This window comes from Chelonia mydas, chromosome 6 (assembly GCF_015237465.2).
Source record: "Chelonia mydas isolate rCheMyd1 chromosome 6, rCheMyd1.pri.v2, whole genome shotgun sequence".
NCBI lineage: Eukaryota > Metazoa > Chordata > Testudines > Cheloniidae > Chelonia > Chelonia mydas.
This window is the reverse complement of record NC_051246.2, coordinates 28,379,587-28,451,675: the sequence shown is the minus strand read 5'-3', so window position 1 is coordinate 28,451,675 and position 72,089 is coordinate 28,379,587. Positions and strand designations below refer to the sequence as shown.

General features: G+C 44.0%; 2 protein-coding genes across 2 annotated transcripts in view; both read left to right on the top strand.

Moving 5' to 3' along the window:
* The first annotated feature begins 26,563 nt into the window (after positions 1-26,563).
* Positions 26,564-59,139, top strand: TH (tyrosine hydroxylase). The gene is made up of 13 exons (XM_007062963.4): positions 26,564-27,037; positions 34,451-34,660; positions 40,533-40,707; positions 42,178-42,266; positions 43,351-43,418; positions 46,654-46,704; positions 47,991-48,136; positions 49,542-49,677; positions 49,811-49,880; positions 51,359-51,415; positions 52,656-52,751; positions 52,936-53,069; positions 56,996-59,139. The coding sequence occupies exons 1-13, from the start codon at positions 26,948-26,950 to the stop codon at positions 57,153-57,155; spliced, it is 1,482 nt and encodes a 493-aa protein (XP_007063025.2). The 5' UTR covers positions 26,564-26,947; the 3' UTR covers positions 57,156-59,139.
* An 11,613-nt stretch (positions 59,140-70,752) lies between these two features.
* Positions 70,753-72,089, top strand: part of INS (insulin) — a 4,463-nt gene continuing 3,126 nt past the window's right edge. Inside the window, exon 1 of the mRNA XM_007062964.2 lies at positions 70,753-71,533. The gene's annotated coding sequence lies outside the window, so the exon portion shown is untranslated. The remainder of the gene's footprint in view (positions 71,534-72,089) is intronic.

The window sequence follows — 72,089 nt, the reverse complement described above, 5'->3', positions numbered from 1 at the left end:
CGCTTTCTGAGAATCTTTCTGGAGGAATCACCTTTGCTAGTTATCATTGCTGTGGGTAAAATGTGTGCAGTACGTTTTTTATTTCCTAAAGCTTCTCTCGCCCCACTGCCTCGACAGAATACATTCGGCACCCCCCAGTTTGAGAACCTCTGCTGTATACCATAGCTTCATCCAAGTAGCTTTCTGCCTCACTTGGGAGCTTAGTTTTCCTTCTATTCCCCACCAGGTTGTGTCTGGCCTTCTCTAGATATGGACATTTCCTGCAGATGATTGTCAAGTGTTTCATGTCACAGAAATAAATACCTGTGTGGCAGAAGCAAGAAGGGGAAATTACAGAGCTCAGTGAGAGCCCATTTGTGGAGAGCCATAATTGCTGATGTTGCTGATCCATTAACAGCACTAGTGACTAACGGCAATTAAAAAAAGAAGAGAAAAGTTGTGTTAACGGCAACAGCAACAACATGGTCATTCTTTAAAGATTCAGTACACAGAAAAATGCATTGACAGGCTACTGACTGTGGTCAGGGTTTTGTGTGTGTGTGTGTGTGACATTTTCAAGATGATCCTTTAAAAAAAACCAGAACTGTTGTTATTAATATTACTGTAATTCACCTTTTAGAATTCATACTGCTTTGCACTTAGAATGAACATTGGAAGGAGGTTAAAAACTAAAGCCTGGTTTCAGAAAATTAGTTAAGGCTTCTTTTTACAGAGAGATGGGCAAAGCCAGCTGGCTAAGACCTGGTTCACAATATGACTGGAATGGGAAGGGTTGGCTGATGGGAAGCTGTGCCAAATTCTGACTCTGGACTAGTGGGCCCATCTGGTGATTACCCATTCTAGATTCTGAATGTAGACTAGGGATTGATAGCAAACTGGCCTTGGGATTACATAGACAGTTCATGATGAAGGGCTGGATTTTGACTCTGGGCTTGGGGGGCAGGTGATGTGAACTGGATTCTGGCTCTGCAAGTATGATAGAGCTCAAGGTGGCCTGGTCTGGATTCTAGTTTAGAATGGTAAAGTGGCTCTGGATTCCAGTCCTAGGGATCAGTCTTCATTCTCAGCCATGCCAAACTCAAGCCCAGTAGAGCCCTGAGAATGAGAAGGAGGCAAAGGGAATTCCAAGCCAGCTCTCTACTTCCCCCATTCTAAGGCTGGTCATGGGTTGAACTGTCCCTTGGCACAAGTTAGAGCAGCCACAGGACTATTCTAACTTATGCCAGCTGTAATAGTCCCTTAGGGACATTCTGCTGGCCCAGGATTTCTGGCATGGAATGTGTTTCTGCTGCATACCTTGCTGTTCCTGGCCTGTCCCCTTCATTGCAGTGATGGGGAGTGAATGGGGTAAAGGTGCGTGCAGTGCCATCTTATGGACACAGAAGATATCTAACAGGAAACAAACTAGAGAGAGACAGGAAGACAGACTGAGTTTAGGGATTCTCTCAGCAAGAGGCTGACTCAAGTTTCATTTGTTATGGAACTGATGCAGTAGTGAAAGAATAGAATTTAATGGAAACCTGAGTCTCCTTGCTTCTTTGAGAGTGCAGGGGGAGTCCCCAGCTGATCTTTCAAGGGCAGCTTTAAGAGCAGTGCAAGGGGGACTTAGTTTGGGCTCAGGATCTGGCCCTAGTGTTTTACACAAAAGCTAATTTTTTTCCAGTGGGGGGGTTAGAACTGCCTATGTTAAAGGATGGTCACTAGATTTTTATTTTTCCATTGCTCACTTTAGGATAGTCTATGTTGTGCGCAATGGTAATGGAAATGTGTGCTTATGAGAGTAAGGTAACTAACTGAACACAGTTGCCTAATGTCTATCGATCAGGTAGAAGGTATCAGAAATAGAATATTCGTATTCTCTACAGTATATTTTATTCTCTCCCTATTTTTCTTAGAGGGCTCAACAATCTCCTATAGCCACTGCTTAAATCTCTAATATGCGGTGTGGAACATGTGCTCACTTTACAGGAGCTGCGATTTTGGCCACAGGATCATGGAGAAATGAGGAAGTAGTGAGAAAGGCAAGCTCTAAAGGCAAAGCCCGCTTTTAAGTATATGCCTGTACCAGTCTTGTTTGACTGTATTTTTGGTGCCTCCTGGATTCAACAACGATTGGTTCTCTAAATAGCAATGGTAGATTATATCGCACTTACAGTTTATGCTCCCAGCCTTTGCCTCTGGTAAGATGTGTTATGAACCAATAACATTCTTTCTTTTTCTTTTTTTAATGGACCAACATCTGAATAGTGTTTCATGTTTTGCTCTCAGCTGCTCGTGTTTCTGGGTTTTGCACTGCAGAAGGAGAGCATAGATGTTGACTTGGAAAAAGCAAGCTGCGCAAGAGGGGTCCCATGCATTCACAACACAGGTCTTGGAGGTATGGGTGGGATGAGGAGAGTCACTATTTCATTGCATAGACAGGAAAAATCCATTCCTAGATTGTGTATGTGACTGCAGCCCATGTATCCTGGTACATTTCCTGGGCTTGCCTCTTTGGCCCTCCATGCTCCCCAGAATGGTATGTTTATGACCGTAACAAGATGGGGAGGGTAGCAAGAGAAATGAGAGGAGAGGCAGGGCTACACCAGCTGGTGCTTGTTAATCGGAGGCGACCTTCGCTGCTGGCCTCATCGGCCCTTTCCTTTTATGCCTCGGTTATAATGCAGTCCAAATAACACTGATTCTGATCAAACAGGGGCTTAATGGAGACCTTCTCCACTCATTGCCCTGGCTGAAAGGAGGGACTGCGTCACGGGTGGCAGGGAACAACAGGCAGCTGTCTCTGCATCTGCCCTGAGCTGCTTATCAGCAGAGCAGCAAGAGCTTCTCCATTTAGGGCAGTGTTTGCTTTGCCCAACTGTGGAAGTGTGATAGGGGCTGTGATGAGACACACGTTCCCCTCCAGCCCCTTACGTCAGAGCTGTGTGCGTGTGCACTTGACTCTGCACAGACAGAGCCTGGTCTGCGTGCCATGTAAGATGGGGACTCTAAGAATCATCTCATTCTTGCTGCCTGAGCATGGGTTTCCTTAAAGTCAGCGAAGCAACATGTACCATAAAAACAAATGCCAACGCGTCTTGTGTGTATGTAGGCCCCCTCCTTAGCCGGGACCCTGCTGTCTAGCGATTCTTGTATGTGCCCTAGCACGGAATGGTATCAGCCTGACAGAAGAGCAATCTCAAAGAAAGAAAATTCCACCTCCGAAATATCAGGCCAGCACAGAAAACCCATCTGTGAATGCCACCCTGAACCAGTTCTAATCAGTCTTTTCTCTGCTTCTCGGGGGCTTGGCTTCCATGGAGTTGCACCAATGTAACGGAGAGAAGAACCTGGCCCCAGGAAGTTCTGCTGTGCCTTGTCTCATGCCTGTGTGGCACAACACACAATGCCCTTTCCTCAGAGGTAGTACACAGCTGGCACTCATCGACAAACCCCTGCACTCCTCCCCCCATCTCTTTCTTTGCACATGAACATACACATACAAACGTACTTAGCCTGTCCCTTCTTGTGTCTCCATCAGAGATTGGAAAACCCCCTTCCTGCATCCTAATCCCTTCATTTCCTTCGAAAACCCAAGAGGAATGATTGGATTTCACTTGGTAATTTGCAAAAAAACAAGTGCCAGGCACGGATGCTGATATTGTTGATGGTGCTGCAATTACACCACGTTTCTGTCAGGACCGCCCAGCTCATCACCCCTGCGAAGTTATTTCTCAGCCAATTTCAGGAATAAATGGCTCCCATTCTCTCCCTAATGGAAGACCACTTGAAGGGATGATTTGGTACGCAGAGAAGGAGACAACTTAGTGGGTGTCCTAATGACAGGTTATCAGGCACAACAATACCTCTCACATTACTAAGCACTGGCGAAAAAACTCCCCCAAGAAGTGCTAATCCTCCAGCATCTCAAAGGGACGAGCACGCTCTGGGGTAATGACCCCTTCGGAGCATGCACTGGACAGGTATAAAGATAATTTGGGAAGAGGTGAGCCTAGAATTTGTGCTGATAATTATTGTTTGTATTGTAGTAGTGTATTGGTGACACAGTCCTGGACTTGAACCCCAGTGTGTGAGGTGCTGTACAAACACAGAACCAAATGACAGACTCTCTTTCCCAAAGAGTTTCCAATCTAAGCTCTTCTGCCTCAAGAACATTCTTATTAAACATGTATATTGCAGAGGGGCCTACCAGCTGCAACCAGATTAGCCAGCATTGTGCTAAGAAATGTGCAAACACATAATAAAGGACAATCCTTGCCCACAAAAGCTGACATCTGCTGGCAATAATTTTAGTTAAGTTAAACTGTGAAGTTATAAGAAGGTGAAAAATGAAAAAACAAAAAGCAAACCCATATATTCCAAAATATGACAAAGCTTGAAAGATATAGGCAAAGCAGCTGGCTAGTGTAAGAACCAAACCTTAGTCCCCGAAACTTGACACTGGGTCCATCACTAGATCTTTATGGTTCAAAAAAGTCTGGCTAACTATTGGGTGCTTACTTGAACCAAAGCTGCAAGGTCTGAGATTTCCCAAAAGTGACTGGTGATTTTAGATGTCTAACTTCAGACCCCCAAATGGGCCTGATTTGCAGAAAGAATTAAGCACTCACCTTCTGAGAAGCAGGCTCCTACAGTGTGCCTAACACTGAGCATCCAGAAATTCAGGCACCCAAAAATCACTGGTAGGACTGTCCAGAAAACAAGATTAATGTTTGGTGAAAAATGTTAAGGTTTAGACATTTATTTTCTTTGTGCTTTGGAAGAAAAACTAGACCTTTCAAAAAATTTCTTGAAAAAACAAGAAAGAGAGATCTCAGAATAACCTGTTTCCAGTGGGAAGGGCGTTCACTTGGGATGTGGAAGACACAGGTTCAAATCCTTGCTCTGTCTGATTCAGAGCAGACACTTTCACCTGGGTCTCCTACATCCCAGGCAAGTGCCCTAATCACTTGGCTGCTCTGAGGTAGGCCTCTCTTTGCCTGACCAGAAATTTCATCCTGGACCCGAGGAAATCTTTTCAACGAAGCAGCATTTTTTAATGAAAAACCACTTCACTGAACATTTCCTGACCAGTTTTAATCACTAGTCGCTTAAAAAATTCTTAACCCAAAGCTTTTAACTTTGAATTCTTTTTTCATTTCTTTTAAGAAAAGAGAATGAATAGATGGGGATGGGGGAGGGTCCTCACTTTTATTGTTATTATTTGCTTACCATAGTGCCCACTTTCTAGACAGACAAAATGACTTGGTCCCTGCCTCAAGGATCTCACAATCTAAGAACAGAGAGATGCTCAGAAAACAGAGGTTAGGGGGAAGATGTTACTAAAATGTTACTGTAATGCTTGATCAGGTCATGGGAAACACAACGTTTACATATGTTTGCAATATGTTAGCTTAAGTCAACTAGGTTCCCAGTAGGCAGCCTAGAAAAAGTGGATCTGCAGGAGGGACTTGAAAGTGGACATGCTAGGGGCCTTCTGGATGAACACTGGGAGGGTTCTCCATGTGTAGGAGGAAGCATGGGACGGATAGAAATGGTTATGTGAGAAACTGACAACGTCAGACTTTTCCCGTTTCTCTATCTCTGGATAGATTGCCTAGGACTGGAATCCAGAGCCAATTTACCAGCCTAAAGTAGAATCTGCCCGCAACACCTTCTCCTGGGAGAACTGGAACTGGCTGTTCTCTGAGGTAGGGCAGACATTAACCAATCAGACCTGCTTTGCTCAGAGTGTGGGAGGAAGTGAAGGGTGTCTGCTGCCCCTCCCCCAGGGTGCTTGAGCCTATTTTTATTTTCCCAGCTGTTCTTGCTTGCATGTCTCAAATTGTTTCTTTTGGAATCAACCTGCCCCTTTACTCAGAGGATCACAGGGAGATTGACAGTGCCACTTCCAATTCTGAGCCCGGGAGGGACAGAACTGCCTTGTTGCCTCTGGCAAATGATCAGCTCTTTTACGTTTATTGTAAAGATAGTGGTTTAGGATGATAAAAAGCAAAGCCACTTAAGCTCTAGAAAAGTTTCACAGGGGAAAAAAAGAGCGGGTGTGGTTAGACAGAGGAGGGTCCCCACCATTGGAATCATGGTGGTCATTAGAAGCTGCTCCTGCCTAGTTGTGGGAATAGAGGACCCCAGGGACTGTTTCTTAGCGGCTCTACCCCTTTCCCCTAATCTCACTCAGACAGTCATAATTTTGAGCTGTTTGGTGTCAGGGCGACAGTGACATTTGCCAGGTTTTTAGAGCAATGTAAAAGAACATATTAAAGCTTCGGTTAGTCTATGTATCTCCCTAATCCTGATCCACTTCTGTCTCTCTCAAGGATTAAAAACCATCCTGAGCTTTCTCTCTCTTCAGGGAGGTCCTATGCTTCATCCCCGTGACACAAAATCCGGTTTATTATTGAGCAGACTGCCCCAGACTGAATGGGCCAGCTCCTCAGCTATTGGAAATCACTGAGCTCCAGTGAAAACAATGGAGCTCTGTCAGTTTACACTAGAGAGGTGCATGTCTCATTACAGCTTCACTGAGCATCGGGGGAGGATTCTGCAAGAAAATACACAGGGTCTCAGGGGAAGGATCCCTAGTTTTCACTTGGGAGCCCATCCCATCCCCCTAATACCAGATGAGTGGCTTGGGAAGTCAGATTTTGGGCAGGAGGCCTGAAATCAGCTGCATCTGCAATAGCAAAAGACATCATAGGAAAGTGTTAAACTAAGCTTCCGCCATTCTATTATCGAAAAGAAAAGAATCAAAAAGGAGATAATCCTTGTTTAAATATCACAAGCGGCAGCTGAGTCAGTGGGAGCCTTAGGCTGGAAATGTCAGGGAGGAATTTAGATTTTCGGAGCAGTTGCTAGCCTCCAATTATCATAAGTCACTTATGACGACCCCTTGACCTTCATTGCCCCCACCTGCACATCCATAGCAGTGGGAAGAGGAAGTGGAGACAAAACACATGGCCCGAGCAGTGGGAGATAAGACAAATTGAACAGGATCCCAGTTTAGGTACAAGACAATTCCCTTCAGGCTACAGCAAGGTTTGTGCGTGTGTGTGTGTGTGCGTGTGAGATGGACAGAGAAAAAGATGGGGGCGGAATCACAAAGAAGGCAGGAGAATAGGGGAAGAAAAGAGAGAGAAATGGAGGCAGGGAAGACGACAAAGCAAGAAAGTGGGAAAGAGATGGCAGATGAGGGAGATCATGGGCTAACTCCAGGTAAAGGAGGGATGGATTAGCAGAGGATGCTTTCAGCATCTGATTGCTTTTAGAGCTATTTTGAAGGTGGGGGTTGAGGGAAAGGAAGAAAGTTCCAACAAAGTCAATTTTTCTTCTGCATTGTCTCCTTCTCTGGTTCTCCTAATGTCCTTCTCTGACAACCCAGCCACTCTCAGATTGCAATTTAGCATGGTACTATATTAAGTAGGCGGAACCATCTCTACTAACTCCTCTTGCTGGAGGTTGGGGTGTCAACAGGGATGGGCAGCCTTGAGAACATATCCTTGGAGGGCTGGGGTTGATTGTCACCAAATCAAACTCCCAAGGCCAGCTCTCAGCAAGACGATAAGACATTGTTTGGCACTGTGAGAAAGATATTTAGTTACTACCTGGGCTCTTTTCACTCCTGGGCATAGCTAGCTGGTACCCAGCTGAATGAGTCATTTAAGGGTAGTGGTCTTCTTGTGTTAAGACCTCAGAGATGGTTCCTGCTTGGTGGTTTTTTAGCAATGGGGCACACATATTGGATCATCAAACTACATTGCCTAGTCACTTTGAAATAGCCCTAAAGTGCAGTCACCCCAAAAACTTCCTATAAGGCACCATGGAGAATTCAGGGAACTAATAACTGAAAACAAAGTCCCACTTCAATGGCCACCCAAATCATCCTTTGCTTTATTTTTATTTGTCTGCATTTTTGGGGTGAGTCTCTCTTATTAAAGAGGTACCTTTCTTTTGGAATTGAGTGATAATGGGCCCCGATCTTGATCTTGCTTCCACTGGTTTTACACAGGGGAATCTCTGGCCACTTCAATGGAGTTACTCCTATTTTGCATCAGTGTGGATGAGACCAGAATCGGGCCCCATTTTTGCCTAAGGCTCCCAGGTAGGTTTTGGGGACAGCTGAGATTGAAAGGGGAGGGAGGAACATTAAATCATAGTGAGTTCTGGAGAATGTTTTGTACAAACGCGCCTTCGTACTTCTAAAAGACCCTGATGGCTGAGCCATCGCACATGCCACAAGACAGGAAGTATTTTAAAATATAGGTTGTCGGTGTATCTCTGGATTTTGTAACTGCATTACATGTGGCCATGTTCCTAGTTCTACAGCTTCCTTGGACCTGCTGGTATATCCATTCTGTTTCTACACTGACTCATTCCTAGATTGGACAAAGTACTGGAGAGTCATGGATTTTGAGGCCAGAAAGAACTACTACATCAGTTAGTCTGACCCTCTGCATAAAACGCAGCACAGAATTTTGTCCTGTTACTCCTATATTGAGTCCAGTAATTTAAGTTATAACTCCCAGAAAGGCATTCAACCTTGATTTGAAGACTTCAAGAAACAGGGATCCCCACACTTGCCTTGGTGGCTTGTTCCAATGGTTAATCAATCTCACTATTAAACATTTGTGTCTTATTTCTAATCTGAATTTGTCTGGCTTTAACTACCAGCCATTGGTTCTTGTTAATGCCTTTCTCTGTTCGTGGAGGGAACACTCCTGAAACAGCAAAGGTTATGGAACATATAACCTAGTCAGAGTCAGATTCACCATTGTGTTACTCCAATTTTACATTGATATAAGTCCACTGAAATCAACCATGATACACCAGTGTAAAACTGCAGTAATGCAATGGCGAACCATGTCCAAGTCTTTTTGGTCCTTAATGCCCAGAAACTTGGATCAGAAAATCGCTTTTGATATATCCTGAAGGCACAAAAAGTGGGCCCAAAATGTGGAGTAAAAACAAACTATCCCTAACCCTGAGTGGGTTGAACGAGGCTTGTCACTGGTCAACATCTTGTGTTCCTCTTTATCTGTAAAAAGAGGGACATAATGTTTTCTCATGCTCTTTCCCTTTTATTTAACTCATGAAAATAACTCATGATTCAGCTGGTGTGAATCAATGTAGCTTGCATGGACTTCATTGTGCAATACCGTTGGCAAATTCTGATTCAGAATTAGTTGAGTCTACATAATAAATCTCATCCATTCAATGCTGTATGTAAAATATCTTTCTATTACCATACAAATAAGCATCTGTATGAAGTCAATATGGTGCTATTTCCATATGATCTGGGACTCCTAGCATAGCCCTTGATCCTAAAATTATATGAGACCTTTTGTTTGACAGATGGATCATTTTCATTCTCTGACGCCTGAGGAGAGATCTACCAAAGCGGGTAAGAAGTGGGTTATTTTCTGTGCACTCAGAAGTACTGAGCTGCACTTTACTGTCATCTGTTCCTATTGTCTTCTTGGCTGACATGGAGCTGCTGCTGTTCAAAAAAAATGAGGAAAAGGGGTGGAAGGATTGAGGGGGAGGGAACATATATATTTAACAGAAATTACATGTTACTGACAAGGGAGAACATTCATCAAACACTGCCTGTGATGGAAACCCATGACTTTCTCTATGGTTGCCACTTTCCATTTGCATCTGCAGTCAGATCCCAAAATGAGTTGCTGGGAAGCTCTGAGGGAAAGGGCATTTATAAATGAAGGGGTGAAAAACCTGGCCCCCTTGAAGTGCATGGGATTTTGGCATCAACTTCGATGGGGCAAGGATTTTGCCCAAAATCATTTGCTGTAAATAGTGAAAGTCTTCTGATCATTCCAAAGGGAGACGGAAACTGGTTTGTGAGCTTTGATACTGGCTTTCCACTCCCCCTTCTGTTGCTGGCACGAATTATATAAATTATTTCCTGCTATAGAAGGCTCAGAAACAGCGGACAAGGGTAAAACTTTCAAAAGTGCCTAAATGATTTAGGTGCCTGCACCCCCTTTTCAAAAGTGACTTATGCACTAAGTATGAGAGCCTAAGTCTCATTGAAAGACAATGATTTTTCAGAGGGTGTGTGCTCAGCACTTTCTGAAAATCAGGCCCCTCTAAGGTGTCACACGCTGGGTGCCCAAACTCACTTGTCATTTTTGGAAATCTTAACCACTGCTTTGTATCAAAAACGACTCATTTTCTCCAGACACAAATACATAGTCCATGTCATGTAAAGTTTGCCACACCTGGTGGGCCCTGAGGGGTTCCTGTGCAGAGAGAAACTCCCTGCTTTCTTTAAATGTACTGTTCATTGCACCATCCATTCTTGCGCTTTGGCCTACCCTGAGGAGAAGTGTTGGAAACTCAGTCTACTCTAGTTTCAGCCCAGAGCTGCATTCACATTTAGCACATAAAGAATTACTTTACCCCTTTTTGAAACTCCACTGCAGCACGTTCAGTTTATGCCTGGTAGCAGGTAAGAACCTCTCAACTTTTCCTTTTTATCTATAGGGGGAGCCAGAGAGCTTAATATGCTAATGAATCTGGCAGCATGTAGGTACACACACTCAAATTTCACCTATAGATGGGACCAGAGAGCATCTGTTCCCTGCAAACCTCCTAGTTCTGAGGCTTACAGCTGGGATAGGTGAAAAATAAAGTGGTCATTTTTTTTGCTTGTACACAGTATTAGGGGACAGTCTGCTGGGAGTGCCACAGGGAAAAAGAGTCCTTTCCCAGATTCTTGCAAATTACAGGAAAGCAGAATCCAGCACTGCTCTGGTCCCTCAGTTGTCCAGGTGGAGTTCTCCAGTCTTCCTGCTTGATGCAGGGAATATTTTCTAGGTTATACCCTTCATTTGAATTTGCTCTGTGGGAAATGGTGATATCTTAAAATAGGCACCAGGATGGCATTTACGGTGGGAGGGGTAGAAGCGAGAGCACCAATATAATTGTCCATGATCTCTGTCAAAATACAGCTGGTGATGGTCCTGTCTGGTGAATGACTAACTAATAAGATCTGAATGTCTCTCTCTTATTGCTTTTCACATGTGTAATTTGTCAGAGACTTGTCAAATGCTACAAAGGATGGGTTGGAGGCGTGGTATATGCCCTGTAGACATAGGGTGACCAGATATCAACTGTGAAAAAAAGGGACACAGGGTGAGGGTAATAGGCACCTATATGAGAAAAAGTCCCAAAAAACGGGACTGTCCCTATAAAAACAGGACATCTGGTCACCCTATGTTAACACAGTGTGAGCGACAGGGCATGAGCCTTCATCTGCACTAGGACAGGAATCAAGAAGAACAAGCCAGTCAAAGAAGATAGTTGAGCAGAGAGAGCCTTTTGGTGCCCATGAAGGTGATACACTAAACTAAAATTACCAAAGAACCAGCTACATGAAGAGGAGATATTTAGGCATCTCGGAAATAGATCTGCAAATGCACCTTAATCCTAACTTGCGAAATACCCTACTGGACCTGTCCTTAGGCCCATAGGCATTTCTACCATTGCACCTCTAACCAAATTTGTTACATTCTCCCCTGTTCCAGTGCATCAGCAGCAGCAGCAATGCCTTCCCAGTGCATCAAAATCCCAGTTCACAATACCCCTTTCAAGACTTGATTTGCAGTTCAGGCCGGAAGTGCATGAGACATACTGTGTTGGAACCTAGATTAGAACAGATGGGGATGTAGCACGATAGAGTGGAGATGCATTTGCAAAGCACTGTGAGGATGAAATACTTTTGAGTTTGTCTCCTTTTCATGACCAAGAGGATTTGCCCCTAGATAGAAGCTTTGTGGAAGGAGAATCCAGCCAAATACTAAAGTGCTTATATTGCTCTCTTCATTTACAAAGCTCTGTAGAAACATTAACCAAGTATTCCTTACAATAGCACTGAGAAGTAAGAAGCCATGAAAACTATTAACGTAATCTACAGAGGGGAATATTAAGGCAGAGAGTTATATGACTGGCTCAAGGCCCCATAGTGAGCCGGTAGAAAGGCAGCCCCATGTTTGCTCCATTTGTTCATGTAGCTGCTCTGTAGATGTAATCAGCCCTGGACAATTGATTTTTTTTTTAAATTTCAGATTGCTTCTGATGTTTTGCCCTCTCAGCTTTTGGTATAAGGATAACCATGTTACTTTTTTTTTTTTACAGTTGAGAGATAGTATTGCCAACTCCAAATGTTTAAAAATCCTGAGTCAAGCTACCCAAATTCATCAGCTAGGCTTAAAAATCACAAGAAGGAAAAATAAAATAACAATAATAATTTGGGCTCTTCATATTTGCCCTCTGGTTTCCTTTTGGCTACGCTTGGATCACATTTTCAGGCTTTGCTCCACAGCCATTAGGGCTAGAAACTTGAAAGCTGAGGTTCTCATGCAATCACCTGACTCCTGGAGCTTGCAGTAAACCATTAGCTATCATGAGACTCATCTTAGAATCACAGAGGGGCTGACCTCTATAAGGGGATGTAAGAGGTGCATAGGCCTTGTGCTGACTCTACACGGGGTTGAATTTTACTCTGTCTAAAATATCTGCTGTCCTTAATTGATTCTGATTCGTCACCTGTGTCGAATTTGGTGCTCATGGATGTGTGTTTTTTGTTAATGGCTCCTATGAGGTGGACTATCACAGGACACTGGAAGGCAGCAGAGAGGATTGATGGAAATATGGGCAAACCTCGTGACCTCTCCAAAGATCTCACAGCATTCTGATGTAACCGGGGAGCAGAACTATCTCCTCTGCTATTTATTTAATTTATTTGTTTATTTGCTGTATCAATGTCCTTACAAGTGACATTTTAGGGAAATATCTACATTGGCTGTGTGGGTGTGAGGAGGTGACCAATTAGCTTTACAAGTCTTTACAAAGTCTTTACAAGTTTACAAAGGTTCCAAGGGAAGGTACACTTTATTTTGCCTCCCGCCAGCTGCCTGTCTGTTCGCTGCCCATATTTCCAAAGACCAAATGACACTTAAGTGCTTCCCCATTGATCCAAGAGGAGATCGTTGTTTTGGATTCTGCAGTGACGGTCGAATCATCAATATGATGTTTCTGAATTCTCGCTCAGATGCTCCTTGGCCATTTGCTGGCTCTTGTTAGTGCTAATTGCTGCAGCATTTCTCCCTCGGTTGCAGAAAGTGAGAGATTGTTGTTTTTTTCTGAGACGTCAAGACTGAATTCTAAGCTATGGGGTCATGTGAAAACACCGATTTTGCATTTGTTCTTGGGAAAAAAAGTTCACCTTTTTGCTCAGAGCCATGTTATTATCCTTCCAACATTTGATTAGTGTGAAATTTTCACAGAATGGCAATTGCACATTGAACCATGTGTGGTTTCAATATTTGGCTTGTTTCAGTGCAAAAACTGAGCTTTTGAGAACAAAATTTTTAATTTTAATTTTAATACCATCAGGAGCTCTGCTTGAAAACAGGATCATATATGAGTAAAACCAGGCCCATTTGCATTCCAAAATGTCCTATCTTTGAGAAGGGGAAAAATTGCAGAAATTTATCATAAAATTGAATCAGTTTCACAAATTGTAAAACCTCAGATTTTGAGGTTTTCAGATACTAAGATATTGAATCAGTGCCTCAGCTTGTGTAAATCCACTTGACTTTAGTGACGTTACACTGATCTAGACCAGCATATTGTTTGATCCATTTTGCATGGTCCTGCTTATCGATCTCTCCACCTAAAACCATTGGCCTTGTGTTTCTTTTTAAGCAGACAGCGTAGTGATTTGCGATGGTTCACTTTCCCCACCCATTTTCCACGAGAATGAGGCTGTGAAGAAAAAAATGCTTTGGCTTCATATGGATCTAAGTCCACTGGAGGCAAAAGCCAGAAGCTTGAATCTGAGACTTAGTAGGTCACTGGAGATGTGGGGCAGCAGAGACAAGTCACCAGTGGTGAGCAGTGGATAGAAGCTCAAAATTCTAGGGATCCTTGATGGAGTTGGGACGAATGGAGGAGGCTCAAAGCAGCATTTAAAATGTGGTGAAAGAAGGTCAGATAGCCAGTAGCATGGAAGGAGGATAAGGAGTGCATGGGAGCATTACAAAGCCAAGGAGTATACAAAAAGACCCTTTCTTCCTCCCTTCTGTGTACTACACACCTATCAGGTGGCCAACATCCTTGCTACCCCGGCAGTATATGAATTGTGAATCTGTTTCTCTGCCAGAGCCTTGTACATTAATGAGTTCCTAGTCTCTGAACACAGTCTGGTCCATTGACAGCAATGCGCTAGGGCCAGATTCTACCTCCCCACCTCTGAGCATGGTAAGATCTACCCACCAGCATCCTAGTGACCTAATGTACAGGAGAGCAGCTCTCCATGTCAGATTCACACACCATGCCAACCGCCTCTCAAAACCAACTAGTCCAGGGTGCAGTGGTTTGGCCTCAGAGGAGCCTCAGAAGTTAACAAAGCTTTGCTTCTAACAAAACTACCCTGTCTCATTCAGAGTGCAAGAGCACAAGTGCTAAAAGTCAGGGTTTGCTAAATAATACGTGGCTGTAAAGTCAATGTGTACGTGGATTTTAATTATATTTTCCCCTCTTCCTCCAGTCCCAGGGAGGCTGCCAATGACGCTGAGCTGTGAGGTATCATTATGGGCTATTAAACTCTTTTGTGGCATTCAGTGAAGTTGAATGGAGCTGTGAATGGAAAAAGCACGATTTGATAGAGCTGGCTAAACTCTGTTGTAATTGCTTAAAGTGGCAGACTATAATTATTCAAGACTATGGAAGGAGGGGGGAGAGAGAGAACCACATGGGGAACTGAACTCCAAAATATGGTCATTGGTAGAACACTGTATTGTGCACTGTTGGTCATATGAGATTTCATCCCACTGCATAATCAGTAGGTACTGGTCACTTTCACAGTAGTATACATCAGCCCTTTAAAGCGTATAGGGCCAGTTCCTTGGATCTGGTTGGGCTGCATTCAGTGTAGGAGCTGAGGCTGGGGGAAAGGAGCATCAAGAGCTGAAATGAGTGCTGCTGTGTTCCCAGTGCTCTGCTCAAGGACACTCAAGGGTGCAAAGAGAATTTTTATTAGGAGAGAGTGACACAGCATACCTCAAAGTAGCACACTGTAACCCCCATGTTCATCATTCATATATGGGTGTACTATTTTATACAAAGCATGCCATGGAAGATATCATATGAAAGGTCATGATCTCCTGAAACCCATTATTCTGTCAAAATATGTATATCGTTGGGGTGTATGAAGTTATGAGACTTTGCTGTATTGTTGTTATTGAAATATGTTATCAGTTTGGGAGTCATCCACTGCTAGTTCTCCAGTAACAACAAAGGAGGTGATCCACACCCAGGCAGGTATTAAACGACCATTAATCAGCAGGGGTGTTGTCAACAAGAGATTTATGTAAGAGAGTTGCGCAGGCACCACACAATGGGGATTGCCCAACTCAGGGACGCAGTAAAGCCCACCAGGACGTGTCTGGGCTAGTATTTTCCATTTTTCAGGCACATAGACTGAGGGTATAAAATAAGAGACAGTGACATCATGCGATTATCTTTCTCCTTCTGCACCTATGGTGGAAGCAGCAAGAACAATGGGAGGAGACAGACTTGAACTGAGGAGATTGGGCCCAGACTTAAAGGGAAAGCCTATGTATTAAGAACTGTAACCTACCTGCGACATCCAGTGGGGTGAGAAAAACTGCTTGATCCAAATACTGCCTAGTCTAATAAGGTTTAGGATTAAGACTGCATACATACCTTTTATTTTCTTTGGTAACTATCTCTGACCTTTTGTGCCTACCACTTATAATCACGTAAAATCCCTCTTTCTGCAGTTAATAAATCTGTTTTACGTTTTACCTAAAACAGTGTGTTTTGGTTGAGGTGCTCAGTTTACAAAGGCTAGTGTGGGTCCTCTCCACATTGAGGGAAGGGTGGACTGGGTAATGAACTTCCACTGGTCAGGCTTCTGACCAGGACAAGACAGTACAGTTCTGAGGTTCAAGGCTGGGGGCTTGGGAGACTTGCTGGTGCCTTTTTCTGGATGATTTGTGAGTGGCTCAGGGAGCTTTCATGCAATTTAGCTGAGTGTGGGGCTCCACATGCTGTTGTACTGAATGATACAGTGCTTGGAGGGGTTTGCTGCTTGTCACTAGCAACTGGTTCCAGGTTGTACCCCAGTACCCTGTCACAGAGAGGAGGGTGTCTGATTTATTTTTGACTGCCAAGAATGGCAAACATCCTGCCTGAAACCTTTTGGGGAATGGGACATTGTGATATATGAGCGGAAAGCAGAGCTTTGGTTTACATGTGGGTTCCTAACACAGTGCCAACTGCTTTATTAGAGGACAGACGACAACATTTTCCTAGGAGGGACAGCTTTCCCAACTCCCAGGCCCTCCAGTCGTCTCTACACATTTAAGCAGGTTCCCGCTGTTCAGCATATTAACACTAATTAGACTCAGCAACATGTCATCCTAATGATGCATCAAGGAAGGCCAAATCCAGCCCCCTTCAGGTGGACACACCTTTTCCATTGTGGGAAAAACAGAATGATCTCTGGCTTCCTCTGATGCCACAGCAAATCCCAAAGAGGCGGAGGGGCACCAGTGAAATTCTAGAGTAGGGACTATGCCACAGAACTAGAGGGACAGTGTGGTCTAAGGGATTTGGCACTAGATTGGGACTCAGGTGACCTGATTCTATTCCCAGCTCTGCCATGCTGTTTGACCTTGGGCAAATCACTTCACCTCTGTTTCCCCTGTGTCTATCTTTTCTATTTAGACTGTGTGCTCTTTTGGGCATGGACTGTTTCTCCCTATGCAAAGCACCTAGCAAAATTTGGCTCTGATCTCAGTTGGGGCCTCGAGGTGCTACTGTAATACAAATAACTAAAAACAACACCACTGCAAAGGAACAGTCAGAGTCAGAAGTGCTGGTCTCAAAAGAGGAAACACAGCCACTTCAATGGATGATTTAAATGGCTTCTGTTGGAATTGAAGTATTTTTTCCCCTTTTTTCTTGCTTTGGTGTCTTGAGAGTGTTTGTTTTTCAGTGAAGAGGCCGTGTAATCCCACATTCAGTCTGTGGTACAGTGAGGAGGAATGTACTGGTTATTAATAGTTTGGATAGTCTAGAGTCATGTTTAGACCAGTTGGTGAATGGTAACACCCACAAAAGTGCGCTCCCTACCATCCTGCTTCTGAAATATCAGATGAGTTCTGCCTTTGATGTCAAGTCCTGAGTCTTTACATCACGCCTCTGGCCCACTGAGACAGCACGCCCTTTCAGGCACTGACAGGAAGTGCTCTTTCACAGGGCTCTGATTCAACTAGGAGCCTGGGTGGTAAGTGATGAGCAACCTAATGGTGCCATCCATAGCTATAGGGCAGGGGTGGGCAAAATTTTTGGCCCGAGGGCCACGTCGGGGTGCGAAACTGTATGGAGGGCCGGGTAGGGAAGGCTGTGACCCCCAAACAGCCTGGCCCTCGCCCCCTATTTGCCCCGTCCCAGTTCCCATCCCCTGACTGCCTCCTCCTGGAACCCCCTACCCCCCACAGGATCCCACTCCCTATCCAACCCCCAGGCTCCCTGTACCTTGACTGTCCCGACCTATCCACACCCCCGCCCCCTAACAGGCCCGTCGGGACTCCCACGCCCTATCTATCCCCCCGTGTTCCCCGACCCCTGACAGCCTCAGAACCTCTGCCCCATCCAACCGCTCCCTGTTCCCTGACTGCCCCCCGGGACCCCCGCCCCAACCGCCCCCTGCTTCCTGACCGCCCCCTGGAATCCCCTACCCAACCCCCCCGCCGCCGCGCGCACCGCCGCTGCCTCCTTACCTTGCTGCTCGGAGCGACAGGAGCTTGCAGCCTTGCTGCCCATGCGGTGGTGTAAGTACGTGGGAGGGGAAACAGCAGGGGAGGGGCCAGGGGCTAGCCTCCCGGGCCAGGAGCTCAAGGGCCGGGGAGCTCGGTCCAGCGGGCTGTAGTTTGCCCACCTCTGCTATAGGAGAATGTGATGCATTTGAGACCTGATCCAAAGCCCACTGAAGTCAGCTGGAAACTCTCCATCCACTTCAATCAACAGTGGCTTAGGCCGTTGATGCTTTAGTAGTATCTTGGGCCTTTGCACATGGCGCCTGAGGCCATGGGCATAAACACTCTTCTGCTTTTGGGTGGGGTTTCTAAGAAGGCTTGATGGGCTGTAGAAGAAGTAATATATGAGAGGGTGTATAGCTATGCTGTTATATACACATGATTTGGGGGGCATTAAGAGATACCAAGTAAAACACCAACTGCTTGCATGACTCTCAGGGCATGGCCCAGATGGTAAGCTCATTGGGTAGGTGAGATGCTGGAGACTTAGGCCAATTCTAGGCCTATGTATCAGCTGAAAGTGTCAGGCAAAATGCTGGTGGAATGTTATTAAAATTAAGCTGTTAAAATTGAAGTAAAATATGTAGTGTTTGGACTTTCCTAAATACTGGTGATCTGATAACTGTAATATGCATATGTTAATCTCTGTATTTCTCATGTGAAGAGTAACATCTGTGCATGTGTGTTACATAAATCTCACACGGCTGGGACAGACCCATGAGAACAAGAGCCATTAATCATTGCAGAGTTTCACCCATAGAAATGACTATACCTCTTAGGGGACGAATGGTCAATTGATACCCATTAAAAAGCAACATGTCTAAAGGAAACTCCTCAGTTCTCAGTACAGTAGGTAGAAACCAGTGTACAATACAACAGAGAAAAGGAAACTCCCACCCAGGGATGAGTAACTCAGGATGTCTTCACTGAAGAATTACTTCATGGACTCCTTCCCATCACCTTGTTCATCTGTGAGCCTAGGGCCCGAACCGGCACATAGCAGGGTTTTCAGATAAAAGCTGCATAGGGGAAGGAAACGAAACCAGATTCTTTTTACCAGACAGGATCCAGGACTTTGTGTGCCAGATAAAGGACCCCTAGCTTCCACAGCTGGGATAAGCCTCAGAAGCTGAACCTACGGGACTATGTTACTTAGAACAGAAGTTTTCTAAGATAATAACCTAAGTTTGGCTTGGTCTGAGTGTTTAGTATTCTTAGCATTGTGCAAATATCTCTTGCTTCATTTTCATTTAATTAATAAAGCCTAAATAAGTTTATTACAGGATGAGACTGAGCATTGCCTTATTGGATAAAGGAGGGAAATCTAACGAGGAATTGACCTGTGACATGTTTCTAGTCCTTTGGGAACAGAGGAAATTGGATTTTCTGATATATTACGGTGAAAGGGGCCTAATATCACGGGGTCCACTCACTTAGAGTCAAGAGGGACTGGGCTTCCAAGGGGATTGTTTAAATTCTATATGAAGGCTGGCAAAAAGTCTACAGCGTTAACAACCAGTGTGGTTAGCTGGTGTGTTTGAAGAGTCACAGCTGGCACTGGGCTATCTTCCTTGTTGAACAGTCTGCCCTGAAGTGGAACCTATAGTCTTCGGATACCAAGTGGCATGTCAGTAGGGACTGCCTTTTTGTTCTATGTTTGTACAGTGCCTAGCACAATGGGTTCCTGCTCCATGACTGGGGTTCCCAGGGTCTATGGTAATACAAATAAATACATACTAATATCCTTGCTCAGCTAGGGCCCAATCCAAAGCCAATGGAAGTCAATGGGCGTCTTTCCATCGACCATCATGTGCTTTAGATTAGGGCCATAAAGTATTATGAGTGTGGTCCTTTCAGCTGAGTGCCCCCTGGGCAGTTTAGACAAGTGTACACCAGACAAGCAGATTGCTCCCTGCATCCGAGACACTTAGTAAGGGCATTTATTACAAACAAAGTTTTAAGATGTACGAACAACCAAATGAATCCAACCCAAAGGTCTAAAGTAACAGACATTTCCCTGCTATTTCTTCTGTATCATCAACACTAGAATCCAACAGCAGGTGAAATGAACATCCAAAAGACAGACCAACAGTGCTGTGTATGATAATGCCATTTCTTAATCTCTCTCAGCTCTGGCTTACCCTTTAGCAAGGCACAGTCAGAGTTGCTTTTGCTTTTTTGGACCAGTTCAGCTAAGCTGCCTCCAAGGGTATTGTTCCTGAAGCAGAAGTGGAAACGGCTGAGATCCGGTAAATCCCTTTATACACACGCACCGTCCGTGTATGAACATGATGCTTATACACATGCAGAGAGAATCCCGTAGCCCGAACATCAGAAACATAGCGCTAGAGAACGAGCACTCTTGCTTCATCTTGAATCCCTTTCAAATGCTTTCTAATGAAGTGCTCCTCTTTCTTCCCGAACAGATTCATTATTTAGTCCAACAGTGGTGGAAACCGCAGGCAGGCATGGCTCTGGTGGGGCCAGTGTTTAGCTAGGCACACACACAAAAATTGCATTTGATATTAGCACAAATTGCACACCCAACGGAATAGATGATTAACTGAGACACTGAGACACCAGGGGATGGAAATGTTAGAGCTGTAGACGGTCTTCTAGCAGGTGGGGGTTGGTTTTCGTTCGTGCACTTCTTGTTTGGATGGGCTGCCCTGCTCCTCTCTGAACTGGAGAGGGGTCTGACCCACCCTGAGAGAATGGACGGTGGAAGAAGCTGCTCCTATGATTAAGAAACTGGCCTAGGGCTTGGGAGCTCTAGCTGCAGTTCCCAGCTCTTCCACAGGACTTCCTGTGTGACCTTAGTAAGTTGCTGAATGTCTCTGTGCCTCAGTTTCCCATGTATGATAATGGGGGTAGTGATTCTTCCTTTTGTCTGTCTTGTCCATTTATATTGTAAGCTCTTTGGTTCACTGTGTGTTTGTACAGCTCCTAGCACCAGGGGGCCCTGGTCTCAGCTGCAGCTTCTAGGCAGTACTTTAATGCAAATAATAAATGCTAAATGAAGCCATACTTTGGCTCTTGCTCATCTCTAGTCCAAACTTGAACTAAGATTGAGGCATCAGTAATAACTGCTTAAGAAGCACAATTTGGGAAGCAGGGGAGCTGGACTGATGCGCCGTAGTGACTGTGCAACCCACCACGATGGTGGGAAGCTCAACTGGGGGACTCAGCTCCATGAGGCAGGGACTGGGTGTGCTGCAGAGAGAGAGTGCATCAGATCTTGCCAGGAAGCTATAACTCGTGTTGCAGTGCAGCCATGACCCACTCCTCCTGGCAGATGCACTGAACAGTGCTGACTGTCTCCAAAAGGAGCTGCACCCAACCCTCCTTGTCCAGGAGACTCACTCATGGTGAAATCTTCATCCGCTTTCCTCTCCTACAAGCTGTGTCTCCAGCTCTTCCCATGGCATTACTAAGATGATGATGGGGTACCAAAAGGCAGCACCACCCCAATACATTTTTGTGCATGGGGGCACAAATAAGAGGGTTTCAGTTGAATGCCAGAGGAAAGGTGGGTATTAAAGAACTTGCCATTTTGTCTCCATCTCCAAATAGCACGTCCCTGACACTTCTCTCTCTCCCAAGCAACTGCCTGTATGCATTGCCTTTAGAAACACCCATTCACCACTAGAAGTAGTGGAAGACCCCTGGGGAGTGGGGACAGAGACCTTTAGAAAGGATACAGTAATAAAATGAGGCCAAATTGTGGTCAGTTGAAAAGGGGATAGAAGAAACAGAGGAGAAAGGAAGAGGTGAGTCACTTCAGTTTGAGGGACTGGCCTCTCCTGGACAGAAATCTTAAATTCCATCTCCATGAGCATTCAGACCTCAAAATCTTTTTTATTGACCATGGGTGAAATCCTGATGTATATTAAAGTTGATGGGAATTTTGCCACTGATTTTAGTGGGTCCCAGATTTTACCCTAGTTTCACTCTATTTCTCCCAGCAGATGCCTCTAAGGAAATCTTAGATTAATTACTGATTGTGTGAAAAAGTTGTCTGTGGAACTCATTGCCACAAGATAACATGGAGGTCAAGAGCTTAGTAGAGTTCAAAAAAGGATTGTTTTTTCATATGGCTAAGAATATCATCCTGTGATGGGGAATGTATTCCCCACTATCATCAAATGGATAACTAGAACTACTGAGCTCAAGGTACCTGGCTTCAGCTGGTGGGTTGGCCAGCCCCAATTATTGATCAATCCAAGCTGTGGGTTAATATAAAGAAAGGAAGTTGACAGTAGTAAAGGATCTGTAGGGAAAGTGACAGGAACTCTGCAGTCACCCTCTGGGACCAGAAAAGGGTGGTAGGGCGTTTAAGGTTATACTGTTTGCTTGAGATTTTGTTGGGGATTCCAGGGGAAAGCCCTGTGAATCCTAGCCCTGATAGAAGGGTGAGCCTAAAGAGGTTGTGTGCACACTCCTAGAAAAACAGGTGAAGGACTGTAGGACTCTCCCTTCATTTTTCAAGTTAAATGTTTTCTTGGTCAGAACTTTAACCAAAGTGGGGGTCAAGCAAATTTATATTCAGTGCAAATGCTGGAAAAGTTTATACTTAGACAATAACCCACATACTGAGCCCAACCCACAGGGCTGGCCATGCTGTGTTCAGCGCTTGATCCAGTGAGGAAAGATAGGAACAAAGATATCTCTACAAAGCCTGGCACACACTGCTCCCCTTCCTCCTCACACCCCAGTCCAGTTGCTCGCCAGGGGCCACTTCAGGCATTCGCACAAACTAAATCACAAACTAAATACTCTAATTTGTTTCTCACTGCCAGTAGCCCCCAAGTGCCATTCCAACAGCCAAGGGGTCACTGGAGCTCAGCAGCGCTTTGGCCACATGCCACTCCCTGCTTCCTTTTCCAAAATATCTTATGGCGTCTCTAGTGTATACCTCAGTCTGCTCTCCCCTTCATACAGTGCCTAGAACTATCAATGGGAGTAGCACATAGGCACTGAGCGGGACAGGGGCCTGCTTTGGTTCTATGATAGACACAGCGTGGCAGGATCTGACTTCAGGAAGGTGATGTAGGAAGGTTCCTTGTGTTCTGAAGTGCTGTCCTGCACTTCAGTTTGGTAAGATTATTTTTCATCTCACATTTCAAGCAGCCAGTGTTTAACAGAGGGAGAACAGTAGGTTTGAGAGACACAGAGGGGATTAGGGATGAAATTAAAGGCATGGAAAGAACTCGGTGTTCAAAACAGGAGAGAAGGGGTACTGCACGTGAAGATCAGGGAGGCAGAGGTGACTGATAGCTGGGATAGCAGACTCCCTGGCTGGTACTTTGCTCATTGCTTCAGTCTTTACCTCTGTTTTGAGGCTGCCCCTCCTAAAGCCAATCTCCTGCAGCAAGCCATGGCATAACCATATGTCTTCCTCAGCTTCCCTTTTCTCCAGATGTGCAAAGGAATATTGTCTTTCTTAATGGCAAATTCAAATCCTTTCATTCATATAAAGTGCCACGGTCCACAGATCCCTAATAGTAAAACCAATTCCCCTCAAAACCACCCAAGTAAAATAAGGATTACAATGTAGCAGCTCTCCAATCCCATACAAAGGTCACCGTTCCCAGGTCACCCACTCAAGAGTCATTAACTAGCCAACCCAAGTTCCTTTGCCCTGAGCCATGGCCCCACTCTCCAGACCTCCGACCTGAGAATTCCAAGACCCACTTCTCTCCCACAAGTCTTCTCCCATAGCCCCAAGTTAGGTCTGCTGAAAGAGGATCTCCTCAGAGTGTTTTATTGCCCCAGGACTCCTCACCTTTGATTCCTATCCCTGCTCAGAGGAACCTTCCCCCAGGACCAACCCCTCGTTCTTGGGTTCTTCCCACAGCACTCCACTCAGGTCACTTTGCAGTGTTACGCTCCCCAGGCTTCCTTGCTGTGAATCCTACCTCTGCTCCTTGGGACCTCCCTCTAGGATCAACTGCTTGCTTCTGCGGCCAGCTTACATTGACAGTGCTGGTTCTTTCACTCTTCCTTGGGACCACTTCACAAGCTTCCCAACTGTTTTCCTTTGCACTCATCATGATCAGCTCACGGTTCATAGAATCATAGAAGATTAGGGTTGGAAGAAACCTCAGGAGGTCATCTAGTCCAATCCCCTGCTCAAAGCAGGACCAACACCAACTAAATCATCCCAGCCAGGGCTTTGTCAAGCTGAGACTTAAAAACTTCTAAGGATGGAGATTCCACTACCTCCCTAGGTAACCCATTCCAGTGCTTCACCACCCTCCTAGTGAAGTAGTATTTCCTAATATCCAACCTAGACCTTCCCCACTGCAACTTGAAACCATTGCTTCTTGTTCTGTCATCTGCCACCACTGAGAACAGCCGAGCTCCATCCTCTTTGGAACCCCCCTTCAGGTAATTGAAGGCTGCTATCAAATCCCCCCTCACTCTTCTCTTCTGCAGACTAAATAACCCCAGTTCCCTCAGCCTCTCCTCGTAAGTCATGTGCTCCAGCCCCCTAATCATTTTTGTTGCTCTCCACTGGACTCTCTTCAATTTGTCCGCATCCCTTTTGTAGTGGGGGTGGGGGTAGACCAAAACTCCAGGTGTGGCTTCACCAGTGCCAAATAGAGGGGAATAATCACTTCCCTCGATCTGCTGGCAATGCTCCTACAAATACAGCCCAATATGCCACTGGCCTTCTTGGCAACAAGGGCACACTGCTGACTCATACCCAGCTTCTCATCCACTGTAATCCCCAGGTCCTTTTCTGCAGAACTGCTGCTTAGCCAGTTGGTCCCCAGCCTGTAGTGGTCCATGAAATTCTTCCTTCCTAAGTGCAGGACTCCGCATTTGTCCTTGTTGAACCTCATCAGATTTTTTTTGGCCCAATCCTCCAATTTGTCTAGGTCACGCTGGACCCTATCCCAACCCTCCAGCATATCTACCTCTCCCCCCAGCTTAGTGTCATCCGTGAACTTGCTGAGGGTGCAATCCATCCTATCATCCAGATCATTAATAAAGATGTTGAACAAAACTGGCCCCAGGACTGACCCCTGGAGCACTCCGCTTGATACCGGCTGCCAAATAGACATCAAGCCGTTGATCAATACCCATTGAGCCCGACAATCTAGCCAGCTTTCTATCCACCTTATAGTCCATTCATCCAATCCATACTTCTTTAACTTGCTGGCAAGAATACTGTGGGAGACTGTATCAAAAGCTTTGCTAAAGTCAAGATATATCACATCCACTGCTTTCCCCATATCCACAGAGCCAGTTATCTCATCTCTCCTCCTACCTCATTGCCCTCCTCCTGGTTTCCTGGTACTCTTTCCCCTCAACTATTCACCTCCTTCTCTCTCTCCTCTGCCCCCAGGCAGCTGTCATCTATCCCTTCCTGACTTCCCCACTTCTCTGGCACAGATGTGTACATTTAAACCCAGTTGAGAGGCAGCTATTGAGTCACAGGTGCCCTGGACCCTGCTCCCCCGTAAATGGGCCAATTCACCCTCTGACAATGGTATTTGCATGTGTTTAGTGCTGGCAGCTGGAATCCAAAATGACCAAATTCAGCTGAAATTTATTTGTATGCAGTATTGGGACAGATCCTCAGTGGGTGTAAATTGGTATAACTCTGATGTCAAGAAAGCTAAGCTGCTGTACATCCACCAATGCGCTGGTCAGAAATATCCCTGTGCACTGATACAGTTTTGTCATGCTCTTTGTACTTTCCAATTTAACTATAGTAGATGACAAACAACAAACCTGCAACAATCAAGAGACATCAAGCATTTTATAAATGGGGCGAAGGAAGTCTAGATCTCAATGGGGAAGTACCCATGACACAACATGGCAACCACCAGTACCATTGGCACCAACTTGGCAGTCTTAGTAGAGAGGCTAAGGACCGGATAGGCCATCAAGACTAGCCTATCATCTCTCCGCTGATGATGGTTCCTCCCAGCCAGAGTTGGGAGCCCATTAAGGAGATAACATGAGTCTTACAATGCTGCGGCACATGTAATTAACAAGAGAACGTTTCTGGGACACCTCCTCAGCTAATGCAAATTGACATAATGCCATTGACTTCAATGGTGCAATGACCCGTCACGCTGGCTGGCTCTCAGTCTTAAGGCTTGCAAGCCAGCAAAAGGCATTAACGCCATTTTTAAAAATGATCAAAAGTTGTTTCCAATAAATCCAAAAAGGAAGTTGTAGCAACACCAAATCCCTGAGGCAGCCCCTCAGCTGGTGTGAATCGTCATAGCTCCATGGATCTTCGAGTCATTGGGTTTGGAGTAATTACAGCAAACGGAGCAAAACCCTGAATCCTTCTCCTATTGTTCCAATTAGATTTCTTAATTTAAAAAAACCTTCCCTCTCTCCTACCAAGGATTCTAGTCTTATTTACGCTGGTTTTACACCAGTCTGACCCCTTTGGGCCAGATCTGCAGCTGGTCTTAATCAGTGCTGAAGTCAAGAGAGCGGTGCCAATTTACTGCATCTGGAGATCTGACCCTTTTGACTTCAGCAGAGTTTTTCCTGATTTACACCAGCGGGGGTGTAAGTGAGCTCAGAATCAGGTCCAAAGTCAGCATGCCATGTCCTATTTCATTTCCATTATTAATTATTATTTTGTCTACATTATTGTAGGGCTGCAGACTAAAAAGGATAGAATGGTCTGACTCTTTTTCTCCCTTGGTTTTATTCTTTTGCAGCATTAAAGCACTTCAGTTCAGCGTAGCCCAAACTGGAGAAGAAAGTGGGGGAGAATAAACACAGGACCAAGGAGTGAACTCCATTGCAGGGAAGGAGAGAAAGAGAAACAGAGAGAAAGCTTTTGGGTGCAGGAGGAGAAAGGCTGATGGCTGGTTTGCAGAGGCAGGGTGTCTGCAATCTTTGTAGCAATTAGATTTAATGGGACAGAAGCGTTTTTCTCCTCCACATCCCTCCCCCCCCCCCGCTCTTCTCTCCCCCTCAGGCTAAAGGGAGGGAGGTGGGGAAGGGGGGGGCATGTGAAAGGGTCTTTGACGTCAGACCTGCCCTATAAAAGCCTGGCAAGGAGAGGCAAAGCTGAGAGCAGAGCCAGTACGACAGCAAGGATGCCAACCCCCAACTCCTCCACTTCTTCAGCCAAAGGCTTCCGCAGGGCGGTGTCAGAGTTGGACTCCAAGCAAGCCGAGGCCATCATGGTAAGAACCCCCCAACCCATCACCACTAACACCCAGTAGTCTCCAGAATGACTAAAGCTGCCCAAGGGACTGCAACTATAGCTAGATGGACTAACAGAATGATCACTTTATTTTGAAAGCATCACTGCACACATGCATCTAGGCACTCAGGGTTGGCAAATCAGAAATCAAATCCAGCCTCAATAATTCATGCACACAAACTAATACACAATACATATAAATATTGGAAAACAAATAACCTTAACTAATAATATAATAAAACTGCCCTCTTAAACTAGAATAACCAATAGAGCGAAAACAAGAATAACAAGGAATCCCTAGGGTAAAAATGCACTTTGAAAATCTAAACACTCTCTAGGTTTTATTAATTTCACAGCACTAAGCCGAAGAGCGTTCTTCTTTGCCAATTGAATGAAAACACATGTCTTTCTTTTTTCCAGTGAAGCTACAAGGTGGTGGGAATTCAGGCAAACTTGTTAACTGTTACTATGTAATTACTGCAGGGTCTGCTTCCATCCACAGAGATTTAGGACCATCGGCTCAGTGTGTGGAACAATCCCGCATGCAATATAACTATAAGTGAGGGGAAGATAACACTTCATGCTGAGTCTTAACCTACCTTTAAAATCTGAATCCAGGTGAGTTTCAGATACACTGATTCAGTTGGCCTGGCACTAGAGACATGCAGGGCATTTTAGTTAAAAACAGTTTTGTCATCTAGCGCCAACTGATGTCCCTAGGAGACATTAAAGCCAATGAGACAATAAGGCATGCAGCATCCTGTTGGATCAAACCTTTAATGCATAGTTTGTCCCTTTTTGTGGCAGTCTCCCTCTCTTCTAGATGTCTATTACAGTGGGCAGTCAACCTATGGAACAACTTCCTAATGCCCCCCAGTTAGGGCACTATAGGATCTCAAGTGATTGCTTTGATTAGCACCTGCATTTGGCAAACTCAGTTTAGTGCCTTCTATAGTTTTTCCCAGTTATCGGTAGGTAGGAGATTGTAAAGTTTTTTTTAAAATGGATCTTACTGTGTGCAAAGAGCACGTATTGAAAATCTGGATTTAAGATAAGTTTAGAGTTTGTCTATGCTGTAAAGTATATATTTGTTTTAAATATCCCTCTGCTTTTCCTAGCAGTGACCGTACAACCTTTTCCCTAGCAGAGTCAGATGAGATCTGCCCCACATAAACTTCACCCCCCAAATTAAAGTTCCCCTCTTTCCTACCACTTTCCAGAACCACAGATATTTGACCTGGAAAGAAAAGACAGACGAGGTCATCTAATCCAATACATAATTGTTATTTAATATTGTGTGTAAAACTGGGTTTGACTTCTGATATGTTATTTGCAGGGAATGGAGCTTTCCATTCTCTACTCTCTGTATTTTGCTGACCCACCCTTGCCTCCGCTCTGTGCAATGCTGTGTGTTTTGTAAAATCAGCTACTGTGCAAACAACAAAAAAGTTTCCTAGACACTGTAGCATGCTAGGAAAGAAGGGAAGGAGAGCTAGGAAATGAAGAGGGAAGCATGATTTCTGTAGTACACAATCATTGAAAACCACGGGCGTTTCCATATCTCTCTTTGGCATTTTCCAACTAGCACATAGTGAACTGCAAGGTAGTTAATTCTTAGAACCCTCTTAGTGGAGATGCAACTTAGACCAGCAAAAGAATATTTTGGCTGGCGTAGTAGTGAACTCTTAGAACATTGGCGCTTTCCAGATTGCCATATTAATGCTCAGAAGAACATCCCTCTGTCTATGGTAACAGCAGGAGCTGACAATGAAGGGGCGTTTATTTGGTGCTGTAATACAATTCATGTGGGTATTTAGTCTTTAAATGACAAACGTGACCTTGAATGGTCTTGTTTAGCAATACTGTCTCCTTCATGGCACCCTGGGAAGGGTGTTTAGAAAAGCTCATAATGAAATTGTGTTGTCTCCTTTTGTCCCTTTTAGTGACTCTCTCCCGCCGCCCAAAGGGCTAATTTAAAAATTAAGCTGGGCTGCTGATGGGAGCACTTTAAGTACTGCAAAAACAAAAGGAGGACTTGTGGCACCTTCGAGAGTGAGCTGTAGCTCACGAAAGCTTATGCTCAAATAAATTGGTTAGTCTCTAAGGTGCCACAAGTCCTCCTTTTCTTTTTGCGGATACAGACTAACACGGCTGCTTCTCTGAAACCTGTCATTATGCAAGGCTTTAAGTACTGTTTTACCAAAGCTGCTGCTCCTGGATTATGATAGACCCCTTCCTCCCATCCCCCCACCTTTTTCACTTTGCTTTCAGCACTGACAAGCTTATATCAGACTTCAAGTGATTTCAAAACACCGTTGCCTTCGAAGGGAAGGGGACCTGGAAAAGCTCAGAACGAAATTGTTAGGCTTTAATAACAGATGACAAATCTGAAATGCACATTTAAGACTCTGTCTTTTCTTTTTTAGTTTATCCTTTTTACTGCACCTTTAGCAGAAGGTTTCCACATTCCCATTATTCATTAATCAGATTTAAATCAACTGAGGCTCTGCCCCTGCATTTCTGCTTTTTACTGAGTTTGGCCCAGATTTTTAAAGCTATTTTGATGTTGATGTGCTTAGCATCACAACATCTAACTGATTTAGGAATCTAAATCTCTTTTTCAAAAGGGATTTAGGTACTTTAGAGTCTAAATCTCACAGCCAACTGATGGATTTAGACTCCTAAGTGCCTAAATCCCTTTTGAAAGTGAGATTTAGATTCCTGAATCATTTAGGTGTTGTGATGCTGACCGCAGCAAAGTCTATATAGTTTTAAAAATCTGGACCTCTATGTCTGGGACAAGCGGTCATCTTGCTTCAGTGTTTTAACATCCTGTCAGTGATCTGACCCCTGCCCCACAGACTCACCCTGTTCTAAAGGAGCTGTTGCATTTCCTTTATTATGATGATGATCATGGAGCAGGACCCTACTGTGCTTGGCGCTGTACAAAAACAGAACGAAAAGACAGCGCTTGTCTCAAAGCATTGAGGATCTAAGCCTTGTCTACACTAAACAGGGTTTGACGGTATAACTGTACCGTCAAACCCCCTTACTGGAGATGCAGCTTATATCAGCAAAAAAGTGCTTTTGCTAGTATTGTTTATATCAGTTCCTGAACAAAATAAGCTATACTGGCAAAAGGAAATAATGACACAGTATTGATCAGTATGCCAGGCTATAGTAAATGTTCTTAACAAGTAAAATCCGCTCTGTTTCCTAGATTCTTGAAAATTATAAGCAGGGGAAAAGCCAAGTTGCTGTGGTTACTCAAACTCAGAAGGCCATACTCTGGCATCCTTATTCACACTGAGTCGTCCCGCTGAGTTGCCACAATTTCAAGGGGGCTGTTGGAGGAGTAAAGTACCACAAAATGTCAATCATGGATTCAGAATCTAGTCCAGAATAAGCAACCTGATGCTTAACAGAACAAAAGTAATGTTTTTTACTGTAGTAAGAATTCTAAAATACACATGAGATGAACTAATCTGCAAGCTGATTCAAAACATACCTTTCAACAACGACTCCTAAAAAATCCAAGCATTACTGGGAGAATAGTCAGTGTGGAAAGAGGAATCAATTTTGTTTGTGTGTATCTAATTTGCAACTGGTAATGAAAACCCTGTGCAACTGTACTGAGTTACAACTTTACTGCCAAAGAGGTTAATAACATTCTAAAAAAATAGCAAAGAGGAGGGTAAAGAAAGAGAGACCAGTGTGATGGAAAGCAAGCAAGCAGACGGAATAGAATAAGCCGTGGAGATGGCAGGCAAATGTCGTCCCCCCCCCCCCGAACCGCAGACCCTCCCAAACAAAATCTAGTATCTTGTTAACTTACCCAGACATACTAAGTGAATGTTCAGGTGACTGCCTGCCAGCTGCTAGGATGATTCTACAGTTCTTTCTAGTAACCAGCTGTAGAGGAGAAAGGGAAACAAAACTGATTCCCTTTAGATCCAGTGCAGTCTGCTGCACATCCATGAAGCCAGCCTTAATCATGCAGAGGAGGAGGTGTCACATAGTAAGTTTTAGCAAAGCTGCAGTGTCAATGTCTGATTATGTTGGGGACTGAACGCCAGCATAACTCACCGAATGGAAGCAACTTGTGTCAAGTGGATGTTTATCAATGATCTGATCTGCTGATTCTATTCTGATTTTCATACAACACAAGATCATGCTTTCAGAGCCCTTTCCAGTTGTCCATTAGACGCTGTGATTTACATCTGTCATGTGTGGTTCTTTCCTTCTTTCTCTTTTCCTCTACCCAGCCAAAGCTAAAGTTTGTTGAATTTCAGGGCACAGGGCAAGATGTGTCTTTTTGTTAAAGCATTGCTTGGCTTGGACCATTGAGGAATTGATTTGTTACAGATGGCTGGTGTTGCACAGGGGTGTTTGTTCTTTCTATCGTGGGAAGTTTAAATTAATTTGATTAACTTTAAGCACTTCCAATGGGATTTAAACCCATGCTTAACTGCTTCCTAAATGGGGATGCTTTCTTGAATTGGGACCTAATATATTTGTTAGATGAGTTTTCTGTTTCGACATGAACACATACCCAGTCCTCCATACCCCATTGTAGACCTGATCATGCAGATAACCTGTGATTATTTGTTCAAATGTGTGTCTTTCATACTGCAAGGAACAAACGTGTGACAAGCTTCAAATAGCATCATATAAGCGAATTTTTAATAAAAAAAGTTCTGGGGACTGGTGCATGGGTTGATGTATAAAAATATGGTATAAAACAGAAAACTAGATAAGTGCCTGTGTTTAAAATGTGAGGAAAGCTTTGAGACTGGCTGCATATAAGATGCGTGAATGATTTTAAAAGAAAATACACTGGGTCAGTGGAGGAAATTAAAAATACAAAAGAAAAAAAAAAGAAGGCTGAATGGTAGAGCTGGTTTAAATTTTGCAAGATTTTTTTAAGTTTTCCCCCCAAAAGCCTTTTGGGAGAGTTATGGACATTTTTGAAATATTTTCAGTGGAAACTAACTGAAAAATGTAGCCATCTGGGTTTTAGTCTCTTGGTGTTAGTCTTCTTTGTGTTTCTTCATAAGTCATGTCTTCTTTCTGTCATGCTGCGTTATCATCATTCATCATCAGGTTTCGGGGAGTGGATAGGATGAGTTATGTGGTAGGATTCTTCTGACAGTTTTAAGGGTTTTTTTTATTATTTTGAATTTTGAAAACTTCCGATTGTGACGTAGAAAATGTTCAATTTTTTGAAGAAAAAGAAAAAAGAAAACAAACGATCAGTGAGAAAGAAAATTTCTCTATTATGAAAACAAATGCTTTCAAAACTGTTACGAACTCTTTTTTCAACAGGTGAGTGAGGTTTGCACCTGGCTCTACTAATTAAATAAAGGCACTTGAGCAGGTGGGGAGAAAAAGGAAGTGAGAGATTTTATAAAGCTTTAAAACCAGGCTTTAGTATTACTAGCCACCTAAGGAAGCTCACATATACCCAGCTGTAGGGGAGCAAAATATTCAGTGACTGTTTACTGTATGTAGGACTAACCTTTATTAGTCCTCCTGTTGGCATATTCAACACATCTGAAGAACTATGGGTGGGTAAACCTCAAAAAGTTCAGAGATTTTGCAATACAAGAGGAAAGAAGGGCTTATGTTTGAGGTCCTGAGTTGGGACTCAGAACTGGCTTCAGGTCCTGCTGTGTGACAGATTTCCTGTGCAAAATTGGGCAAGCTACTTAAGCTCTCTGTGCCTCAATTCCGTACCTCTAAAATGGGGATAATATTTTACTTCTCCCAGTCTTTGTCTGCCTTGTCCTCTAGACGGGAAGCATTTTTAGGGTAGGGACTTTCTTACTGTGCTTGTAAAATGTCTAGCACAATTGGGTCCTGAGCTGAACTGGGGTCTCTATGTGCTACTGTCATACAAATAAGAGTTTCCATTTGGAAAAGCACCCAAATGTTTGGGATGTTGTCAACATCTTATCTGAACTAGACAAATCTCTTATGCCTGCAAACCTGGGCTGGGAACAGGTTTTCTTAGGTGCTCACAATGCTTCCTGTTTCCAGCCTGGCCAGAAATAGCTGAAACAGCTTTTCTCCTTCCACTCTTCCCTGCAATCAGGGAGCACAGAAATAAATAGCATTTCAAATTTGGGGTAAAGATTCAGTTTTATTGCTTAACCCATTCTTACTCTGTTGCTAAGCCTTGCCCTGGGAAGGAGGTATATTACCAGCAGTGTGCTGAGGCCAGGTTGACTGGTTGTGGCTGGGATGGACTTACAGCTTTTCCAGTCAGACCTAACAAAACGTCATGAATGTATGATCCCATAATGAGCAGTAGACACAAGCCTGGTGGGAGTTTCTAGATGGACCATCTTGCTCTCTTATAATCCAGTTAGGGCCATTTCAGATGGATTTGAAACTATTATCTCTGATAAGAGTGGTTAAAAAAAGACAACCCAGGGAGCCTATAAAAGATGCTATTTGCAGGCCATAAACCTCCACAGACATACCCCTGCCTCAATGTTTGGGAATGCACATCAGACACATGCGAAAAAGGGATGGATCAGTTTCTCTACTGGTGTAAATGGATCTAGCCCAATTACATCAACAGAGAATGGGGTCCAAGATCTGTTTTCAGTGGCAGTGAATAAAAGGATCACAAGTAAAAGATGGGTGGGTTGGCATATTTCCTCTACACTGGAACCTACCACAGCATGAGAGGACTAACCCTGTAAGGCATTGGGAACCTGTGAGTCCCATTGAAACCAATGAGAGTTGAAGGTACTCAGCTCCTTGCAGCAGGCATTTGTGAGATCTGGACTTCTGCCTCCAGTAGAGGCCAGGGTTTCAGGGTGTCTCAAGGCTCTAGAAGAAGCTTCTTTATTATGAAACAACACACGAAAACAATAGAATTCATAATGCCCAGAGCAAAAACCCAGGCTCAACCTTAGTAATACAAGAAATACACTCTTTTGGTTAGCTACAGTAGGGAGTCTAAACTGGGGGAACCTCAACTGCAAAGGCGACGTGCCTCAATCTGTATCCAGAAGAAAAGGCGTGAGTCACTTGGGGCTTGATCCAGCCCCAGCTGAAGTCAATGGGAGATCTTTCCATTGACATCAATGGGCAAGAGATCAGGCCCTACTTACAACAATGTCTATGGCTGCTCTGCCACCCAAATTATTTGGATCCTGTTTTGCAGTGGAACAGCTCCAGTGCCTGACTACACTTACTGCCAAATTCAGAACCTTGAAAAGAGGCTGGACCTAGACTGAGGTTTGCAGAGCCAGATTGCTCTAGTTGTCTCCAATAAGAGCGGTTCTGCTTGTCCTTGAAGGAGGGTTACAATGGGGATCCAGTGGTGGGAGTCCCGTTGTTCCTCGGTGGTTGCTGCTTTTTAACTCTGCTCTCCTTCCAGTCTCCACGGTTCATCGGTAGACGGCAGAGCCTCATCGAAGATGCCAGGAAGGAGAGAGAAGCAGCAGCCGCCGCCGCTGCCTCGGATGCTGCAGAGGCCACAGAAACGATCGTCTTTGAGGAGAAGGATGGGAAGGCCATGTTGAACCTTTTCTTCATGCTTAAGGGAGCGAAGACTTCATCGCTTTCCCACGCACTTAAAGTGTTGGAGGTGAGCGGCTAACCTCCTGTACTGCACTCAGTGAACACTGCATTTGATGTGGGTGGAAGTATGGGGGAACACTGCCAACTCACAGGAATTCAACTGGGTAAGGGTCTAGTTTAAGATCTCCCTAGTATGAATTATTGATTTAATTCTTCAGGGCTTAACTGGATGAATTCAAATATCGATGGTTGCATTAACTTAAGCAGTACACTCTATTCATTTACTGGTGTCTCTATCACACTCTTCCCCAGGGAGACCAATACAAATGAGACAGACCCCTTGCCTGACAATGCTCTGGTTGTAATTCCAGGCTCTGGGCTTGCCTTTGATTGAACATTGCCCAGAGTGGGCCAGTACCCAGCACAACTAAAATATAAACAACTGTGGATTAAATATAAATATAAACTACTGTGGATTTGTATTCACCTCTGACTCTCATGGGGCCCTCTAATGACCCACACTCTGCACTGTTGTCCACCTTTATGGCAACCCCTGGAACACTTCAGAGATTACAGAGTTTGGACAGAGATTGTAAATGAATCATGCAGCTCCCTCACATAGCCTCAGTCACCCCCTCACTCAAGGCTCTGCCCATCTCTGAATCATATCCTCACTAAACTTCAGTCAAAGTGACTGGACCAACTTCAGCATGAGCATAAATCAACATAGTGCCCATTGATGTCAATGATACCTACTTACCTCAGGGATGAATTTGGTCCATAAACTTTCAAATGTTGCATTGATTTCCTTCATTACTGCATTCTGAATATGCCCATGACAAGAAGCATTTCTTACCAATGTATACAATTGCACAGGGAGATGGTAATTAATTGGGCTTTCCCAGTCAAAAGTAGCATTATCTATGACATTGGTACCAGGGATGGAAACTCACACAGGTAAATGCTGCTTATTTAGCCAGTAGTCAAAGATAATGATTGGAATTTATATAGAACCTTTCATGCAGAAATTTTAAAAAGCAGATTACAAATCATGAGCCTGAGTCTCTTCATTTATATAGGTTTAATTCCATTGTCTTCCGTGGTGTGAATGAGAGGAGAATTAAGTTGTATATGCATGTATGTATGTGCGTAACACCTTAGTCCCCGGTGAAATGCAGCCACTTCTGGGGGTGAAACCTGACCATCATTAACAATACACAGCAACACTTCAAAACAGTTGAGGACAGGTAGAAAAGAAAAAATATTCAGTTGAAATTGCGTGTGTGTGGGGGGGTGTTTAGTTAGTAATTACCCAAACTAAAATTTGATCAGGACACCTCTTCTAATCTTATGGAAAGCATCTTGGGATCTTTAATGACCACAAGTGGCCTTGTATCTCTTGTGAAAGGATGGATGGAAGCAGGATAGAAATGTATCAACTAACAGTATTTAACCCTGGGTTCCTGTAGCATATTGCCTTTGCAGTGGGATCTGTGGACCAGAAGCGTCCATAAGGCAAGCATTTGAGAGCCCTGTTGGTCTTGGTCACAGTTGCTGTCTCTTTCCAGGAAGTTTGCGGCTGCCAGAAAAGGCTCAGAAGCGTATCAACAACAGATTTCAAATGCAATTTATAACTTCTCTGGCATGAGATGCCGCGTGATTCTCATCCTGTGAATTTTATAGTGTCCTGCACTTAGTAGATGTGGGTGGTATTTATTTTACACTGTCTGTGCGTGTGTGTGTGTGTGTAAAATATATTCCAAAGCAGCAGAGAACAATTTAAAAAGTCAGGCAAGAGCTCAGGGTGGCTTTTATTCAAATGGCACCTGCTTCCTCTTGGGGCAATTTACTCATTGCATGAGAAGCTCTCTCAGCAGAAGCGCTCTCTCAGCTTGACACAGAGAAAGTTTTTTTTTTAAAAGCCACAAGCGTGTCAAGTTACAACTGGGGAAGATTCATTTCTCAGATCCCTCTGGCAATGCAGGTACAAGATATGAAAACAGACGGGTGTAATGACATTTGCCTCATCATGAAACAGGCTGCAGGGAGGCTGGTTTCACTCTGCTGTATGCGTTACATGCAGCCAACGCATAGGTAATGCAATCAGAGCTGTCAGATTAATGCTAAGGTATTGATTATTGGGGGACAATGTAATAGAGAGGTGGGTAGGTACATTCAAAAACATGGTCCTAAATTGAATTTATCGGTGACATTGCCTCCGTTCCTTCTCCTCATTCTGCCTCTGATTAACTAAAAATCACAGCTCTTCCTCTACTGAAGAGCTCAGAGATTCAGAAAGGGCTGGGTCATCATTCAGAGAAGTGGGTTTGCAAGGGCCAGATTTCCCTGCACCAGGGAAAACATCCAGGAAGCTGTCAGAACCTTCCTGTGGATGCAAAGGGCCAATCCCCCTTCTCCGCTCTTTATCTCTGAGTGAATTAAGTGCTGGTGAAAGATGCCAAATGGATATCCCTGGAGACCAAGCAATGCTCAGGTACAGCATGGGCAGCTGCAGAGCAAGCTTCCCATCGCATCCCTCTACCCCCAAAGGACCTTCGCCCTAGCTGGAGGGACCACCTCTCAGACTGATATCATTTCAGTAGTCATTCCCCACTGAGATGCCAGTTGTGGGAGTGAGCTTGATGATATCAACATCTGTCCGCAGGACTGAGGCCACCAAACTCATTTCACATAGGTCATTCAATAGCAATCAGATTAACTCTCATTTGTTACCAACCTGAGGCCTGCCTCAATCCTGTGACCTAGAAGTGAAATCCTCTTGCTCATGGCACCAGCCTCCCCAGAGCCAACCCATCTGCTTCCAGCTTTTGCCATGGAGTGGGACATAGGCATATCTATCTATCTCTCCTTTTTCCTTCTGTCTAATCAGAGTCTGGTTTAGTTGGTCAAACTTGTCTTTTTTGCCCCATTGTTGTAAGCCCGATGCCAACTCTGTCCACATATTTATTCAAGTGGCATCATCATAGGACCTAATCACATTAGCCACGCCATCAGGGGCTCTCATTCACCTGCACATCTACCAATGTGATATATGCCATCATGTGCCAGCAATGCCCCTCTGCCGTGTACATTGGCCAAACCGGACAGTCTCTACTCACAAGAATAAATGGACACAAATCTGACATCAGGAATCATAACATTCGAAAACTAGTAGGAGAACACTTACTATATGTTCCATTCTATGCATCCGATGAAGTGAGCTGTAGCCCATGAAAGCTTATGCTCTAATACATTTGTTAGTCTCTAAAGTGCCACAAGTACTCCTGTTCTTTTTGAGATCGGAAAGGCAGCTAAAAGCAATGCCCCAGACAGCCAGATGTTGGTACAAGTTTCCCAGGTCTTGAAGTGGCTAATAAGACCATGTGCGGTGCTTGTTTTTTTCCCCCTCGGTAAGGACACAAGTAAGATTAAACACCAGAGACAGAAGCTGCATTTTCTATCTTTGCTGTTTTTTTTCGCTCCCCTTTTATTTGTGTTCATTTTGTTTTGTCTGAAAGGAAGCAGGATCAGACTTTGACAACCAAAGCAATAATAACTAACTTCTGCTCTTTTCCTCAGAAGGACAGACATTGCCACCAATAATAGCATCTAAATGACTGTCAATGAAGTGTTGTTTTTTTCCTTCCAAAGACTCACTACTTCTAAAGGGAAAGGGAACAATGGATGTTACAATAAAAGCCTTACTTAATACTTTACATTTCTGATACTTTACCTCTCTTTCTTTTCTATATCTTTAATAAAATGTTTTTTAAAATTAATAAAGTGTTCGTCATGGTGAGGTCTCTGTATACCAAACTGTTTAAAACTGTTTAATGTTGGAGCGTTCCAGGGTCATGTTAACACTTTTAACTCTTTGGGCTCCTTTATTCCATCTAAATTAATCATTTCAGCGCATGTACTAAAATGAAGCCTGTTTTCCTATATCCAAATGCCTGGGGAATAAGCAAAAAATGTGATAGCTTGAGTTAAAACTCTAGCTTGCACCTGCATTCAGTTAGTCTGGAAACAGCAGAGAAAATGGGCCACTTGAGTGCTGCTAGTGAGAAACAGACTAATTTATAAGCTAGTTAAACTCTGTTAAGATGTCTGACTTTTGGGGCTCTCTCTTTCATGTTTAATAAAAGAATTAGAATGATGGGACAGATCTGCACCTAGTGTAACTCATCTTAGGTCCATTTAGCTTCAATGGAGTTATGCCAGTTTGTACCTGTTGTTGGGGATCTCGTAGTGGGTGCTCTGGGATTCTCCAATACCCAAAGCACCCAGCAGCACACCTAGCTCTGTCACTGAGATTGGAGGGTAGGGCATGAGACCAAGCTCCAATTCTTCTCAAGAAGCAAGATGTTCCAATGGCAACATGAGCACTGGCTGATCTCCTTTAATGCTGCTGCCTTCCCTTTGTTGGGTAACAAAGATAACAGGAGCCAAAGGAGGAATCTTTCCGTTATTTATGATTTCATAACTGTCTAGTAATTAACTCCAAATGGAGCTGAAGGAAGTTAATTATTAGATCTTCCATGTATCAGGAGTCAAGGTATTGGAAGTGAAGCTAAACCAATCACAATGCTCTGTGAGCCAGCCCAATGGCCAACCAGTATCACAACCTGTTAACATGCTGGAGATTAGAGTGAGAATATTGCTTCCAGGCTCAGAGGGGATGGGAAGACAGTGGAAGTAGCATGCAGACCTGCTAGCTCGTGTGGGTGGTGAGAAAGGACAGAGGTGGTGGTTCTTCATATTACTCTTGAGAGATGCCGGTAGCTTTTTTGACAAGAGTCTGTGAAGGAATTTCCTTGACTGAGATTTCGTAGCTGTGGTATGAGATCCTTAAGGAATTCAGAGGAGTTGGGTGTAACATATGAAAAACTGACTGTGTGTTGGAAAGAGAGAGCCACTCAGTGCGTTTGACCCTGTAGCTCTTTCGGAGAGAAAAGACGACTCATAAATGATGTATAGCATTGTCAGTGTCTTCACTGTCTTTATTTCAGCACCTTGGCCAGTGCACAGGACAAAGACACTGCCTGGTAAATGAAAGCTAGCTCCTCACTTCGCGTTTTGCTTCCTTTTGAGTAACACTGGCTGACTTCCATGCCCATAATAGGCATTTGAGAGATAGGAAGTGTACTGGTGGAATGTCACTTCCTTATGTGTACTGCAGCTGTTCAACATAAGTAATAAGGTTCTGCAAGTACAACAAATTGCAGCCATTTGTTTGCGCACTCTGAGCCGAGAACTTGTGCTTCTTGACTGACTTTGGTGCCTCATCACTTTGGTAACAATTAGAACAGTTTGAGGAGGGCAATATTCCACCTACAGGAAATGCCGCCATTTAGAAATTACTTTTTACCCGAGTCAGAGTGAAAAGCCAAAATACTGAAAAAGTTCATTAAAAAAATTCTAAAAATTTCAAATAGGAAAGGCTAATTTTTGACATTTTAAATTGAAGCAAAATTTTTGTTTCAAATCACCATTTCAAAATGAGACATTTTGTTTCAAAATAATTTTTCTCATTTTGATTCTCCCAATTTGGAGAATTGAAAAATATGTCATCATGGTTCACATTTTATTGCGCAAAATTTTTGACATTACAAAATGCGGTTTAATCTTGCAGAAAATGTCCATTATGATGTAATGGCATTTTGTAATGGGAAAATGTTTCAGTCGTAGAATTTCAACCTACTCACGTTACAGTATACAAAAGGGATGGAATTAACGGGAAAGTGTCTTGTTCTAGTTTCAGGAGTTCCCAGCTCAGAATCAGAAATACCCATGCTCCTACCCCACAGGCATCCTGGAAAGAGCTTGTGTTTCTGGACTTTCTTCTCCACTTTAATTTCACCCGCTGGAATGTTTGCAATGCAATGTTATCAGAGCCTGTATTTTTACATTATATCTTTCCCCTCTTCCACCCTCCAAAGACATTCGAAGCTAAAATTCACCACCTGGAGACAAGGCCCAGCAGGAAGCCTCGGGCCGGGACCACTGAGCTGGAATATTTTGTACGGTGTGAAGTCCATAGCTCCGATGTCAGCACTCTCATGAGCTCCATCAAAAGGGTGTCAGAAGATGTGAGGAGCACTAAGGAAGACAAATGTAAGGAACTTGCAGCTGTTTTATTTTTTTCCCCCAAGTCTAACATGAAGATTGAGCTTTAGAAACCGTGGCCCAGGGATTTCAGCACTCACATGCCAGGGGTCTGAATAGACTAGACTAGACCAGAATACTCCTCCCAGCAAGCTCCTCAGATCCCATCTTTTCTCTCTCACCTTTACCCCTTTCAAGAGGTGTCTGATTCCTTCTTCCAGGTCCGAATAGCATCAGGATTAGAAATGTAATACCCAACACCTAGCACGGTACAGCTTCCACCCTGCATATTCTAGCCAGATGTCTGTTTTACATTTCTGACCTTTCTATCCATGTGTCAGTAACCCCATGTGTTTGGAGGGTGCTCTTTCTACACTAGAGAGACACTAGTGACCAATTGATTGTCTGTAAGGGCTAGTAAAATGAATCCTTTCTAGTTGAGCAAGAATTCTACTTTGATACAGCACTAAGATCAGAGGATTTCTCTCTTCCTCTCAGCTTTCATTCCAGGAGAAGCCATTAGGTGGGTGGTAAGGGTAAGGTAGCCCTGGAGGTTCATCAGGAAAAGTCACTAAGAGCTTTAATTTTTTTTCTGGTGAGATGCCAGCACTCCAAGAATTGGTAAGTGATTTAAACAGGATATTGGCTCAGCCTTTATATTTGGACTAGATAGGGAACAACTCTGGCTAAGTGTGCCCAACAGGTACAAAGAGAAAGGAGAGCAGAAGATGGGATGATGGAAAAGTGATCAGTCATGGGGGCTTTCCTTACTATACCTGGCGTCAGAAGATCATATGCCTTGGGTCCTAGGTATCACTCTGCTAATCTGGAGCCATTATTATCTCCCTGCATTCCTTGTAATTCCATCCCTTCAGTGTTAGCTGATCAGTGATGCATGATCTCTCTCTGACCTAGCGATGCAGGTGAATAGCCTGGTCCAAGTCATTGGATGATTGTTCCCTATGTACATTCAAGCCTGGGAAGGCTGGTAAAATGGATTTGTTCCCTTATCACCTAATCCTTGATGTACCTGAGCTTCATCAACAGAAGCAGTGAGAGGTGTGTGGGGGTCATGCAGGATCCTAGGTGTCTTACAGTGACCATGTATTATTTTACCCTTGGGAGAGTGAAGCTGCTAAGAGTGAAAGCCAGTTTTTTTCCAAGTAGTTTCCTTGTGTCAGAAACTGTCATTGTGCTGGGAGGTTGAAAGGGAAGTCATGTTTGCTCATGTGATGGAGGTCAGTTTATTATATCTGGCTGTGAGATAGGTGTACCATACGACAGGCTCATGGGCAGTCATGGAGCATAGTCATTGAAGCACAGCGGTGTCATGAGCAATTAAATCATTTGGAATTGATGTGGTCATGTGTTTATGCATGTGCCACATCTGGTCATGTGTGTGCTATGACTATCTCCTCCACTTGGCATGAGATATACTTAGCTTAACATTCACTTCTATGGTCTTATTTCTCTTTACAGTTTACTGGTTTCCAAGAAAAATCTCTGAACTGGACAAGTGTCACCACTTGGTCACCAAGTTTGACCCAGACTTGGATTTGGATCACCCAGTGAGTTGGTGCATTCAGACATCCTCAATTTCCAGCCACGTGTCTTCCAACAGAAGCAGAGAAATGGAAAGCACCTGTGATTAGAACTAGTTGGGAATTTTTTGACAAAATATTTTTCCATCAGAAAATGTTGATTCTGCAAAACCAAAAAGCTGTTTTCAGGAAAGGGTCCATTTGGAGTAATCTTTTATTTTAAAAAAAATGTTTGAAAAAAGTTTCAAAATTGTTGAAATGTCCCATTTTGAAGATAAGAAATTTGGGGCAGGGGTGCTTGTTTGTTTGTTCAAAAGGACTTTTCAGTTTGAAATTTAAGCTAATTATAGCGGGGCTTAAAATACAAAAAGATAAAAATCAAAAAGGGACTATTTTGATAGACTTGAACCAAAACTTTTGTGGGATAGTCAGCACATGAATATTTTTGAGATTCTGACTTTTCATCCAAATTGGGAAAGGAAAAAGATTTTCAAAATGTCAAACATTTTCCTAGGATGGGAAAACCATTTCTGGCCTAGCACTACCTGTAATCCCACCTTGTCTATCTCCCTGTAGCCAGTACAGGTTTAGTTCCTGCAGGATACTGTATTCCTCAGTGCTTTGTCTAGTCTAGTTTGATCAAGAGATGGGGCTTCTACTACATTCCTAAGGAGATTATTCCCCAGCCCAAAAGATCTCACTTCTGAGGAAATTTTCCTGGCTATCCAGCCTAAATTTTAACTGGTTCTGTTTCAGAACCAGTTTCCCAGAGATGGAGTAAAGATACTTTGTGTTTGGCTTGAAGGACCTGGCTTCTCAGAAAATGAATAGACAGGACATACACTGGATTGGGGCAGGGCCCAATTCTCCCTAGAAGGAGAATACAGAGTTCTCACTTTGAGATGGGGAATGGAGTTCCCTATGGGTATGAAAGGAGGGGCCTCTGTTGTAATGAGGGGCAGTTGCTAACTGTTAATGTGTGGGTGTGTATATCTCCCCCACCGTAGGGCCTATATTAAGTGTGTGTGTGGTAGTGCGGGAAATGAGAGAACTTTCCTGTATGAAACGTTAACTAACTTAAACGCTTGTTCTCTGTTCCCTTTTGCCACAGGGATTCTCTGACCAAGCATACCGGCAGCGAAGGAAAATGATAGCAGAAATTGCCTTCCACTATAAGCAGTAAGACACTTTCCAAGCATATGTGCAGGAGCAATTTCATAGCACAGTGCCACCTGCTGGACACTCATTAAGCTACTTCCATAAATCTATTTTCTGTCAACTTATCTTCTCTGTCCATTATTTTGCCCTTCCATTCTCCCTTTCCAATTTCGTTTCTCAGTTCCTCTGCTCTCTGCACTCATTTCAGCTTCCTCCCATGTTTAAAAATCTGCATGTTCATTAATTCATAGATGTTAAGGCCAGAACAGACTTGCTGCATAACACAGGCCATAGAACTTCATGCAGTAATTTCTGCATCAAGCCCATAACTTTAGTCCAAGCTAGAGCATCTCTTTTAGAAAGATATCCAGTCTTGATTTAAAGACTTCAAGTAATGGAGAAACCACCACATCCCTAGGTAAATTGATCCAATGGTTAATTACTCTCACTGTTAAAAATGTGTGTTTTATTTCTAGATTGAATTTGTCTAGCTTTAGCTTTCAACCACTGGATCTTGTTATATCTCTTTCTGCTAGATTAAAGAACCACCTACTATCAGAACTCCCGTCCCCATAAAGGTACTTATAAACTGCAAACAGGTCACCTCTAAACTTTCTCTTGGATAAGCTAAATAGATTGAGCTTCTTAATTAGTTCATTATAAGGTATGTTTTCCAGACTTCAGATCACTCTTGTAGTTCTTTTCTAAACCTTTTCCAATTTTTCAACATTCTTTCTGAAGTATGGATACCAGGATTAGACACAGTATTCCAGCAATGGTTTCACTAATGCTGGATACAGATGTACCTTCCCTGTCCCTACTTAATATTCCCCTGCTTATGCATCCAAGGAATGCATTCCCCACCCCACCTCAGCCCACCCACTTAGTTACAGCATTGCACTTGGAGCTCATCTTACCAAGCAATCCAGACTGGTCTTTATAACTGACTTGACCACATCATTATTTTTTATCACTCCTCCAATTTTTGTGTCATCTACAAATTTTATCAGCAATAATTTTGTATTTTCTTCCAAATCATTGACAAAGATATCGAATACCATGGGGCAAAGATCCCTTGGGGGCCCCACTTCCCCTAACAAGATGATGATTCCCCATTTACAATTACCTTTTAATCCATTGGTTAACCATTTAACTTTAATAATTGCTGTTTAACACCCTCCCTAGTTACTGATGGAATAGAAATTATTTCATTATCACTGTAAGGCATGAATGCATCATCTTGCTTCTTTCCAAATACAGAGCAAAATTATTTATGGAATACTTCTGCCTTTTCTACATCATAATTGACAATTTTATCATCCTTATCTATCACCAGGTCTATCCCAATGTTAGGATTTTGTTTGTTTTAGTATATTAAAGGACAATAAGAAGGAAATCTTTACCTCTACTGGCCATACATTTTCCATTGATACCTTGAGCTTCCCTTATCAATCACCTGCATTTCCTAACTGTCCATTTGTATTCATTGCTATCAACTTCCCCATTGTCCGTGTGTGTGTGTGTGTGTGTGTGTGTGTGTGTGTGTATAAAGCAAAAGTAGTAATTATATTCTATTCTATATATATTGCTACTTTTCTTTTTCCTTTTCACCAGGATGTTTTTTTTTAACAAAAAAAGACTTCTTGTGGAATTGTGGGCACTCACATTTTGATATTTAAAATTTTCCTCCCCTCCCACTCAGTTTTACTCATAATTGTCAGCTTTGGGGAATTGTCCGTCTTAAAGCACCAAGTGTGTGTGTGTCTGTGTCTGTGTCTATTTATACAATTCTTGTGATTTATCACTTAGAACATTGATCCATAATCATTCCTGTTCCCGTCCTTCTGAATTGTCAGTAACTGAAGTAGCCAATAGTATCTTTAATGTTGCGTGTCGCTCCCTCCCCTTCATGCGAAGCCTACCCTATGAGCGAGGGCTGCGATTCCCAGCTCGCATACACAGACTCACACCAGCTTGATGAGCGTTAGCATGAGTACAAATAGCAATGTGGCTGTGGTAGCATGGGCAGTGGCAGCAGAGGCACCGCCTAGCGGTGCCAAGACCAAACCGACCTGAGCCCTGTGGGCATGTCCTCAGCACCACTTAGCCATGCTGCCATTGCCCATGCTCCCACAGCTACAATGCTAGTTACACTCTAGCTCTCATCAAGCCAGTGTGAGTCTGTGTGCGCAAGCTGGGAATCACACCCCTAGTGCCAGGTGTAGACATTTACCCTGTCAAGGAAATATAGGCTGTCCAGTGATTGTAACATTCTGGTCATGTGACTCCTCCCGCCAGGTTTCAGTCACACCAGCCATCAGTTTTTTTCTACCAAATGAGCCTAATTCCTCCTGTTTATTTCCCAGCTTTCTAGCATTGGTGTAAAGGCAATAGAAGAATTGCTTCTCCTTACGGCCCTTGCTGCCTTGATTCTTTACCTTCAAGCTACGTTGAGGCTCATATGTTTGGAGCATATGTGCAGGGTTTCACTCTTTAGCAGCTACCGCAGTAGCTGCTAGTTTAAAGCCCTCCTAACCCTATGTTCAGTTCTAAGCCCCATGTCTCCAGGTCGACCCATGCTAGCCCTATGTTCATATGCTAGCTGTGACTCTAATTAGCCTTATGACCAGAGCTGGGCAACTAACAGCGTTTTCAGTTTTCGCTGGCAAGTCTGAAAAATTGAAGAAAAAAATAATTCCTGGTGGGCACAAAAATGAAGTTTTTTTTGACAGGTTCAGTGAATCAAAATACTTGTAAAATGTTGTTTTGTTTGGCCCACCATAAAACATTTTGTTTTGATTTTGAGCATTTATAATATATTTTTAAAAAGTTATAAATAAAATGAAAGGCACCTTTGAAACAAAGTTTCCATTTTTCTAGAATTTTTTTAGCTTTCATTTTGACCAAAACAACGGAACAAGCTTGACAGAAATTCACTAAAAGTTTTGGTGTCACTGAATCTGCATTTTTGGCTGAAAAGAAGTTTTGATCAAAAAGTTTGGCCCAACTCTACTTATGACCCATATGTTTCCTACTAGACTTGTGCTAACCCTATGCCCCATATGCTAGACATGTGTTAGGTTTAAAGTTGTCTAATCCATATTATACTGTGTGGAGATATTGTGCATCGTAAACTTAGCGCTCTTTTCTCAAAGGGAGGGGAAGCTTTCTTAAGGTTGGGGCCCCAGAGTGTATAGCATGTTGTTACTGTGTTTCCCCATCTCCCATCGCCCCTAACCCCATGTTTGCCTTGCAGCGGGGAGCCAATCCCTAGAGTGGAGTACAGGGCAGATGAGATAGCTACCTGGTGAGTGTTGATTTAATGCAAAATCCTTTCTGTCTCCATCCAGCTGAATTAGGAACCATGAAAGAAATAAAAGATTTTGTCCCATTGACCAGCTGTGGGGGAGTGTGCCTTGGGCAAATAGAGAAATCAGAAAACAGTAGTGTGTTTATACTGGGGCCAGTACTGGAAGTTGAGAACTGAATGGTTGTGGTGGAGTGTCTTAAAAAATATATCATGAAGGTGTGGTTGTTGCCTAATTGCCTCTCTGTAAAGAGCTCTGACTGTCTGCAAGGGATTCCTTGGGAGCTAAGGGAATTCTAAGTGGGAGGATCCAGGAGGCCCACCCCTAAAGAACAAGAACATCGGATGTTGCTAATGTTCGTAACTCAGAGAAAGTGGTGCAGCGTGTGAGGAAGCCTGACCCTGTTAGTCTCTAAGGTGCCACAAGTACTCCTTTTCTTTTGACCCTGTACTGCCACTCTACTTGCAAGCTGCTCAGTCACCTAACAAGGTCTAAGGGACATCCAAGACCCTTTAGTACCATAAATCAATTTCTGCGGCTCCTCCTCTCTAAGGGCTGTACCTAAAGTCCATTACAGGTCCACTTCTTATTCTTTCCAGAGGCTCCACTTAGGGTATGTCTAAATTGTTTTAAAACCTACAGCAGTGAGCCTCCAAGCCTAGGGACAGGGTCGGGCTTCAGAGCCTGAGCCACGATGCCTACGCTGCTGCTTTTAGAGCCCCAGCGTGAGCCCCATGAGCCTGAGTCTGTAGACCTGGGCTCTGAGACTCACTACTGCAGGTTTCTGTTTGCCGTGTAGACTTACCCATGGTGGGAAGGACCACTAATGAGAAGATGACTGATCAGGGGAGCTGCTGATGTGTATTTCTGGATTGTCCATCTGCTGTCTCTCTTAACTGTCTATCACTAGTGTGACTTTTTTAAACAGATAAAGCCCCTGGGACTGGATTTTTGTTCCCAGATAGAATGAACTCTCCTGATGCTCCCTTGGCCTTGAGTTAGTTATCTCCAGATACAGGAATTGTCCCTGTGAAGGTGCCCTCTGAATTCTCCACTCGCACAGTCAGCAAGAAGCATTTGGGTGGAGAGTGTGTGTGTGCACATGTGCTCGAGCATGTGTGTGTAAACAGATACAAACTCAAGGGTTAAAAACAAAAACAAAAACAGGGAGAGGAACTCCAGCAGGATGTGTACTGGGTCTTGTCTGTCCTGGTGAGAGGAGCAACAAAGGCCGGCAGGGCTAGATCCTGAATTCACACCCTCTCTCCCATCTGTCACTCTGAAGGAGGGAGGTTTACACCACACTGAAGAGTCTGTACCCGACTCATGCCTGCAAAGAGCACCTGGAAGCCTTTCACCTGCTAGAGAGATTCTGCGGCTACAGCGAGAACAACATTCCTCAACTGGAGGATGTCTCCCGCTTCCTGAAAGGTGGGTGTGGGCGCATTCCAGGGCCAGGAGTGGGATCACAGTGTCGTGGGTATCAGCATGTAAATCCATGGAATGGCTGGGGTGCATTGCAAGGCAGAGTGTGAGTCTGGAGGAGGGAACTGGAGGTTAGAATAAATAAGTGCTTGCTATGGGGGCCGACAGCCTGAACTGAATTGTAGGGTAGTACAAATGAGGGAGAGGTCTAGTGTGCTCCAGGAGTGGGAGGGAGGGGGTTCATGCAAGAATGTGTACTCCTCTGGAGGGAGGGAGCCAGCGAGCATTCTAGGCCCCAGTCTGAGAATTCAGGATGGTGGTAGGAGTCAGTGCATTGAGGCATGGGCTTCCAGGTCAGAAGTGCAAAGAAGGATTTGTGGGGAGGTCTAGAGTGGAAATGTGTGTTCCCAGCACAGGAGTGAAAATCAACTCAAGGAATGTAGGGGCAAGTGTGGGCTGGGACTGAGAGCCCAAGCACTGAACTCTTCGTGTATGGACTCCATTGTACCCAGTGGTGAATTCCAGCATTTGCCCAGTCACCATGTCCTCTTGGCTTGCAGGGAATTTGCTGCCTATTGCAAGTACAGATGCTAGGTCTGCCAAGGTAAAACTGAAGACATTCACTTACAGTACCATCGCTTTTTCTGTAAGTGCTGATATTACTATCATGACTAATGAACGCCCCACCCTGAGACTCGGCTCAAAGGACTTTCACTATATAAGTAGGGCCCTACCAAATTCAGGGTCCATTTTGGTCAATTTCACAGTCATAGGATTTTAAAAATAGTAAATTTCATGATTTCAGCCATTTAAATCTGAAATTTCATGGCATTGTAATTGTAGGGGTCCTGACCCAAAAAGGAGTTGTGTGTATGTGTGTGTTGGGGGGGGGCAGGGAGGGGGTCACAAAGATATTGTAGGGGAGGGGGTTACAGTACTGCTACCATTACTTCTGCAACGCTGCAGGCGGTGGCATTGTCTTCAGAGCTGGGCAGCTGGAGAGCGGCAGCTGCTGGCCGGGATCCCAGCTCTGAAGGCAGCAGAGAAGAAGTAAGGAGGGCCTGGTATGGTATTGCCACCCTTACTTCTGTGCTGCTGCCTTCAGAGCTGGGCGCCCAGCCAAAAGTCGCCACTCCAGACACGCAGCTCTGAAGGCAGCACAGAAGTAAGGGTGGCAATACTGCAACCCCCCTCAAATAACCTTGTGAACCCCCTGCAACTCCCTTTTGGACAGGACCCCCAATTTGAGAAACGCTGGGCTCCCCCCATGAAATCTGTATAGTATAGGGTAAAAGCACACGAAAGACCAGATTTCACAGGGGGAGACCAGATTTTAAGGTCTGTGACACGTTTTTCATGGCCGTGAATTTGGTAGGGCCCTATAGATAAGTGGTGGTTTGGATTATTTCAGAGAGAACTGGGTTCCAGCTCCGACCTGTGGCTGGCCTGCTGTCTGCACGTGACTTTCTATCCAGCTTGGCCTTCAGGGTATTCCAGTGTACGCAGTACATCCGCCATGCATCCTCACCCATGCATTCCCCAGAGCCGTGAGTATTGCTGGGTACAATGCAGAATCCTCCCTATCCTCACACTGCTCCTGACACAGCGTAGAGCCAGGAAATGGGATTCAACCCTCTAGCAGTGACTAATCCATCCTTCCTCTTTTCTTTCCAATGGAAGGGACTGTTGTCACGAACTTCTGGGGCACGTACCGATGCTGGCCGACAGGACGTTCGCACAGTTCTCCCAGGTAATTAGGGCAGGTGGTTCCTTGCACTGAAAGCCCAGCAATGGGTCCTGATGCTCAGAAGCCATTTTAGGGAATGGTGTGAGAACTCAAATCTATTCCAATCCCAATTTCTCCCACCAGGGTTACTCAGGGATCTGTGTAGTTATGTTGGCTATAGGGGAGCCACTTCACTTCCAATTTTTCCCAGCAGTATGGTTGGGAATGGCATGGGAATAGTAGCTGTGTGGGAGCTTACTCCCAGCACTGCCCTAGCAGGAGTTATTGTAGGGCATGCTATAGAATCACGGACTAGAGCTGGACAGAATATCGACCACAGCAAACAATTTATCCAATGGATTTAGGCCTCCCCCCCCAGTTATCCACAGATCAAACTTTGCATTTTATGAACATATTCATTCTTGGTAACTGTTCCTCAAAGACATGGTGTGACTGTATTTCAGTCCACAGGTTGTTTGTGCCCTCTCTACTTCAGGCTGTGCTTTTTACTCTTTGTTCATTTCCGATGGGTAACTGGCCACCTACATCATTAGTAGTATTAATATTTTTATCACTATTGACTAGGAGCCCTAGTCATGGACGAGGACCCTGTTGTGCTAGTTGCTATGCCAACACAGAGCAAAAGAAGGGCTCTGCCCCAAAGAGGTTACAGTCTAAATATGACAACAGATGGCTGTAGACAGCTGGGGGAGTACAAGGAAACAATGAGACAGTACTGGTCAGCATGATAGATTGTGTTCTCACGGCACCAGTAGCCAAACTGTTTTCACGTTTTTGGTCAGCATCGTGGAAAAGGAAAGTTCTAAAGAGAGATTTCAAGGAAAATAATGAGGCAGCTTTACAGATGTTTATGGGGAGCTCTTCCCAAGCAGGAGGGTCAGCTTGGAAGAAAGCATGAAGGTCCTTGTTTGAAAATGTAACACATGGCTGACACAGCCTGACATTTGCTGATTGGAGGCGGAAGTTGACATCTTGATACTGAATGAGAGAGGATAGGGAGGTAGAGATAGGCCATCAAGGGCCTGGAATGTGAGGTGTGGTATCATTTCTGCTTACAAACTAAATGGACAAGACAGAGAGAAAGGAAGTATTATCCCTCTTTTACAGATGGGGGACAGAGGACCAAAAGATTAAGTGACTTGCCCAAGGAGTCTGTGGCAAACCAAGAAATAGAACCAGATCTCCTGAATCCCAGCCCGGTGATTTAACCACGAGATCATGCTTCTTCCCCCTGCACTCTCAGCCTCTGTAGCATGAGGTGCTAGAGGAAATGATACCGAAGCAGCTGCTACAGGCCGAGCTCAGAATTAGTGTAATGCCACCCTGCTGCTGGTTTCTGAGCAGCTGACTAGCGGGTGGTGTGAGAAGTCCATAAAATGAGTGACATCTGAGCAGGCTAGAAGCCAAAGCCATTAGCAAAACTGACTGGTTTGAAATGGCTCTGGGTGCAAACCATGTCTACTCTTTAACCCTCTTCCTAGGATATTGGCCTGGCATCATTGGGAGCCACTGAGGAAGAGATTGAAAAACTTGCAACGGTAAGTTTTCCTTTACTCTGAAGGGAACCCTGTTCCCCTAGCAGGACTGGTGAGCTCCTTCTCCTGCTTGGGTATTAGTGGCTGGGATGATTCAGGAGGATGTGGTTTAGTTAGGAAATGGGACCGTTTTTCCTGAGTTACATACTGGTTCGGTAGAGGCCTTAAGATCAGTCACTCATGTCCTGTCTCCAAATGTCTTCATTGTCTCTCCTCTCATGTTCTCTCAGTCCAATCAGCAGATGTGTCACCGGGGAGCCTCTGCTGGCTTGTTTCCCACACAGCATGCTGCATTACACCACTGGAGCACGTGAGTGGAGAACACAGAGTTCTGGTTCCCTCCTTAGGTGGCCTTCTCCAGAGCGTCACATATCACCAATGAAACACGCAGGGCCTCGTCATGGGGCTCTGCAGTGTCTGTTGAGGTACGTGCTGTGAACACAGACTACCTCACTCACAGTGATAGAGGTCAATTACGAAAGGCCAAGGTTGAGCAGAGCTCACCCGGCCACACATTAAGTGTCATGGACAATGGCACTCACAGTTCTGTATCAACTGGCATCATGCTGTCAAAGATGTGGGATTTACTGTATAGCATCGAAAGAAATCTCCGGAGCTGGGTTACGTTATATCCCTTTCCTTTGAGTCTGCCTAACCAAGTTCAGCTTCAAGGCCCATTCACAAAGGTATTTTGTTGATGCTGAATACTCAGTGATATAACCAGATTATTTAGTACATTATCCAGAGAGATGCGTGAACCACATCGGAACTAGCTGGCCTTAAGCACCTGTAACACAAACAACTGCTTGGCACCCCATACTATTGGGGACCCCAATAAGACCATTAATTCACTGTCTCACTCCCTCCAGCAGTGAAACCAAACAGGGTGGCACCATGCCCCTCGGATCTTCCAAAGGGGGGAGGGAGGGAACAGGCAGCTCATGACCAGCTATGAAGGCGTGATTTATTCTTGAGAAGGTCTCAATTAGTCAACACAAGTCAGACATGACAGTGATGGGCACAGTGTAGGCAGACAGGCTAGAGAGATGCAAGGTGTTCCAAAGCGTATGAGTGATCTGATTGGGGTTTATGGCCGGTGACCTCTCTGGTTCCTTCCAAGCCCATCTAACAGCCCCGGGAAGGCTGTTCTCTGATCTGAACTGTCTGCAGGGAGGTGAAAGGAAAAATAAAGAGGAGGGGGAGGAGGAGTGACTCCTTGCTTGTTTTTCTCTTGCCTTCGCAGCTCTATTGGTTTACAGTGGAGTTTGGGCTCTGCAAACAGAATGGAATAATCAAAGCTTATGGAGCTGGGCTCCTATCCTCCTATGGGGAGCTAATAGTAAGTCTCAACCTACCTTGTCCTTCTCTTCTCAGACACGTTGCAGAAAAGGGCCCCTTTTCCCTCTGCATACCTCCAGTTTCTTTAGCTAATCCACTTTCCGCATTTCTCTCTCTCTCTCTCTCATGTACACAAACTTCCTTCCCCTCCTTTAAGTATTGGCTTTTGTTCGTGCTTTCCTCAGCACTCCTTGTCGGAGGAGCCGGAGGTCCGGAACTTTGACCCAGATGCTGCCGCTGTGCAGCCTTATCAGGATCAGAACTACCAGCCAGTGTATTTTGTATCTGAAAGCTTCAGTGATGCCAAAGACAAACTCAGGTAGGATCCAGAATGGAAATGCTACCAGGGCAACTAAATACACACAGTTAATTATATCATGGCCTGATTTCCCCTTGCATCATTCATAACAATACTTGGTACTTTAGCTGAAAATCCCCATTTATGACCTCAAAGCACGTTAGAAACCATAATTAATTAGGCCTCACAAGGCCCTACAGGCAGGTAAGTATATTAGCCTCAGTTTTAGGTAGGGAAACTAAGGCACAATGAGGTTAAAGCAACTCTGCAAAGCTCACACAGCAGGGCTAAGACCAAACCCCAGGAATTCTCACTCCCAGACCTCTGCTCAAAGCACTAGGCCACAGCGCCCACCCTGTCCAACCCTTAATCGTTCACAGGCATTAGACCTGTCAATTGCAGTGAGATGGAGGGCGGACTGAATGAGCTAAGGGAATGCATACTTCTATCTCTACTACCTGACTCCTATCAGAAGGGTCACAGAGTGACCAGCTCCACACTAAGTGGTGATATGGCACATCTGCCAGCCATGCCGTTACTGCAGCATATGGCAGAGACCAGACTCATGGCTGGTTGGGGATCCCAATGTCTGTGGCCCAATTTTCCCTGGGATCTTCAGGCTCATGTGCCCTATCCCTACCACACTGTTGGCCGGCAGCTCTAACATACAACTGTGTGAGTAGTGGGCACCCATGATGGGCAGGAGAATCTGGCTGCAGTTTAGAAGGTGCTCCAGGACTGTATTCCTTCCTCTGTAGGGGGCCGCTCTGAATAGTCTATTGGACCATGCAAAAAACTGAGTGTAAGTGTGTTCTCCTGGGCACAATCATTTTACTATTTAGTGTCAGGGGGGAAATGTATATTTCCTTTAGCCATTAGCAAAGAAAAGGTGGGTTTTTTAATATTACACAATGTAAAGGCCCAGGACATCTTGAAGGTGGAATGCTCCATTTTAAATAATGTGCTAAGAATCTGCCATTTTTAAGCCAGAATCTTTAGGGAACCCCTGAATATGTTAAAATATTCTAGCATCACTTCCAGGCCTTCAGGACTCAGTTACCAAGATGTAAGCGCTCTCAGCTGCCTTCCTTAAGAATGAGGTTTCTTTTCTTACTGCCAGATAACGAATTATCCTTCTGCAGTTTTGAGAAACCCACATGTGTGGACAGAGGATTGCTTAGAATGTCTCTCACTGGTGGAAGATACCCTAAGGCCTGATCCTATTGAAAGGCCATTGAGGTATTATACAAGAGTTGAACATGAGGTTACTTCACTATATTATTATTACCCTAGCATCTAGGAGCCTCACTTGTGATGCTCAGGGATCACTCAGGCTCAGGTTCACAAAGGTTTTTAGGAGCCTAAGCATCAGGTCCGCAAGAGATCTCCTTTATTTTGTGCAGGTTCCAACTAGCCTTGCATAACAAGAGCTTCACAGTGCCCTGTCCATACTGTCTGGGAAGCTCAGCCCCTGAAATGCACTCCCCAACACCACACCAGTTATGGAGTAGGACTCCATTGTGGTAGATGCTGAACAAAAAGATTTTACAATCTGGCAGCTATTTAGTTATCCATGAAGCTACCTACCGAGGGGATGTTGTGTTTCTATGCACCAAGAGAAGCAAGATCTCCAAGGAGTTCTGAGATATGGATCCTCAAAGGGCCCACATTTCTAATTATTAATATTTTCCCCCAAGATTCTCCCTATCCCAATTTGCAGCAGACCACTGCAGTTCCAATAAGACCACCATTGCCAGTAATGTTAACTCCTTCAGTGCCCTGTCAGAGCTTCTTTTTATCTCTTGAGCCACCATTCAAAGAGCTATTAATTCTAGTCTGAGTAACAATGAAAAACGGTGATCAACAGAGGCATAGTTAGGAGAGAGAGGAAGGTAATACATCTAGCCAGAAAACAAGAACCCCATTTAATGAAAATTTTCGACATATAGTTGCATTCCTCATTGGAATAAAACTAGAACTTTTTTGGGAAAAAATATTTTTGTGGAAAAAAACCAAGGGAGACCGACTGACCCGTCCATGTGAGTGTAGCCAATAGCCTAGTGATTAAGGCAGTCCCTGTTCTGAGTCAGGCAGACATTTCTTGTTGGAAAATACCGATTTGTTGAAAATTTTTCAACCAGGTCGAGAAGATAGTACATTTCCCTAAATTAACTGCAAGTGAATGGCATTTTAAAGACCACAAGAGGGTGCCAGAACCTAAGGAAAGACAAATGTTACTTGATACTATAAAGACTATCAGTAAAAGATGCAGGTGAACCAGGTATTACAGATCTCAGTCAAATATAGGCAGCAAGGTGAAATGTGCAAAATATTGTTTAACACTATTGGTTATTCTAGTTCTCTTATGCTTTGGGTGCTCATCATCCCACTCAGTCAGTCCCCTGTCCACCTCTATCCACATGAACTTGCTGTTACCTGTTTACTAGTGTCAATTATTGCCATCAGCGATAATGACTCATGTAACTGGGCCTCATCAAAAATACTCTCTTTAGTAGAACAAACTTGTTCGCCCATCACTGTAAGCTTTTTTCGGTTTTTCAAACATGGATGTCTAATGTCAGGATCCTAAGTCCATATTTATTCAGTAGTGGAAAATCATGTCACTTATTTAGGTGCCTAAATATTGGCATAGGAACCTAACCTCAGACACCGAATTCTGACAGTCTTGGCCTTTGTTTGTTAACTTATCCTGTGATCTTTATTAGGTCTTTGCCCCACATTTTGGTTTTAGAAGGTTGACAGCTATGGACCTGATTTTTGAGAGGTGCTGAGCATTTACACCTACAACTGAAGTCAATGGGTTAATGCGGAGTCAGGTGCAGGGTTACTAATTGAGAGTGAAGTACTGATTTGAGTCAGGACGCTGTACAGAGAAGCTGTGCAAACTTCCCCTTCATGCGCAGAGCTCTGACAACAAAACCTCTGTTTCCCCATGGTCCACTCTTGGTTCCCAGCTCTCCAGATGTACTTCTCTCCTGCAGCACTCGCTGCCATTCCATTCCTGAGCAGACTATAAACTATGGGTAAGACTTTCAAAAGTACCTACGGAGCCTAAGCCCCAATTAAAATCAATGGGACTTTGGTTCCGAAGTCACTAAGGTGCTTTTCAAAATTTTACTTAAGGCTTCTCTACATGAGATGTTAGCCTGGTCTAATCATACAGCTATAGCTAAATCACTATAGTTATACAGGTATATCTTTCATGAGGACATACTTATTCTGCAATAAGAATGTTTTTTTTTTCTGATTTAGTTTAAACTGCTTCCAAAGTGACCTAAGATAGACTAGAAAAAGACCCTCTTATTCTGGAATAAGAGTGTCCACACAAGGAGTTATGCTGGTACATGGAGAAGCAGTTTATATTCACATGCTACCTTCTACCAGCATAAACTTCCCCATGTACACAAACGCTCAGTCTCCAAACACCCTAACGCCTCAAAAGTATTTAAACACCTAATTCCCATTAAAATAATTGGTTAGATACCTTTTGAGGATGTGGATGTTAGTCACTTTGCCCTATGCCAAAATGGTTGGTGCTTTGTCACCTACACCAACATCCTCCCAGACGAAATTCACTTTCACGTTTAACTTAAGGCAACATTTTAACCTTGTTTTCAGAGTTATCTTAGCCCAATGAAATGTGCAGGAACAAATTATCCCGGGAGTGACTCCAATACATGGAAATACACTAGGGATATACCGAGACTACATCTCTGCCACGGTCATTGGGGATAAACTTGATGTTGGGACAAGCGCAGATTTTTTTTTTTTTTGAAGTTGTCAAAAGCTTAAAATGGAAAGTGATTGAAAGCAGAGAGAGCATTTTGAAGATATTTCATGGCAGCATATGCTCCGCCCCCCATTGTTTTCAACCCACTCACAGCCACTTTCTACTCATTACATTCGCTTCTACCCTCTCTCTACAGAAGCTATGCGGCACGCATCAAGCGACCCTTCTCGGTGAAATACGATCCGTACACCCACAGCATTGAGCTCCTGGACAACTCGCAGAAGATCCACCACTCTCTGGAGAATGTGCGGGACGAGCTTCACTCCTTAATTGACGCACTGAATGTAATCAGTTAATACGAAAACTGTGTTCCTTCCCTCCCCTCTGCCACTGGGTGCTTCCTCCTTCCACCATCACAGAGATGGCCGCTGCTCCGGCACTTTGCCACTGTGCTTTCAGCCAGGCCCTGGGCAATAGCTTCAACCCATTCTCTCTTAGGGTTTGTACTGCTGCCCACCACCATTGTATCTCCACAGTCATTTAAAGAGGGATGGTTGTATTTTGAGATGATCCAGTTTGAATGGAAGATGGAAGGGTTAAGGGCCTGATCCAAAGCCTACTGAAGTCACTGGGAGTCTTCTTATTGCCTACAATGGGCTTTGGGTCAGTCCCCAATACAGTGTCACACTACAGTCATTATACATGAGCTGTGGGTCAGATTCAAGTGCAATTAATGGAATTAAGAGCACAAGAAGTCAGGAGACCATTACAAATATTGGACATAAGGGATTTTTCATTTAAGATCCCACAGGAAACATGTTCATTTAATTAAGAAAAAAATCCCAACAGCAGCTTCATGAAGAAGCAGCCGCCCTGTATTCAATCCCCTGGGAGGGCAAAAAGGCTTCTAAGTGAATCCTACCAGCTCCAGGTCCTAGTTTGAGCTGAACTCCTAACCCAAATTAATCTTCTGAAACTGGGCTGGGCTCTCTGGGCTGGAGTAAACTCTAACAGCTAAAACAAGCTCCTGAGCTAAACAAAACTTCCAGGCTGGAACAAGCATCTGAGACACACCAAACTTCCAAGTTGGGATGAGCTTGTGAGTGCTGTCAGCCTCCCGGGTAGAAGTGAACTCCTGAGCTATATTAACCACAACCATCACCCCAGAACTGGAGCAGCCTTCTGACTAGACTGAATTCCCCATGTGGAGTGACCTTCCTGGGCCCTGTAGCCAGTTTTATAGACCCTTAGCCCCCACCCCTAATGGAGTCTGGCCAATCGGCCCCCTCCATCTTACCCAAAATGGAGTTTGACAGCTAGCAGCAAACAGCCTTTTCTAGCTCCAAGGAAAACTCCACCAACATGTTAGCCCAAGCTATAAATACCTAAACTGTATTTTCCCTAGGATAAAGATAATTAGAAGGAGGGCAGAAGAAACCAACTCTACAGTTGAGCTCTGTTTTCCTACCTCCCACTGGGACTTATTAAGGAGTTTTAATGCAAACACCACACATCACTCATTTAACCCATTCTCAGACTTACTCTGGGGGGGCCCTCCAGGCTCTGCCTGCTCAGTCACAGAGAGATAATAACCCAAAAGGGTACACTAGCCTGCATTCTGCCATTCTACCAGTGAGGGCGCTCATTCCAAAAGGGAGGATTTTAATTATTTTACATTGCTCAAATACAAGAAACAATTAAATATATATAGTTACTGTAGCTCCATTGTCCCATTTCTCTCCCCTCCCAGCACGCAAGCAGGCTGAGTAAAGGGACCATCGAGTGGTCAAAGGTGCCTTAGCAGGAGTGTCTGACGCTTTGATTCAGCAAAGCAATTAAGAGCACGCTTAACGTTAAGCACATAGGTAATCCCACCAGTGGTAATCTTTGTATTGACTTCAGTTGTGTTGGATCACACCCATCATGAGATTGCTCAGGTGCTTAAAGTGAAGCATGTTCCTAAATGCTCTGTGGGGTCGAGTCTGAAAGCTACAGTGCCATTTCCCCAGGCCTCATGACACGTGGAGGCAGTTTGTATAAGAATGACCTGGAGAATGAACGAGCAACTGGTCACTGTTTTAACTCTCCTTTAAAAGAAGCATGCTGGGAGGAGTCGTCCTGGGGCAGGGAGGAGGAGGAAGATTCATCTGATTCAGCCTTTAGTTTATTCACTGATATTTGTGTATACTAATGCCTCAATGAATGGTTCTCTCACTGTCGTTGCTGCTGCTGTGGATGGATCTGTCTGTCTGTGTAAAGAAAAACAATTTATTTTTCAGTTCAGAGTCATGCTGCTGCTCACATATTATTAATAATAAAGATTATATTTCTGGTCTAGCATCCTGGGTTTGGTTTCTGTGTCTTTTCTCATCTGAAAACCCAGACGTGGCCCCATGTCTGCCGGCAGGACGCAAACACAACGGGGATCTGTTAAGGCAAAAGGTCTCCAGCTTGTCCCTTATACAGAACACTGACTTAGGGATCCATTGTGTCCGAGGGAACAGGCTTATTTGTTGCCTTCACAAAGTGGTATTAATTGCACAGTTACTCGTGTAGCGTTAGTGGAGATGTCTTTTTTTCTTACTAGTAACACCAAACAGAAGTTTGCTTTGGCCTTGCCTTCACTATCCTTTCCCCCTTCTTAAATGCCCCACGATTCCTACCACAAGTTCAGCTCCAGGGGCGTCAGTAATGGTAGGAGTGGTAGCCTAGCCAATGTCTCTTTTTGTCCATCTCGAGGGGTTGAACCACATGGGGTACGTCTACGCAGCCAATGGCAGCAAGTCTCCCAATCCGGTCAACAGACTTGGGCTTGGGCTCCTGCTCTACAAAATAGCTGGATAGACAGACGGCATTTTGAAGTTGCAGCTTACCCCGGAGCTCGGGCTCTGCAGCCCACCCCGCTTGCAGAGCTAGCCCGAGCCACAACGTCAAAATGCCGTCTGCCCGGCTACTTTTAGAACATTAGCACCAGCCCAGGCCAGGTTTGTGAGTCTATTACTGCCTCCGCACGAATGGGGTTGGTCTTCTGGCTCAAACGTTGGTGGCTTCCTACTTTTAGATCCAGAAGCCCAGGGTTCAGCCCTTGCAGCTGACTTCGGGATCATCGAGGGATGACCATGAACAGCCGAGGGATGTCATTCCAAGTGCACTCGTATAGGAACCGACACATGTTATCAACTGGGGGACACACAGTGACTTTGATGGGAATGAAAAATGCACCTGCTGTTGACACTCTCTGTGTCTAGACCTGCTCTGAGCAGAGATACAGGCAAGCCGGTGGCTAACACAGCAACAGCTGTCTACAGCACCGGGTACATGAGTGCACTCACCAGAGGAGCCACAAGTAAAAGTGGGAAATTATAGAGAGAGAAAAGTGGCATGTATCTTGCTGAATCAGTTTGCTGAGTACGACAAACTTTGGATCAGGCCCAAATCACTGCACAGATCAGTGCAATGACATGGTTCGAGTTTTTATTCAAGAGGATTTTGTCCTGAAAATATCTAAAGTATTTCCTAGGAAATACTTTGTTTTTAGCAAACAAAAAATGGTCCAAGTACTTTTTTTTTTTTTTTAATAATGGCGTGTTTTTATTCTTCAGTGACATCTTTAAAAAAATAAATAAATCGTGACAACTGGCTTTGCTGCTCCACAATGGCAATCGGTGACCTGAAGCACTGCCGAGTGTGTGTCACGCTGCTGGTGTGGGTATTCACATAAGCACGTGTGGACTGATTGGGATAAAATAAGAACCGACCTGAACCATCACCCAAAATTCTAACCAAGCTCAAATTTTTTTTTTTTTTTTTGGAGAGGCTAAAAAAATGTTCTGGACTTTTCTTTATGAGGTTTCAATAGTCCAGCTCCTTTGCAGCTGGGTATTATTATGTTTGGGACTGCGCGCAAACGTCCGACAGAAAAGCTGGTCTGCTGCTATTTCTGGCTTGGCCAAAAGCAGAAAGTATCAAATATCTCATGAAAATGCCTGATTGAGAGATTTTCAGCCCCATTTTGCTGACTAAGTAGGTTTGGAGAGATCACATAAGGATTCATAGTTAAAATGTATATGGACACTGACTACAGAACAGAAGTCATGCTGAGCTAGCATTGCTGAGTTCTCAACATACAACGGCCATTACAAACTAAGCAAACACATGACAATCATTATACAGCTTGTTTTGTAGACTTAGATTAATAAAATGAGCTTTGGGGGGCCGAATGTTCCAACCTGCACACCCTTTATATATATATATTTATTATATTTGTATCTATGCAAGGCAGGCATATATACATATATGCCTGCCTTGCATAGATACAAATTGGGATCTGTGCATGACCATGTCAATACGTGCACACAAATCCTGGCTTGCATATACTCGCTGGGTACTGTACGTACACAAGTCATGTTTGTGCTCCACTGTGAATGGAGGAGTTTTGCTTTCAAAACCTAACTAGAGATGGACCCATCTCCCCCCACCAGCCAAAAAAACCAAACCCTGCCACTGAACAACCTAGAATTTTGAAGAGCTTGGATCCAGATCTAAACTTCCAGCGTCAAACCCAGGATCCAATTCATTTGAGAGTGTTGGTTCATCCAACCCTAACACAACCTCCAAACCTTTAGAGGTTTGCCCCGCATTGACAAAGAGAGAGATGTGTACATACATTGCTATATAACACACTAGATTCAGCCAGAGGGATGCTGGAAGTGCTAATTAGGAGTGAAACACAGGTGCTTTTTGAGATGTAAGTCAAAGGGATGGCAGATTGGTGACTCAGAGTTAAGCAGGAACCATCTTAATTGACCTTGTTGGAGAAACAATGACGTAAGATCCATTTTTATCCTTGCTGTTAAACGCTCTTATCCTTTTATTATTTACGATGATTTACTATGTCTACATGCTTGGTAACTGAGCAATGAAATGATTTCAAAAATATTCTTATGGCCTGGGGAGTATTAGATATCCTCTTCTGATGATCTGATGTAACAAACAATAACCCGAGAGAGAGAAAAATAGTCAGAAAGGCGAGTTGTTCATTCTTATTCCACTGAGGTCAGCCCTAAATAACTCTTCTGCCTCCCTTTGGGGGCACAGACAAGATAACAAGGACAACAATGTCAGAGCAAAGTACCGGGCCCCTCGATTTATAGCTAAGGCCAAACCACTAACGAACAGATTGGAGCTTTCTTTCTAAACATTGATAAGAACTGAGAGGAGGCAACTTTGAACTAATGGGAGCAGATCCTCAGCTGGAGTAAGTTGGGAGAGCCCCCACTGGTAGTGATATCCCAATGCCTCCAGTCACTTCCACATCACAGTGCAAGCAAGAGGGAGTCTAAAGCGCCAGATGCAGGCTGCACAGCTGACAGCCCCTGTGAGAGGGACAGCTGAGAACCAGCTCTCCACTAATCATCTCCCCTAGGAACCTAGAGATTCATGTATCTGTCTCCAACCAAACCACTCTCCAGCCTACCACTGGCTTAGTTTCTGTGGACCCTGTAATTCTAAGGGTGGCTTATCAGTGGGATTTACACCTCGTTGTCTAGGTACCTAATAAGCCAGTAGTCAAAATCTACCTACTAGTTACTGCTGTGCCTCTAAGCCTTAAGTACTCAAAACAATCCACTTATCCAGTGATTATTATTGGCATCTAACCCCAAGGGATTTGATAGTTTTCCAGAATAATTGGGAATGTCTTAAAGACCCAGGTCTCTCTCTGTGTGTATACACAGCAGAGAATTAACTCTTGTGTAACCTCATAATGCTTCACAGGGCTGGGGCTATTCAAGAGTTAAGTGTAATTGATGATACAGAAAGTTATGGATAAAATAAACTAATTCCAGGCACAAGCCTCAAAACAGCAGCCACCCCTTCCTGTGTCTCAATTTCCCCATCTGTAAAATGGGGATAAATAATGTCCCTGACCCTTTTTTATAACGTGCTTTGAGATCTGCTGATGAAAAATGATCAGAACTAGGTTTTATTAAGAAATCCTGTCGGCACAATGGCCTTCAAGTCATACTGACTTATTTTCAATAAGAAATACTAAATTTGATGTTAAGCTTAACTTAAACTACAAACCTCCTAGATGATCCAGTCTTCCATCACGAACAACACAATCTTCTACTTTATTGCTTTAGAAAGAAGCACATGTGGAGAAGCTTAACCAAAGAGGGAAGTGTGGATAGAAAGCAGAATCATTGGAGCACCCAGGGATGTGAAAAGGGATGAAGGAATTGGGCCAATTGTTTCCTCCCTGCTACAATGTCACTGCTGGATGAAGGAATTGTAGTAAGAGCTGGAGTCAAGAAGCCATGTGCTGTGTATAGCAACATCTTTATTAAGCCTTCTGCCTTATGAACAATGCTATGTATTCTTAGGTACCAGTATATGGTACTCCTTATATTCATTAGCTGCCGATCCATATATACAGACATATCTCCTTTCTCTAGCAATCTTGTAACAGATCAGATCTGATGGTAGAGTCTTATACAAAACCCAGGGGAAAAGTCTAGTTCACTGTTCTGGGTTTTGAATCAGTCGCTCCATTTTATACTATTACACCATTCCTGTGGATGGCACCCTACGAACAAAGAACAAGACAAAGTTCCCTACCCAGAGGAGCTTGGAAAGTTGTGAAATCCAGTCTGGTAGCAACATTGCTCCTTTGGCCTCATAGCTGGAGGGAAGATCAGGTCAGCTCATAAGAGGTGTGCCCAGCTGACAGCCTGGATTAGTTTCTAGAAACCAGCTGGATTTCTTTTATCCCAGAGAAGAGTGGAGTGAAGTCCTTGTTAGCTTGCACAATGTCCCTTTGGATGCAATGATATCTCTCATTGTACGGCTCCAGATAAGCCTTTATTGCTCACCACCACTGCTCTCCAGCTCTGGGCCTCCATCTCTCCTACACAGGCTGAGATTCCCTGCCACACCTGCAGGTTGAAGCTACATCCCTCGTCTGATACCATGGGTTTTTAATTCCTGGATTTAAATCCCCTTCTCGCTGCCAACTCACCCAGCATTTCCACCGTAGATCCCGCATGTCCTTGATCACTTTGTTATTGTGTGTAATGCAGTAGCACACTGCGGCTCCATTGTACAATGTGCTGAGGATTTAATATGACCAAATAGGGAGTTAATCAAACGCATAGTGAGAAACAGCCCAGGAGCGTCCAGTCTAATGGAACACGGGATTGGAGGGGAGAGGTGAAACAACTTCCCCTCTCTGTTGTGTGACCTTGGGAACAGACCCCATGTCTCCTGACTCCTAGTCCAGTGCCCTACCCTCTAGACTACATTACATCCTCATCTCCTCTTTTGATTATGCTGAGCACAAGGATTTAGTACGAGGGAACAGCACATGCAGAATGACACAGAATATGGGTGCTGGGTGGCATTGTGAATTGATGGACTGGCTTTTTACTGTTGGGCTCCCGGAAGCTCTGTTTTCCCACCACAGATACAAAGCAGCTGCCACTGACAGCAAGGGGATTTACTTGCATACTGCTGCTAGAGAAACAGACCCCTGGCTTCAGATCCAGATTAGACCTCCGTTATGAGTTGCCTTGTTATGTCCTTTGCTAAGTGGACAGCATAAAAGCCGCTACACAACACTTCAGATCTTTATGAACATTTTGAGAGGCCCCGTGGCTGCTGGATCAGGAAGATGATGCATTGGCAGAAAGGTATGGGGAAAGTTCAAAGAGTGCTCCCATGCATTATGCCTAGCTCAGCTACTATTGGTTTAATATGCAATGAATTCGCCCACAATTGAAAGAAAGAAGATGACGACAACAACAGGTGATCCGTAGAGGGAATGAGTCCATGGTCTCTGCCCCATTCCCAATAAGAAAGGTGTCCATATAACAAAAACCACAATCACAGCTGACAGAGCAACTGACTAATCAGCCTGCCAAGGACTGAACTTCTGTACCTGTTTGATGGAGAAAGGGCTTCAGTTTTTACTGCTGATCCATATCCTTTCACAAGCACTTAAATCCAGACTGAGAGCAGATGGGTAACAGCTGGACATAGTTAAACAGGCTGGTGAGAGAGCTGACAGTGGCACGAGGACAGGGCAGCCCTAGCAATGAACGGTGAACACAATACAAGTGAGGCAGCTAAAGCTCTGGGTGTGACTGGTGGTACCAATTGGTTTACTCACCGAGAACTTGTTCACCTCTGAATTTGACCTTTGGTTTCAGTAGAACTTGCACAAACTTGTAATGGTTAACCAGTTCCCCCATAATAGTCCTGTTATTTTTCAGGACAGCGTTCGAAAATGCTAGACAACTACTGTAGTAAAGGATTTATTGTGCTGGCAACAGACTGTAAAACCTGATTACACGACGCTGAGGATTGCCTAAGCCAAGTTCCCATTGATATAAGCTCTTAGGGTCGGGAGAGGCACAAGTCTTGCTAGAAGATATCAGCTCTGGACGTGACTTGAAACTATGTCACACAGGGCAGAAGTCATGAGCAGTTCAACAACCCTTCTCAACCCCCCACAGTATGTCCTTCTGTCCAAATGACCAGAGGATGGGGCGATGCAAGGGGTTTGAACACACTGTTCAAATCTGGCCTAAAAATCAAAGAAATGTTTAGGACATTGGCCCGTTTCCATCTAATCAAGTGACGATCTAGAGGTAGGTGACAATGAAACTGACTGAGCTGGTTGAGATTTTTCACACATTTTTCATTGAAAGGTGGCCTTCTTTCAAAAGCTCAACTCTTTGCAAAAATTTGTCTTCATTGACACCGTCCTCCTTGCACAAAATTTCCCAGAATGTTTTTATCAATATTTTATTGAAGTTTATATCAGAATCATTGTTGATATTTTTCATTCACTGAAAGCCCATGTTTGAAATTAAATATAATTGATAATGATTTTTTGCCCCCCCCCTTAAAAAATCATAGAAAGTTTTCACAAGCAGTGGAAAATGGGTCTATTTTGAACCCCGAAACAACTTCAAAATTTTGAATTTTTCCCCAAATCATTTTCCCACCATCTCTAAAAACTGAGCTGTCTGCAGAAAGGGAAAATGAATTGAACAAAAGGTAACACTCCAATAGTCCTAGTAAGTGCTCTCAACCACTCAAACTATGGCAAACCTACGGGAATTACTGTCTGGACAGGTGCAGTTTGGCTGTTCTCCTTTTCCACAGCTAGCTGCTATTTTTTTCCTGAAAAGATCAGCGCCCTAATAGACCTCCTGCATGCATGCGACAGAACCAGATGAGATTGTCAAACCTGCCTAAGGGATTTGGATATCCAGAATTAATGGGAACTATACATGGAGGAATAGGCCTATGGCCAAAGTCCATTTAATCACAAAACAAAATTGGTTTTGGGTGCCATTGGAAGCAGGGCTTCAGACATCTAAGCAAGGCCCATAAATGAAAGGATAAGACTAGGACAGCTGGAGTAGCAGGTGAATCAATGTCATATGGGCCACATCCTTGGCTGGTGTACATCAGAAGAGCTGTATTGACTTTCCTGGAGCCATGTCAGTTTACAACAGCTGAGGATGCTTCCCAAAATGTACAAAGTGTCACAAGCCCTTGATCTAGAGCAGGCTCCTCTTGGAAGCAGCCCCAATAGCACTTGGCCTGCTAGGTTAGGCAAATTTGCTGCCCTCCAGCTCTAAAGCGTAGCCAGCAGGCAGCAGCAGCCCCCTGCATAGGCAGACATGCATGATTCAAGTGGCTGCAAAGGTTGCTTCGTATAAGTGAATAGGAGCGAGGATAGTTGCTGGGACATACTGATTCCTAGGTAATAGGGCTTGCATTCAGACTTTTCAGGATGCTGAAAGGGTCCTGCTTATCAAAGCTCATTTTAAAACCTCCAGAGTTTGCGATAGATGTGAGGATGGAGGCTTTAAACACAGAGATCCGGGTCTCTTCTCTGCAGCAATCTGTCACGGGCACCCAGAGAGTTTATGGTCCGGCCTTCTTACCATAATGCTTTTGATGCTTAATAGCTGTCACTCGTGATTAAACTGACAAAGAGCAGGGTTGAGAGCAGACATCCTTTCAGGGTGCCTTTGCTCAAGGCACACTGTTCTAAGGTGTGGAAAAGAGAAGAGGAATAGGAGATATAAACAAAAGTCTAAACAAATATTTAATGGCATAGCAGAGACTCATTGAACACTCCTATTCCCAGTCATACAAGAAAAAGGGAGCACTAAGGCAACAGATATTTTAGAAACGTGTTTCCTATTTAGCAGCTCTTGTCATTAACCTGTGGAACTCATTGCCTCAATAATATCCTACAGCAATCAGTTTAGTAAACTATTGATCTTCAAGAGCCTAAGATGTGCAGTATATTGATAGGGTACACCTAGCCACATTGCAGGAGGGGGAACTAAAAACATGTAACTTGTAACGGGACTTGTGCTCCTAAGTCATGTATGTGTTTTTGCGAATGCCACCCAGAATGTCAGAAGCTTAACAGGCTGTGGGATTCATTACTTTGGATCAGTACATTGGGGAAGATTGCCAACGACACAGATGTGGTAGGCACCCAGTTTCTATTTGCGGCTTTGAAAATCTCCTGAACATTGTATCTCAGTTTTGTGATTTAGGCAGCACTTACTCTAGGAAGCAGGTAATGCCCTGTCATAGCCCAGTGGAAAGTAGGCCTGATTAATCGAATTCACTGTACTCAGATCTTCTTGGCACCCGAGCCCCTATGCCTGAATATGCTGCCAGGAGACTCAGTAGTGCATCAAAAGGTTTTTTTGGGGTAACGGGTGGGGGGGAGGGGTGTTGGTGGGGATAATGTTACATATTGTGCAGAGATCCTATTAACTTGTTTGAATGTCATGACTTAGATATATTAGCATGAGAAAGAGAGCGAGAGAGAGAGCATATATAGCAGAGGACATGACTGATAACCTTATCTTAGGTCTATGTGGGTAAATAAATCCCCTCTCCATCCATGTATCAGAGGTTTGCCACTTTTCACAAGACTTTCTGCTCACAGAGTCATTTAGCAAACACATGATACTATATGCCCTAAAAACATGAAGATGCCAAACAGGAGTTATTACTTAGGGAGCACTGATAGCAGAGGAAGACATGGTCCCTTACCTAAGGACTTTAGGTCATTAATTTAGACTGATTCAGCTCTCATCACTTTTTACATTGGTCTGACTCTACTCATTTCAAAGGAATTCTGATTTATACAGGTATAAGAGGACAATCAGGCCCTTAATTTCTAGATTAAACAGACAAGAGAGTTAAGAGATATAAGGTCCTGAATTTCACAGGTGCTGAGTGCCTGTAACTCCAGTGAACAGTGTAACAGGATACCAGAAGATGGTCCAATCCCAGGAGTCCAGATTTTTAAATGCATTTCTTTTGCTGTGGGTCTTTGCAGAAAAAGTGTGTTTTGAAGAGGGTGGCACAAGTGGATTGGCAGCAGCAGGCAGGGGAACAGGAGGAAATGAGCTCAGAGATGTACAGTAGATGGAGTCATATTGTGAGGCTGAGTCAAGAAGCTGCAACCTGGTGTGGTAGATTACAGCAGTGTAGATCTACGTAGTATGGTGCTTTCTTTTCTCTCTTTGATGAGCAGTGAAATAATTAAATGTGTTGACATTTAAAGTATCATTGTTGGCATCTGGCTAGCACCCATTGACATGAACAGAGCATCTCACACCTCAGAGCTATTGTTTCAGGCTCTCTGCAAACTCAGGTGCAAACATCTCTACAGCAGTTACACTCACTTCGTGTTCTGAAGGTTTTCTTCTCAACCGTACCAGCTAGAGACTGGAGAACAATAGGGAGTTCCACCCACACCCCGCCCTTTGGGAAACAATGGGCAAGAGCAAATCAATAAAGTGGTCAGTGACAAGGAGCATGTTGTGATCATGATCATGGATGATTTAGTTGGGGATGGGTCCTGCTTTGAGCAGGAGGTTGGACTAGATGACCTCCTGAGGTCTCTTCCAGCCCTGATATTCTAGGATTCTGTGATCAGATAGTTAGAAAGAAGGGTGATTTTAGCAGCATAATTCTGTATCAAGTGGAGTGGAGTCAGGTGAGTTTCAGGAGGGCCAGAGGAAGAAGAAGCTACTGAAGACAAAAGTAAGATATGATCCAAGTTGTGGTTTTGGAAATACATAGGGAGTTTCTGGTGATGTCTGGTTGCTGTCCTGCATGTGAGCTGGTTGCACTTGAACCTATAACTCCTTCTGGGATCATATAGATTTCCCTAGGATGTTCCTTCAGTCTCTCTTTTGCTCATTCTCACCCAGCCTGCATTCTACCATAAACCAAACAACTACTCCTCATGTTTTTTATCTTCCATAATTCCCTTTATTGCTGTGCAATAGAGACACAAAGGTAATAAACCTCTTAAGAGGAGCGGAGATGTCCACCTGTTTTATTTCCCCTATTGATTTTGTATCATTTGGATACCAGTACGGAAGTGCAAAATAATAATAATAAAAAAAAAAACCCACACCCTGTCTGCAGTGTGTAGTTTTATATAGCATCTTTTTATGCTACAAGTGCTTTCCAGAGTAACATAGCATCTGGACAGGCAAACGTAGCAGCTATTATGCACTCAGCATTCAATATGAACTCCTAAAAAACTGGAACGACAGCAACCTCCCATGTATTCTGAGGAGAGAGAGAGATAGAATTCTGCAGTTAGCTCCCTACATTCTGAAGCATTCCAGTAGAAATTCTGTGGCATCTTATGGTGAATTTAATTTTTTTGGTTTTATGACTATGAATAATGTAGTCAGTACAGTAGTCCCTCCGTTATTCATTCTGATATTTAATTCTATTTATTTTACTCTCTCCTCACATTATAATATGCTAAATGTTATCATTAGGATCCAGAATTAACACTAATAATATAAATGGGGGAAGCGCCCACCTCTCCAAGCTATTCCTTCTGGTTGTCTGCAGACATCAGGGCATCAGTTTACATTCGGGTCACAGTTTTAAGCTTTCCATTGGAATCCTGAGGGCAAGGAACCTAATTTGTAAAAGATTCCAACACCAGAAAAGACAATTGGGATAATCTGGTTTGACCTCCTGTAAACACAGGCCATAGAATTTCCCCGAAATAATTCCTAGAGCATCTTTCAGAAAAACATCCAATCCTGATTTAAAAAATTGCCAGCAATGGAGTAGAATTCTGCAGAAAATCACATGGCAGTAGAATCATGGAGTATACAAACCCCATGAAGGTTAAAACTTGTTTCATTCAGACAGGTGGATGGGCAGTATTAGTGAGGACTCGGATAATAAATGATATCCTGTTTTCTGTTTAACCCCACCCCTACCCCTGCACATGGCAGGAGCCTGAATTTCAGTAGCCCAACATAGATAATTACCTTGAAGGATATGTCTACTTTACAAGCTTAGCTCAACCTTGATTCACAAACAAAAGAGCTTATAAGCAAGGAAAATTGGAGAGATTAAGACTATTCTCATGCTTTTGTAGCCAGAGGCAGGTCCTTGCTCAACACTGCTGCAGTTTACATTTCTGTTTATTCCCACCATCCCCACGACTCATTAAACAGCCCTGCTTGTTCACCATCCACCAAGGGCCTTGGAATTTCATTCTGCCTCTCAGTCTTACATTTTAAAAAGAAAAAAAAAAATCAGATAGTGATCTTGAGATCTTTGGGCTAGCATGAGAAAATGTGACCTCACTGCAAAATAACAGTCCGCTCTAGGCCACCAAGCATGGTAGTTCCCTGGACTACTGTAACAAGCAACACACAGTTGAGGGGGTTTGTGTCTGGATGGGGGAGTGAGTTAATGGGAACAATTAAGCTAGACTTAAAGATGAAGCTCTAACGAGGAGAAGTCTCAGCTGTACCCCCTATGTAGTCCTGCATTGTAAAGGTCACATACAAGCCTAGGGCCCGTTCTAGAACCCACAGCCTTCTGACCTAGAGGTGAGAGCGTGAAGCCATCCTTCCTTGTCCATCTGTAGGATAGAGCTTGTTGCATGTTATTTTATTTTTTTGACAGATCTTTTCTCCATTGAAAATGCTGTTTAATTGACGCCAAAATGTTTCATGGAAACATGTCAGTTTCAAGGAAATTTTCATCAGGAACGTGTTCCAGGTCCAAGATACAATTTCTAGTATATATATGTATATGTGTGAGTGAGAGATACAGATATCCTTCCCTCTAATGAAGTGTTTTTTTCCTCTTTAACACCTGGCTATAGCACAGTCTCATCAACAGCTTGGCCTATCCTCAGTTACTCGGTGGGCTGAAATTAACCTAACATATTAACATGTTTGCTTTTCTCTAATTTTACACTTCAGAAACAGCTGTTGAGACTGGCAGCCACTTGGCCTCCTCAATCCCGGCAGTGCCTATTGCCCAGCATTAGTGTAATCATTAGCGCTTTAATGGCAGCATTATCTCCTGCTAAAAGGGTCACCACAACTCAAGGCAGAGCTTCTGCCAAGTGAAAACAGGCTACAGGTGAAATGAGATGGAAACTGCAAAGTGTTGCTTCTATCTTAACCCTCCTAAAGACCTGTTGACACTGTGCAGAGAGGATTGAATGTGCCTAGGCTGCAAAAATTTTGGCCAGGGCGTTGCTGAGAAGGTGGAGCTCTGATTAACTCCTGTATTGTTCGGACAAATCAAAGGATATAAATACAGCGAAAGGAGGATGGGGGAGTCACTATAAAGCAACTCTTGCCCCTCCAAGCAGACCTCACTTCTTCTCCTGCTGCCACCTAGTTAGGTAAGTCCATTTTCCTCTATCTGTGTTTGTTTTTCAATCCCTTTCCTTAGGAGAATGTAGTGCCAGTGAAAGATGCTGGCTTGACAGCTCTGGCAAATGATGTCAGCTATCTGCAGCTTTGGCACAGCATGGGGAATCAAAATTTCCCACACTGCCCTGCCCAAGAGCTTCGGACTTGGCATGAATGGGTTACCTATCCACAGTCAGTCTTTGTGCTCTCTCTGCTAGGACAGCAGACAAGGGTGCTAGTCAGTTCCCGCAGCGATGGTGGTTTTGGTGATGTTCATAGCACAGGTGAGCACCGCAAGCAGGAAGAGGTGACGACTGAGGCTCAACAGTGAAAGTTCATCTTGAGTGTTTTCCCCACAAAATATTTATGGCCAGGAGCAACCTGCTAGAAGGGGGAGAAACCCACAGGCTAACATTTAAAAAGCCCAGCTCCTTATAATTGGGCATTGAGGGCTGCCTCCTTACCCCGGCCATGGCTGAAATGCATTGGCAGGATGGGTAAGGAAGCTGGCACTGCTATGGCACAAGCAGAAGCTGCCTGATCAGG

Bases quoted from the DNA above. Each gene is read 5' to 3' on its own strand.
- TH (XM_007062963.4), top strand. From the start codon at position 26,948: ATGCCAACCCCCAACTCCTCCACTTCTTCAGCCAAAGGCTTCCGCAGG. The intron at 42,267-43,350 runs GTGAGTTGGTGC...CTTTTGCCACAG, and splicing joins ACTTGGATTTGGATCACCCA to GGATTCTCTGACCAAGCATA. The intron at 48,137-49,541 runs GTGGGTGTGGGC...GGATTATTTCAG, and splicing joins TGTCTCCCGCTTCCTGAAAG to AGAGAACTGGGTTCCAGCTC.